The sequence below is a fragment of the Peromyscus leucopus genome, chromosome 4 (assembly GCF_004664715.2).
Source record: "Peromyscus leucopus breed LL Stock chromosome 4, UCI_PerLeu_2.1, whole genome shotgun sequence".
In the NCBI taxonomy this organism is placed as follows: domain Eukaryota; kingdom Metazoa; phylum Chordata; class Mammalia; order Rodentia; family Cricetidae; genus Peromyscus; species Peromyscus leucopus.
In genome coordinates, this window is record NC_051066.1 from 98,570,064 (window position 1) to 98,640,703 (window position 70,640).

The following is a 70,640-nucleotide window of genomic DNA, read 5'->3' on the forward strand; positions in this document are numbered from 1 at the left end:
TAGTCTGGAGCAAGATGCCTACGCATCCACTCGATGCCCAGGTAGTTTGTAACCTGAAAATAAAAACAATCTTAAAAAAATATTCCATTCTAAGTTTGGAAAATGAAAAGTATGTGGGACTTTAAATTTTTAAATTTAGGAATAAAGAATGCAATAATGTATGTAGTGTGAGCCTTGAGAGCCAGCTGTTAGCAACCTGGCTTCTCTGTGCAAAAATATCTCTTCCAGCTCGAATGAAGTCAGCAGCGTCAAAGCACGGCTCGAACTCAGTCGTCACAAACTTTCCCTGAGAGGCCAATTTGTGTCTGTCTTCCACAGAATGGATGGGATAATCCTAGTTGGAACAGAATGAACACACACACAATGCATTTATTTATTAAGGAACTTATTTACAAGGATATACATGATTTTAAAAATTAGTCAGATACCACCATTTCCCAAAACACTCCAATTCAACTTTAGATTGAAACACCCATAGGAAAGATGTCAGTCTGTGATGATCAATTCTGACTGCCAATCTGGTTGGATGAAGGAAAGCCTAAGGGATTAGTGAAGCACATCCCTTTGTTATTTCCAGAAAAAAAAAAAAAGGTTATGAAGGGCTGTAGCCTAATCAATGGATTCATGCCTTGGTGGGATCATCGGATCGCATTATTGAGAGGTGGTAAAAGTTGGAGGTGGGGGCCTCGCTGGGAGAAGGTGGGTCACTGGGGGTGTGTCCTTAGGGGCTCTGTCTTGCTCTGGTCTCTTCCTGAACCCCCTTTCTCTTTTTGGTCTGCCAAATAGTCAAAACATCTCTTGCATACTTCTGTCAACACACTGTTCAGCCAAAGCATGTGGGTGCGGCCAACCAATGAAATCCAAACGATGAGCTAAACTAAGTCCTTTCTCACTTAGATTCTTTCCCTCAAGTACCTTGTCATAGCAAACAGAAAAGTAATATAGGCAAATCAAAACAACAAAAGCACCAGCACAACAACAAAATGAAAATCTAGGCACGAGAGTAACTTCCTGACACTTAGAAACAAGTGGTACAGGGTTGCAACTGATTCTGAATACAATCCATGACACACATACACATGTATGTAGCGAGTTGCAATACGGAAGCCAGTGGGATGAAGTCACCCTTCTCCTTTAGAGAAAGAATTTGGTCCTAAGCCCAATTCGTACCCTAAAATGAGATGCTGTGTTTCTCCCTGCCAATTTTGGATGTGCTGGACTTATTTTTCATTTCTGCCTTTAAATCCCTAGAATAGTTTTTCATTTTAAAATTATTTCTACGTGACTTTTCTGTGAATAATAGTTATCTTAATAAAGACATATATCCCTTGTATTTGTGGGGGGATTGGTTCTAGTACTCCATAAATTCTAAAATCTATGGATGTTCAAGTCCACTGCATAAGCTTACACAGTGTTTGCATAGGAGTTATGCATGTCTCCTGCATCCTGGAAAACATCTCTAGGCTAATTGTAATCCTCAGTCCAACCCAAAAGTTACATGAAAAACCATTATGCCATATTGTTGTTGAATGAGAGGGCAGGACAATTTTCAAAAACAGTATTGATTTACAGTCGGTTAAATTCATGGAAGCAGGACCTGCAGGCAGGAAATGGCTACCCATTTCACCTCACTGTGAATCTGGCCTAGACACCAGATTCTTCTGCTGGAACAGGAGAAAGACTTCAGCCTAAAGAATTGTGGCTCCAGCAGTGAGTAGCAATGTGTCCTTAGGACAAATATTGCTCCCTGTGATGAAATGATACCATTATATCACTCCCTTCTAAAGTTATTTTGTTTTGTTTCAAGACAGAGTTTCTCTGTGTAACAGTCCTGGCTGTCCTGGAACTCATTTTGTAGACTAGGCTGCCCTTGAACTCAGAGATCCATCTGCTTCTGCCTCTCCAGTGCTGGGATTAAAGGCATGCGCCACCATCACTGGCTCTTTCTAGAGTCTTTGTATAAGAATAAATATGATTGATGATATATCCTGAGCCCAGACTCAGCCAAGTAAGCAGTAAAATATTAGCTATTATTGTTGTTGTTACTCCTAATTCATCTAAATATAATAATTTTTTAAGTGGAAATGCATAATATATGCAAAGTATCAGCGACTTCTTTCTTACCCTTTGTGGATTATTTTGATGTCACTAAGAAGGCAGTCTATGCTGGGGACCTACCTTGTCGTACAGTTCATCAGCCATGGTGGGCTTGGGTGCCGTTGTCCACTTGGCGCCACGGTGGAAGTAGTCTTTGATAAGTGACCTGTATGCTCGGTACTCAAAGAAGCGTGAGCGCCATGCCATGGGAGCCTCAATAATCTCATTTCCCACAACCATCAGGATGTCTCGGGGCATCGCACTGTATAAACCTATCGGACCAAAAGTTCCATGGCCACCTCAGTGATGCAAATTTCCAAGACATTAAAGTATGTGTAACATCACCTATTCATAGAAAAAATTTACTAAAAACCCGTTTGTCTACATAATTATATAAAACAGGGCAAGAGGAATGATACACGCTAGAACAGATTGTAGATAAGAATTCCCTGTTGAGTGCTGATATCAAGCAAAAAATGGAAAGGAAAAAGTGAGAGAGGTTTTGAACCTTCAAGCCTTCTCTACTTACTTGCAGGTTCATTTTTTTTTTTTTTTTTTTTTTTTTTAAAGATACAGAAACAGAGCTCGTAATGGATAGGATCGCATGGTAAGAACCAGGCTAAGATCATTCTGGAAAAACAAATTCTAGAACCCAAACACAAGAGTACTTGTGAAGTAATGGCAGTTTAGAAAAGGGAATGTTTCCATTCTCCCCCTAAAAAAACTGAAACGTGTGTACATGTGTCTGTGTGGGACTATGTGCACCAGAAGAGGGTGCCAGATCCCCTGGGGCTGGAGTTGCAAGCTGTCATGAGCAGCCTGATGTGGGTGCTGGGAACGCTGGACCCCCAGGTGCTCTGCAGGAGGTGTGCTGGCTCTGAACTGCTGAGCCGTCTCTCCAGCCCCCCTTTCCCTTCTAATTTCCGTCATTAAGGAAAACTAAGGACAGTTCACCGTTCTTATGTAAAATGTCTATAATGTTTAGAATGTGGACACCTCAACCATATCAAAACGAATTAGACACTTCCTCAATAATCTCTACAGTTTGGAAGGATTAGCAAGTAAAACAGGATTCTTAAGAAATTCCAAGAGCATTTTCCTTACATATTCAAGAAGGAAATTGAGAACCAAGGCTCTTCAGATTACTCTCCTGACGGCACTTACCTGTAGACTCAAAATCAGGAGTCTTATACTTCAGTGACCAGTCAATGGGGTCAGGTCGCTTCACCGTCACGCCTTCCATTTTTAAAATATTGCACATTTCTTCAACTTCAGCCACAGCCTTTTTCAAATGATCTTTGGGAAAATAAAGACCTCCATTTTTCTGGTAAAATGGCCAGTACTTTTCATAGGTGTTAGCCTAGAAGCAGAAGGAAGTAAATGAAAGCATTACAGGAGAATAACGCAGCTCAAGGTAGGTTCATAAGCTGTGAACAGCTATTTGTACATTGTGAGAGGGACCCAGACCCAGACTGCAAACAGATCTTGTTCAGAGCTCATCCCCAGCACCAAGCACACCAGCCTCTACACAGACACCCAGGATTTGTTGAATGAAGATCTCTAAATCATCTTGCTATATAATTTTAAAGATGTGTGTGTGTGTGTGTGTGTGTAATGAATTTCCTGGAGCTGGCATTACAGTCAGTTATGAGCTGTGCCAGACATTGGTGTTGGACTAAATCAGGGTCCTCTGGAAGAGCAGGAAGTACTCTTAACCACTGAGCATCTTTCTCCAGCCCTAAATTATCTTGAGGTCTTTGATCCTTCTGCCTCAGATCTCATGCCCAACCCCTAACAGCTTGTGGGTTCCCAATACAGGCTTGGAATCTTCCTGGCCATGCTTCACAGACAAAACAGCACACAGACACCCCTGTTAGAGAGTCTCAGTGAGATGGAACGAGCAGACAAACAAAACAAAGGATAAAAACTCCTACTCTAAGCCAAGACCCTAAACTATCCACAAACTCCCGAGTTCTTATGGGAAAGCTGCACTTCAAGAGATTTTTTTTATGGGACAAAATAGATATTTTTAACTGTGTGAAGATTATGTTCGCAAATGTTTGACATGTCTTAACACACATGGCTCACTTTCCCACTGGACCGAATTTGCACTTAACAAAACTGTGCAGTGGTGCAAGCCGGGCTTTGGAGCTAGTCTGTCAGCATGTCTCACACCCAACACCCCCCACCTCTCTTGAATTCAACCTCACATCATTCTGGGCCCCTTTGGAAGAAAGGTAATCTGGAATGCAAGTTCACAGAGTTTCACTGTTCCAGAAGCTAAGTGTGTAAATAAACACTTTCCAAAGGTGAGGTGCAAAACATAAAAATTGAAAGAGTCTATGTTAAGATTGTTTGGCATGCATCTAACTTATCAGTCAGTTTAAAGAAATACACTGGTCATGCGCATGCTGTATATTACAATTACCCAGATAGATGAAGCAGAGAATCCAGACCCTGGGAAAAACTCTTAGAACTTCTCAACACTGGCAAAGCCATGCAACATTTTAACATTTTTAGTTGAAAAACACTTTCAACACAGATATTGTTTTCAAGTTTGTTTGTTTTTTTTTTTTGGTATCACTGGTTGACAACCAACTACTGGTTCTAATCATGTCTTATACATAAGGTTTCTACCTCAAATCTGACATTCGTAGATAGTAGTAAGTATTAAAAAGAAGGGGCAAAGATGGATTAAAGCCTCCAGTGCATTGGAATACACTTAGTTTAGCTAGATATCCATAGCACTTGGCAACCCTACCCAAGAGACAAGGTGCTCAAACACATGGTCATATGCAAGGACCAGGTTCAGAGAGGTTGTGTACTCACCTTCTACCTGATTAAACAGGACAAGAACGTCAGTCCTCTGACTGGACAGTGTTCCAGATAGAGTCAATGGCTTGGCTACTGCGCTCTATACGCTCTATACGTTTGAACATTTTCACCTTGATATATAAAACCTTCGAACACTAGGATTACTTATTATGGTTCTTGTGCTTAAAAGTTTTTTTGTTTTGGTTTGTTTTGAGACAGGGTCTCTCACACAGCCCTGACTGGCCTGGAATTCACTATGGAGACCAGGCTGGCCTTGATCTCACAGAGATCTGCTTGCCCCTGCCAGGTGTTGAGAGTAAAGGTGTGTGCCGCCACACTTGGTGTTTCTAATAGTTTTGCTCATCAGGACTGGATGATATGTCTATGTCAAAGACATTTTCCCCTAGGCTTATGTCTCTGCTTCCATATTTACCTTCATCTGATAAATAGGAAATATATGAACACCAACTAGCCTCTGCTTAGTCTGCAACCTAGGCTGGAGGACACAGAACAAGCTGAAAAACAAAGCTTTCAAAGACATGAAGGATGCTAGCTAATTAAGCTCTGAAAGCTGAGTTTGTTGGTAAACTAAGATCCCCAGGCCAAATCCAGCCAGGCTGTTTATTTTTATAAACAAACACTTAAGGGGACTCACCACGCTAATTTTGTGACGTGGTGCCTGGGGTGGCTTTCCCATTACAGCGGCATGTCTGAGAATCAAGAAGCTGCAAGTAGACTTCTGCTCTCTGCAAAGCTGGGATCATCTACCGTCTGCCCCTCTACAGAAAACAAGTTTGCTTGTCCCTGTTCTGATTAACTTGACTTTTGAAGATCTATGAACAAATAGCAGGCTCAACTTCGAACCCAGGAAAACAACGTCATCAGCATGAAACATTGGAATGTTTTGATGGCTAATCCCCTCTCAGCAAAAACAAACTACGGGCAAACCAAACAAGGGGTCCTCTACTCGTAGGCATTTAATCAGTCGCAGCTAGAATCAGAGGAGAATGACTCTTTATTTTCCTCTCTGACACATCCTGGTACTACTCCCCATCCATTCACCACGCCCATCTTCTTATGCCAGGCACATCTCCTACAGTCGGCTAAGGGACAAGAAGCCTTTGACAATTCAACGCCGAGTGACGGCAGACACTGTCAGGTCGTCCTGCCAGACGCACGCCAAAGCATCTAGCATCGAGTATCTGTTCAGAGCGAGCCTTGCTTTGATATGAAATACTAAGTCAACTATTCTGGGAGAAAAATTTTGTTTGAACAAATGTTTCTGCAGTTTATAATCTGGCAAACGTTGGGCAAAGTCCAAATGATCAGGGCAAATTGCATTTTCTAAGAAAGATTTAGACGTTGTTTACACTTCCTTTATAACCTTGGTAAATGAGTTAGCAATCATTTACCAAGCATTTTCCAGACAACGAGCACTCTACTGTAGCACAGGATGTCTTTAATAACCTATGGCAGAGATGGAGCTGCATTCCTGGAAACTTTGTAGCCCCCACATCTTCAAACCCTCTCTGCAGAGTCTGTCTGCGACAATAATTCTCAAACACTCTCTTTGAAAAACCCTCTAAGAAATACCAATAGACAAACTTTTTGTTAATCTGGCAATATACTTGTATTACTTCACCTTAATTAATAATATTTTTTGAAGTCCTCTATCAATGGCCTTATTAAAACTAAGACAAAAACATATTTACTATGTTTTAAAAAAAAAAGCCATTAAGGTTTTGGAATAGTGCTTTCTGACTGATATGTTTCTTGTTCTTTAAAAAAATTTCCAACATGTATGCCTTGTAAAATATTTTAAACTCTATTCATCTAGTGCCACTCTACTACATTATTTATCATTCTTTTCTTTTTGAAACAAGGTTTTGCTATGTGGGCTAGGCTGGTCTTGAACTTAAGATCCTCCTGACTCAATGTCCTGAGTGCTAACATAGGCATGTGCCACCAAACCCAGTCATTATTTCCTTCCTTCCTTCCTTCCTCCTTCCCTTCCTTCCTCCCTTCCTCCCTTCCTCCCTTCCTTCCTTTCTCCCTCCCTCCCTCCCCCTCTCTCTCTCTCAAAACAGGATTTCACTGTGTAGCCCTGGCTGTCCTTGAACTCATTCTGTAGACCAGGCTGGCTTTGAACTCACAGAGATCCTCCTGCCTCTGCCTCCAGAGTGCTGGGATCAAAGGCGTGTGCCACTACTGCCAGGCTCTTATCGTTCTTAAGTAATCTATCTGTGTTCCTGGGTCTAGTGGCACACATCACCCTAGCATTGGAGGTAGAGGCTGGGGGATCAGGAGTTCAGGGTCATCTTTGGATGCACAGCAAGTTTAAGGCTAGCTTAGGCCTCATGAGACTCATCTGTCTGTCTTTCTACCTCCCTTCTAGAGGATGCATATGTCTTCTGTTTCCTTTCTTTTCCCTTAATACCTAGCTTAGTCTATCACATAAGACAGGAACAACCAGAAAAATGAATGAAATCAATATGGCGAATGCTACTGGAGTCTATAGCTTATGTACTCCCAGCATACTTTTGTGCTGTAACTGACAAACTGGGTCCATAAAACTATGACTTGTACTCTCCATATTTGGGGCTTTTCAATATACAGTTTTATACCTTCAAGTTTAATCCTGTTGGCAAACTTCATAGGAATTTTGCAGGTCAAGCAGCTGACAAGGCTAGTTTCCAACTTTTATCAAGTCACTAATTCAACGCCAGCCTCCGGACTTCAGTGGTGTTAGTTCCACAAGTGTGCTAAGCTACAAAGTCTAAAGTCCCAAGTCAAGTGACAAGGCACTTCAAATGACGTCTGGGAATGCTGATTCTGTAAGGTCATGCGGTGCTGGGGCTGGAAGGAGGGTTTGGAGGTTAAGAGCACTTGCTGTTCTTCCACAGAACCTGAGTTCGGTTCCCAGCACCCACGTCTGGAAGCTTAGAACTACCTGCAACTTTAGCTTCAGGGGATCTGACACCCTCTTCTGGCCTCCACAAGTACGTGCACAGGCATGTACACACACACATACACACACACACACACACACACACACACACACAGATACCTATAAATGGAAAAAATTTAAGGTCAAATCTTATGAATGTATAATGGTCAATAATTTTAAAGACAGATTAAATGATAAACTATTACCTGAATTTGAATTGTCACAATCAAAATGTGTAGGGATACTTCTTCTTTTTATTTTTTTTAAAAAAAAGACTTTGAAAGACTATGTCTTCTTTATTGTAAAATGTGAGGATAGCATATAAATTAATCTGCTTATCAAATTTCAGTTATCAGAACCAAAGGCGTATTCAGAACAATAGGAAGAAACCATTGCTGTGTCTGCCAGGTCTCACCCAAGAAGGACTTCCTTCAGAATGCTTCACAACTACCCAATGCTTGGCACAGCTCTTCCCTTAGCGTTCCTCGCACTTCAGCTGCCTTGCCAGCTGGGTGGCACAAGAGACTTAGAACCTGCATCAAGGTATACATCATAACTCTCCAAACAGAAATGAAGCTCCTTTATGTCGCTGTATTTCTGGCGATAGAGGCACTGTTACAGACTTACTTACCCACTCTGCAGGACAGATAAAAATGTAGGTATCTAGGAAGACCCCATGTACACTCGAGATGTATTTCTAACTCACGATTAACAAGACCTTAGGCACTGCCTACAAAATGGAAGGAACCCTGATATAACACTTCATCTGAACACTAGCCCATAAGGACCCTGGCCATAAGAATATTGCAAGTGAATATTAGGAGTTTAGTTTTTAAAGGGAAGATATTATTTATTGCTAGGAGACTCTGGAAGGTATTGGGAAAGACACGTTAGAGCTGGGTAGTGGCAGAAGTGGGTGCAGGGAAGTGAGTGAGAGACACTTGGGTGGAAGCAAAGGCATGGTTCTTATTGGTCCTTGTGTGTTTGTTCAGGTCTGCTAAATCTCCAGGGAGAGTACTAGAGGAGAAAGCAACTTGAACAGAAATAAGTACCTGCTAACTTGCCAGACTAACACACCACTAAGATGCGGTAACACGGACACTGGGAGTCCTGGAGTGCAAAGAACCAGCTTGTGGGGAAACCTGATACCGTGAGGGCTTTATTCTCAGCAATGGAAGGAGGGTGTTAGTAAAGCAGAGGAATTGTGGGAGCACAATGAGTCACATGATCGAATCTGGCTTCAGAACAAGTCTCTTCAATGGTGGCTGGGATACGGTCTGGGGAGGGCAGTGAGGGGGAGGCAGTTGGGAGCTAACAGTAACGGTCCAGGCGAAGATGAACTCCCGACCTAGGGCAGAGACTGAAGCGTGGGGCAAGATTCCTTTTGACAAAAAGGCTGCACATGGGGGATGTGACTGAAGGAGAAATCAAAGATGGCTGGTGTTTTGATCTGATTAAGCAAAACTGCCAAAAAAATTAAAAGGAAGAAATGAAGACTTCGGCTTAAAGATGTCCCGCAACGGGAACTCTAGCTGTGCCGAGTGGCAGTATCCACCATGGAGTCCACAGTGTAGATCTAGACTGGGTGGCGCATGGGGGAGGGGTCTGGACCAGAGGGAAGGAGGCCGGAAGGAGAAAAGTGCAACAACAGGTTCACAAGTTGTGAAGGGAGATATGGAGGAATACCCAAAGAATAGCCTCCCAGGAAAGTTCTCTTCCACTCCCAGGGGCGTTTCAAGAAGGAAGCAATGTGTAAATATTACCAAATACTGGCGGTATCAAAGCACAACTACTTAAAATGACTCCCCTGCCCCACTGAGGGGAAAGCCGATGCAGAAGAGGGCGGGAGCAGAATCAGGCTGCAGATGCTGAGGAGAGAACCTGCTGGGAAACCCTTGCTTACCTTCACCTCCACCGTGAATGGTGGGACACAGGCATTTTCTGCTCTGCCCACTATCACTTCCTCTAAAGGGTCCCATTCGTTGTAAGAGGAGACAGGGCAGTTCTTGGGCAGAGGATCGGTGGCCTTGTCTTCAGCCACAAAGGAATTCCGGGAGGAAGCTGTAGCTGCCTGGGTGCTCTGGAAAGTTCGCTGCACCCATCCTGTCAAGGATCCTCCAAGCTTAAGAAACAAAAACAAACAAACAAAAAAACTCAAACAAGGTGGGGTTAAAGTCTGAGCACCCAGGATAACACAGACAGACATCTACTTTAGGAGACACCAAGATGTTAGTTAATAGAGGGGTTGTGGGTTACTTAAAACAAACAAACAAGCCACACAACTTTCTTTGTGTGATTATAGATTTTGTTGATTATAGATTTTGCTTTTGTTTGTTTATGTTGAAAGCTGTAACTTTTTAAAACCTCTGGGAAGATCTGGTTCCTGGCTACCAAATCCCCCATTTGCATTTCAGAATAATACAAATAAGCTTTCAGAAACTTTCACAGAAGACAGGTCATTCTCTTCCCTAAAAGTGCCTTGCCATGTCCGACTGGGGGAGGAAGTCTTCCTTCCTTGGTCTGGTAGGTTACTAAAATTAGGCTCTTTTTACAGAAAATAACATGGAATCATTTGAAAAGATCTTATCTTTCAGAATAAGCAGCTCAACCTATTTTTTTTTTTAAGTCTCTGACATATACTTCACATTCTTTAGCATTTCAAATCGGAGAGTGACCAACTGTCGAAACTGCACAAAATTACAGATGGTCCATGGTTCCCTAGCTACCTACCATAAGGACCAACCCAGACAGGCACAGAATTTAAACTTAAAAGTTGATCTAAGCATGTCAAAACGTTTTTTAAAAATACAGGCCTACGTAACCTAGAGCGGGTAGATTCCCTCACCCCTCCCCTGCGCCAGCCTCACCCCGCCCCCTAATCTCAATCAGGCTGTTAAAATTCCTCCAGAAGGGGGCTGGAGGGACCCCAAGGGTGGAGACCCACAGCAAGAGGGCGAGTGACAGCTGTTCAGGAACCAGCTGCTGGCAGATCTCCTCTGCCAAAGCTATTCCTGTTGAGGAGCAGGGGAGAGTCTGCAGGCATGCGCGCGACAAACCAGGGAAGCAGAGGGCAGGACGGAGCGGCAGGTGGAGAAAAAGAAACACTCATTCCAACTCCCCTGTAAGCCCAGGGAATCCGTGTTACAACTGGAGCCAGCAACTCCATCCATCCACCCACTTGCATCTTCCCAGAAAAAGCGCCTTCGCGGGCCGCCGAACCCAGACCACGCCACGGTCTTACTGGGGAGTGCAATCCCCCTCTGGGTCCCCACCCTGAGTCGCGCAGAGGTCCCGAGGCCGCGGAGGAACGCACCCGAGAACCGATGTAGTGCACCGCCTCGGCACCTCGGCTGCCGCCGCGCAGACACCGCACCCTCAGCATCGCTCAGGTCCTGGCTGCTCCGCGTGCACAAGGTCCCAGCCACCGCCCTCGCGCCAGCTCCCAGCCTGCGGCCGCGCGCGCTCCTTTTGTAGCCGCGCCCCGGGCCCGGCCTATTGGCTGCCGGGAACAGGTGGCCTCAGCGCCCGCGGGTCACGTCCCCTCGGCTCGCCCTTTTTTAGCTCGTGCGTCCGTCCGGTACTGGCTCAAGGGAGCGCCGCGAAGCCTCACAGGGAGGCTGCCCGATGCCTCCTCGTCCATGTGGTCCGTTCCTCTATCTGGTTGGAAGTCCATTTTTTTTTGCAACCTGAATTTGCAAAGGCCAAGGACAGTCTTGAGCTTAAATTCGGGTTTGTGCACTGACTCAGAACCCAAGGTGACACCGCGTGAAACGATCCTGTGTTAGCTTCCTAGGTTTGCGATCCGCGCCTGTGGGGTGGTCTTTAGAACACTGGCCCTTTCAGTGGGGTTTGGCTAGGCGCAAGCTCAGCCTTGAAAACAGACAGACATTAAGTCAGAAATAAAGGAGGGCTGCAAATAGCTTTTTCTTCCGAAGCACGTCTTTAAAAGATTTCTTTCGAAACTATGCTTGATTGCATTGTTTCCTTGCTGTGCTTTCTTACCCGGGTTTGGAGAACTAAAAGTAGAGAACTCAAATAGACACGTCGCTTCTTAACGGAAGAGACAAACGCTTTGAGTAAATCTCCTTGTGATTTTTAAAAACGCTCTTCTGTGCCTTAAAGAGTCTGGCTGTGTAGCCCAGTCCAGCCTCCAGCCCACCATTCTCCTTCATTCTGTGATTATAGCCTGCACGATGAGCACAGCCAGTTTCTTTGTGGTCTCTTCTAGAAACCGAGAACAGTTGCATTGATTTCCCCTGGTCCACGAGCTAACCAGGGACCAAATAGATGGTGCAGGTAAAGTGTGGGCAGCTCTAAGAGTTGTATGGTTATGAGGTAATACTCTTATCAACGGAGAGGCCCCAAGATCCTGGTGCAGTCGAAGGAGCCAGCGAGTCAAGGTTCCTATCTTAGCTCTGGTCCTAAAAGGCTGTGTGGCTTGGATTCACAACGTTGACCTTTCTAATGAAGGTTCCTTCTGCTAGTGAGGACTTTGGGAAATCTCAAGAATTTCTCAGAACTTAAAAAAGCAGTTCACCCCATAGAGGAACACAACCCAGCTCTGGGGGCTACATCTCCGGGTGAACTTAGGGTGACCAGATGCGCACCCGCCTCAGTAAAGGGATTTAAAAAGATGGTAAAGGCTAGGGATATAGCTTAGTAGCCGAGTGATCACCCAACATGCATTTCAAAACAAGCAAACAACCAAACCAAACCAAAACCTCACCTCAAACCTTGCAAGGCCTGGCGTAGTCACTCAGGCTACAACTCAAGTTCAAGGCCAGCTTGGACTACCTGATACCCCTTCTTAAACAAACAAAAGCTGGTAATTCACTTAACAAGACTTTTACTTTGCTTCACTTCAGTTCTGCCTGAGATCTGAAAACACCCTCATGTCTCTCACTAAAGACATTATTTCCATTTTGAAAGAGTAAGTTCTAAGAGTGCCTGGCTAAAATAAGGCTAAGGTGCAATTTAGTTTTAGGTAACGGAAAACTCTCACAGCCAAATAGATACCCTTATCTCTTGGAATCCAGTAGTGGGGGGGGGGGGGACAACAGTGAGATAGAGGAGCCCCACAATCCTACAGTCATAAAAGCAACGCAGCTCACTCTCTCCACACTTGCTTTTTTTTTTTTTTTTTCTATTTTGAGGGTTTGAAAAATTTCTGTAGCTTTATTCTTTTATAACCTCATCAACTGAAATCATGTCTTCTCTACTGGCTGTGTGCCTAACCTTGGGGCACATCTGTAAGGCATCTGTAGTAACACTTGACAATGTCCTGGTCTTTAGCTGCTGCCTCATTCAGAAGACGTACAGAATGTGAGCTCCTGACTTCTTCCCTCCCTGGAGATAACACCAGTTGAACCAATAACTTTAGAATGTTGGAGGTCTCACACTAATGTTAACATATTAAGTCTAATAGTATCATACTTTGTAGATTAATTCAAAGGCACAATTCAGAGTAGTGTGGGTATGGGAAGATAAAGGGCAAAGTGTAGGAAGTTATTTCAGAAGCATGGGGAAAAAGTTTTTGCTCTTTATTTCTCCCTCATTGATGTTGCCTTAAAGATATGCCTCATTCAACTTCATTCCAACCAATAAAATACAGAGTTTTTGAAGTATTTTCTGAGATTAAAATGAAACAAACAAAAACTAATGAAGTCACTGGACCAGCAAAATGAGCAACAAAAGAACCTGTTGGAAGAATCCATATTTCATGGCTATGGTTGACATCGAACTTGTGTGTAGGTATGGAGTCTCTGAAATTTTCCCACATGTCCACACACAATGGGTAAGGTAAGCTATCTGCAGAAGTCACCTATTCAGAGACACTTTTGTATCTATAGTGTAGGGGATCGGATACTCCCAAATTAAGCCAGAAAAAAATACAGTAATATTCAAGTTCAAATAAAGTAACTAAAGTGTATTTTCACAACTGGGATGTTAATAAGGAAAGTCACAATGGAAAATATTGACTCCTAATGATAGTTTCTACACTCAGATCAGTGCCTTGCTCAGCCATCATCAGAGAAGCTTCTTCCTGAAGCAGATGGAAACAAAAACAGAGACCACAAAGGACAAGGTATGGAGAGTGATAGACCTCAGAACACTCAGTCCCAGACGGGATGTCTCTATCAAATTCCTCTCTTTGGGGCTCAGGGAACCCCTCTGAAGAAGAGGCAGAAAGAATGTAAGAGCCAGGAAGGATGGAGGACACCAAGAAAACTTGACCTATGAGCTATATCCCTGACCATTGTTTTTCTTAGTGTTGTCTTTCTTACTTGCCTAATCGATTGGAGGAGCTAATGAAACCCCTTTTCTATACCTAGGATGCTACAGGATAGGCCTCTTTGCCCAATACCCAGTGTTCTAGTTCACGGCATTCTCCCCTCCCCCCCCAGTTGCTTACTGGTCCATTTTTCTTTCTATAGGCTTCAGGCTCCTCAAGGACAGGGAGCCTGTTTTATCTTCCACTACGCCCTGAGCACAGTGCCCGATACAGCACGACCCTCAATCAGTTGTTCAATGCTGAAAGCCCAGCCCCATCTCTTTGATCTCTTACAGTCTTTGACTTCAACTGAATCTTCGAATGCTCGCGGGGGCATCCTTGGTGCTACAACCTTACAAGTCCACTCAGGGTATGTATCAGCTATGAACAGCCACATTCTAACTGTTCAGCACTTCTCCTAATGAGGAGGATTCTTTCATCAGAAGACAGCTGCAGTGAGAAGCGCCTGTGAAGGTAAACTGCAGCTTCCTCTAAGTATTTAAACTAATCTCAGCTTAAGTCAGCCTTCACACTGATCTAGCTCTAAGAAGATGGAAGGAAACAACGGCATTTTTCCCAGGGGACTTTCTTACTTCTTTCACATCAGTTTTCAGATATCTTTTAGAATTCCAATGCAGTAAACACTTTCTCTTCTTTCAGGTCTTGGGCAAATACAAACTAAAAGATCATGCCAATCCATCTGATAGAGTCTTGATATCAGAGTATATAGCAGACAACTTTCTGGATGGGAAAAGAACTGCATTTGAGTCTCACACTTAGCAGTTTTTCAAACACCCGTTTCATTTGATAGAATCCACACAACATAAAGCTCGTCTGTGCTTTCTCCCTCATTCCATTCTCCAAACTCCTCTTCCACCCTGTTTCCAGCAGTCTTTTTCAGCTGACTCCCTGTTTTTGTTTCTGGTCTAGACCTTTAAAAGAAAATCCTATAAAAGAAGAAACAGATCTAATGATCAGGCCCAAAAGAACGGCTCAGGGAGTCACAACACATTTGGCTTAGGGCAAAGTTCTTGACTCTCAAATGAGCAAATACATTTTTTTCTTAGTGGATGGTTCTTTTTTATTTTTAGATTTAAGCACTGATTTATTTATTGTGTGTGAGAGAGCACACAGTTCCACAGATGTAGGCACAGACAGAGCTCAGAGAGCAACCCAAGGAAGTCAGTTCTCTTCCTCCACCACACAGGCCCCAGGAATTGAATGCAGGCCGTCAGACTTGGCAGCAAGTAGCTTTACCTGCTCAGGAACATCACTGGCCCCTGAACATTCCTTAAGTGAATTGATAAAGTTAAGATTTAGAGCCGGGCAGTGGTGGCGCACGCCTTTAATCCCAGCATTCGGAAGGCAGAGGCAGGCAGATCTCTGAGTTCGAGGCCAGCCTGGGCTACAGAGTGAGTTCCAGGACAGGCTCCAAAACTACACAGAGAAACCCTGTCTTGAAAAACAAAACAAAACAACAACAACAAAAAAAATAGAATAAAAAAATTCCATCATAGGACAGAACATGCATCCTTTAAGAAGGAGGTTTACAAAGAATTCTAACAACCCAGAACAACGTTGGTATCAAAAGCACACTAAGTCAAAGCAAACAAAACAAAAACAACCCAAAATAAAATGGATCCTATAGTAGTCTCTCAACTATATTAGACATGTGTGCACGTAAGTCAAGAAAAGTTCGTTACAATGTTAATAATACCTGTTGGGCTAGAAATGCAATAGGTGGTCTGTAGTTCTCTCTGCTTCTAAGTGTCTCTGACTTTTCTGCAGGAGACATTATTACGTTTATAATCAGAGAAAGAAAACCCTAAAAGCTGTTTTTCTTTAGGCACAGACACTTCCTTGTTGTCAGTGATATTTTCCTTTGCATCTCAGCTCAGGCAAAACCGTAGGCGCTGCTCTGGGAGCAAACCTCCCACGGCCACCTGGCTCCCCTCGTTCCACAGGCAGCCTGGCCCGGACAAGAGATAGGCGTGGGAAAGCAATTCTGCCAGGCTCCTTTGTGCACTTTGCAGGGCGAGCCGAGACCCGCGCTTGCTCTTTCACTCTGGCCTGTCTCCCTTAACTCTGCTGAGCATTTCCCCAGAATTATAATCCCCCCAAATAAGATTTTCTGTTCTCTAGGAGTCCATAATATCCGGATCTGGGGCAATATCACAAAAGAAGAAAGTTGTCCTGTCCTTCTCTCCAAAATACTGCCACAGCCATTTGCCTGGGCTTTAAGAAAAGCCTGTGTGAATTTGTAAGGTTAGTTTTAAACGTTTGCTTAGGAACTCTCAATTTCTACCTCTACTGTTATTCAAAATTTGAGGGCAGAACAGAATACCAGGACTACATATTGCAAGGCCTAAGCCAGGAATCTCTCAGGATGGAAATGGAACGCACTGAGAGGCAGGGCTTTTATTATGAAGGTCTAATTTGGAAGTGACAGACTATGGTAGTGACAGACATACTGCCTTTTCTGGAGAGCAATTACTGACCTCAGGGGACAGATTTCAAGCCTGTCTATCTTCCCAGCAAAGGCTCCTGTAACATGTTACATGCATGTTTTTCCTAGCCCAACTCTGCAGCAGTAGAATGTCGGCACTCAGAAGCTCTTTAGTTGTGAAAAAAAAAAATGCCAAATAATCTCCAACTTTTCAAACTACCCAGTCATTTAGATAAATTTTTGCTATTATTGGACTGACTCTCCACTGAGTCTAGTTAGATGAAACACTGTTTCACATAATCCTAGTTTTTGTGCCTACAGCTCCTCTGACTTCTACAGAGGGAGTGAATTAATTTCCTGATAGACCAGCGCATCTTGCTAACACAGCATTCACCAAGTATCTGTAAGAGCCTGCTACTTATGGAGAGATCTCTTTCACCAGGTTTAGACCTCATTGTCTAGTCTGAAAGTTCCCTTTGAAGTGATTCAACACTTTCTGTAGGTGGGATACGCAGCACAAGAAAGCTCAGTGAATTATCCAAACTCATCAAGCACCTCCGAGAAGCAGTCCTCAGCACAATTTTCTTCTCAAGAGTTAAATGAACCAAAGGAAAATGGACTTTGATTTGACACTCTGGAAATGTAAATCTGTAAACCTTTAACTCTAGTGCTTACCAAAATAGCGCAACAGGCTCCCATGGATGGTTTGAAGTATGGAAATCACAGGCATTTGCACATTTCTTCCTTCTTAACAGTAGAAAACTAAAATGAAATAGAATCTGCTTTTGAAGCCTTATCCATGCTTTTTTCCATAGGTTTGTGGGAAATTATTTATTTATTCATTTGCTAAGAATGCAACTCAGAGTCTTATGCATGTTAAGGATACATTTTTCTCAACTGAGTTACATCTCAAACCCTTTCATTATTATTATTTTTTTAACTTCTGAGACAGTCTCTTTAAGTTGTCCGGGCTGGCATCGAACTCGCCTTGCACATGTACTCTTTTTGCCTTAGTCTCTGGAGTAGCTGGCATTACAGACAGGAGCCATGCTTGACTGTTGTATTTCTTTTCCATTTTAGTTTTTGGATTTACAGTCAAGTTATGAAGATGGTACAAAGAGCTCCTGTGTACTTGTCAGCCTGGATTAATTGCCTCAGTCTTACTCCTGACACACACAGCCTTTCGTGGATCCTGGTGTATTTGTCCAAACTGAGGAAACAACACTGGGAGAGATCAGCTGAACTCTAGAGCAGGGATTTCCCAGCTCTAATGTCCCTCTGCTGTTCTTGGTCTAACCCAGGAGACCACATCCCATTTAGCTGAGATCCATTGTCTGCCTTCCTCTGCTCTACAACAGCATCTCATTCCTTTTGTTTTCCAGGACCTCGAGGCTTTAAGGAGTGTGAAGTCTCAGGCAATGCACTGTCCTTTAATTTTTTTTATGCTCTTCTTCGGAGCTTTTGCAAAGAAATAAAGCAGCTTTCTCACTGTATCCACACAGGAAGGGGAGGATGTCTTCATCTCACTGGTAACAGTAACTCTGATAGTTTAAATAAGAACGTGTTTCTCGGTTGCAAATTTAGTGTCCTCCAATCCGCATGTTATTATTTGGAAGTGAGTCTTTGAGACCAGAATCAGAAGGAAGGTGAAATTCTTTTGTAAGGAAGATATTTCTTTCTTTTTTTCCTCCATTTGTTTATGGAAACTTTAGTTTGATAAGTCTTTACACCCTGAAGGCATCTCTGCCAACACAGCAATCCAAATTAAACCAAATCAGACCGAACTGGAAAAGCCCACCCTCCTGGGTGATTCCTGGCCTGGGGTGGAGGATAGGGGCGGCAGTGGATGGAAGAACCACAAGTCTGTTTTCTGGGATGCAGCTTATATACCCTGTGGGAGTGGTCTGGAGCCTCTCTGGGGGAGGAGCTGTGTTTGGTGGGCTTTGAAAGGGCAGGTTTAGGGAAAGAGATAAGGGGAGGGGAGTTGAGGTGGATCTTCTACCAGAACATAGTTTAATAAATAATAGTGTTTTTGAGTCTGTCGAGAGTGAAGCTAAAATTATAATTGTGCAGTGCAGCAGCTTTTGGCAGATATGAAAGATAGCACTGGAATACAAGTTTAAAGACTAAAAATCAGGAGTCAAAGCAAGTGGATCTGTGAGTTCAAGGCCAGCCTGATCTACAGAAAGAGTCCCGGGTCAATCAGGGATACATTGTGAGAACCTGACAAATCTAAAAAAAAAAAAAAAAAAAAAAAAAAAAAAAACAAATGGATAAAAATAAATAGACAAACCTCTTTATGGGATACTATCATGGCCCAGACATTTCATGTCAGTAAACTTTCATAACTGAAGCAAATTCCTTTAGTCAGTACACATTTTGTTTTAAATACGTAAGCTCCTATCGACTCCCAAACTCCTTTTACTTTCTTGGAAATAACACAACTTAACCTTCTCAGAGGGGGAATGGTGATTTTGCTGATGTTCACAGCAGTGATGATGGTTGAACTTGATGGTCTGTGAGTATCTTCCAGTCTAAGTTTCTGTGGCTTAACTACCAGACAGAGCCATGAAATGACAGCTTCATATGACCAAGAACTAGGGTTTTGTTTTTTATACATATTTATTTTGTTTTTAATTATGTGTTTGTATGTATGTGTGTCTGTGCACATGCAGGATACTGAGGAGATACTGGCCCCTCTTGAGGGAGAGTTACAAGAGGCTGCACCATATAAACTCAGGTCCTCTGCAAGAGCAGCTCACACTCTTACCACTCAGCCATCTCTCCGGCCCTCATGGACCTGTTCTTAAGCTGTTTGCCATGGAATTTGGTGTCATAGTCTCAGCCTTACTTGCAAACCACAGAAAAGCAATAAATAGGTGTGCACACAAAGGGACCCAGAGCAGCAGAGAGCCATCACATCCAAGCAGGTAGGAACTTTGTTCAGAAAAAAACCTTCTGATCTGGGCCTGGAAGTTTCCATTTTGTCCGGGGTAGGATGGAGCCGGGGAGTGAGGGTGATAAAGGCCTGAGAGGCTCTCTAACACTCTGAGGGGCTGGGATAGGGGCTGGGGATGTCTAACAGTCTCCCAGCTGCTGTCGATGTCGATAAGTAGGACAAGGCAGGGAAGCCCACACACTTTAACTGTGGGGCCTGCTTGCTCACTGGGCCAGTAAGATGCTGAGTGATGCAGAGATTTTCTCGCAGGCTACGGTGTTTTAATTAATCGTGCATCATGCTAAGTGAAGAGGCTGGGAGAAAGGAGGATCCCCAAAGCTGCTCTTTGACCTCCACTGAGGCAGGTGCCCCACCCACCCCATCATACATAAACAGTAATAACAAAGTAGAGTTATAGGACTAGAGAGATTGCTCGGTGGTTAGGAGCACCTGGTGATCTTGTAGAGGACCTGAGCTTGATTCCCAGCACCTACATGGTGGCTCACAACCATATGTAACTCCAGTTCCAGTGGATCCAACACCTTCTTCTAACTTTTGGGGACACCAGGCAGGCCCACATGTGGTATGCATGCATACATTCAGGCAAACACTCATACACATAGAATAAAATTTAAAAAATTAAAAATAAGGAATTCAACTCTCTCTTAAAACAAAACAAAAAAACAACTAATCAATGGGGCCAGGAGGTGGTGGCACACACCTTTAATCCCAGCACTCAGGAGGCAGAGGCAGGCAGATCTCTGAGTTTGAAGGCAGCCTGGTCTACAAAGTGAGTTCCAGGACAGCCAGGGTTATGCAGAGAAACGCTGTCTTGAAATAAAACAAAGAAACAAACAAACAAAAAACCCACAACAACAAAAGCCAGTCAGTGAGAAGAATTCCTAAATCAGTTACCCTCCCCCTTTTTTTGGTGGGCGGGTGGGGGTGGGGGTGGGGGTGTCAATGACAACAGCCAGAAATTTTAATTCATAAAACATCATAAGATACGTTAGTGAAGAAAACAAAATTAATCCTCATCTCCTGTTTTATTCAAAGACACTCAAGACTAGTTTTCCCTGCCCGTCTTTTCCTAGTTGCAACCTTTGCCTGGTTGCTTAATCTTTAAAAAAAAAAAAATGTTTCAGACTTAACACAATAAAGAAACCAAAAAACAAAACAAATCTTTAAACAGAACTGCCTAGAACATTCCTTACTCTGTGGCTCCTTTGATGGTCACAGGACATATCCACTACATCAAAAGGCTCAGGGAAGCCAAGGCCTGGAGAGCAAGGCTCGGGTCAGTGGCGGAGGGGCCTCAACCTCAGCGTGAGGGCTCCAAGCCCAGGCCCTTCACACGCCAGGGGTTATATCAGCTTCCTTGCTCTGCATGGGGTCCTGGGCGGTTATTAGGCCTGGCTCCGTTCTGCTCTGGACTTCTTTTATCATGGGCTGGGGAAAGGAGACAATTCGCTTCCCCTGCCTACAAGGTTATAATTTGGTTTAGGAGATGAAGACCACCATGCAGCAGACTTTTTCTTTTGGGCCACCAACCAGCTCCCAAATCACACCATGGAGACTTATTAGTTATGAATGCCTGGCCTTAGGCTCGTCCCTCTATCCCTTATAACCTAGCCTGTTTCTCTTCTAACTGAATCTGTTTCTCTTCATCTGCGTTTTGTCTCGAGTTTTTTTGTTTTTTTTTTTTTCCCACCTTTCTTTCCTTCCGTATATCTTACTTTCACTGCTTCTCGTGTCTGTCTGTCTGTCTGTCTGTCTGTCTGTCAGCTGCCTGGCTTCTGGCCTCCGGTGTGTCCCTCTCCTTCTCCCTCATTCTCTCTTCCTTCTTCTCTCTCTCTCTTTTTTTCATTACTATCCACAAGACAAGCTTGAGTCTTTATTCAAAGATAGGACACATGAAACAAAAAATGCCTTAAAAGCTAAGAAATGAAGTCATCTAACAGCACCATTATCCTACTTTGAGAAAACCCACAGATACAAAAGATTTATTAAGCAAAGGGCTGAATCTATTTACTGAAATCATACCAAAGAAAAAATATTTTCACACACCAAACAAGTATTTCTAAGGAAAGGACCTCCTCAGTGGTTGAGCACCTGCCTAGCATGAGCTCTGCCTCGGTTTCACTCCCAACTCGAAAATTATCTAGAATAATGGAGAATCTAAGATATGCAAAGCAATCATAATTGTAAAAGCAAATAAGCTTTATAAAAGGAAATCTGAAAAATAATGACGGTTTAGAACTAATTCATGTAGACATGGGCCTCCCCCCAAAAACAAAAAGCAAACAGAAATCATATAGATCTGAATGAAAAACAAGATTATTCTTCAACTCTGAATCAAAACCTCTGCAGTATGAACAAAGGAGCAACATCTTCACATTTTACATGTTTAATCATAAGCTGGACGTGGCTTGTGTTTGGGGTAATAAGAGTATCAAGACAAGGCCATCCTCAGGTGAATAATGAATTCAAGGCCATCCTGGCCTTCTAAAGACCAGGCCTGCAAATTAGTCTGACCCCAAATTTTTAGCCCACACATGTTATTCTACTTTTTCAAAGCACAACCAACACTGGCATTTAGTGGTCATATAAAAATATCTCAGCCAGGTGTGGCGGCACACACTTCAATCCCAGGGCTCTGGAGTCAGAGGCAAGCAGATCTCTGAGCTTGAAGAGAGCTTGCTCTACTCAGCAACTCCAGGCCCACCAAGGATACATATTGAGACTGTTTCAAAGAACTTAAAACCAAGGTCAGGCATGAAGTGTAAGACTTCATTCCCAGCACTTGGGAATCAGAGACAGGAGGATCTGCCTGTGAGTTCAAGGCCAGTCTGGTCTACATAACAAGTTTCAGGACAGCCAGGGCTACATAGAAAAAATGTGTCAAAAAAAAACCCCAAACCAAATCAATAAGATCTTTTTTCATTACATCAAAATATTAGTTATTACTTAACCCTCAAAGTCCTTTAAAATCTGAGTGTCTCCAACAGGCAGTCTTTTAAAAGTAATTGATAACGATTCAAAATGATTCTTCTAAACTATTAATATTAAATGCAAAAATATTTTATGCATCCTCTCCTCATAGTAGCCAAAGTATTCCAACTATCATACTTCGCACATATTTCTTTTATGGCTACCAAAACAGACTAGTTCTTTGAGGTCAGAACTTTTCAGAACATGCTGTTATGTCATAAAAATAAAGAATAACAAATAGAACAAAAAATTCAGTTCTGTGTAAATTTATTCACCACCCATATCCTAAGTGTTCTTTTTTTTTTAAAATCTTTTTAATTTTACATACCAACCACAGTTCCCCCTCATTCCCCTCCTCCTACCCTGCCCCCGCGCCCCCATCCACTCCCTAGAGAGGGTAAGGGCGCCCATGGGGAGTCAACAAAGTCTGGCATATGAAGTTGAGGCAGGACCAAGTCCCTCCCCTGCCTCAAGGCTGAGCAAGGTATCCCACTGTAGGGAAAGGGCTCCAAAAAGCCAGCTCATGCACCAGGGATAAGTCCTGGTCCCACTGCCAGGGGCCCCACAAACAGACCAAGCCACACATCTGTCACCCACATTCAGAGGGCCTAGTTCGGTCCCATGCAGGTTCCCCAGCCGTCAGTCCAGGGGGTCCATGAGCTCCCACTAGCTCGGGTCAGCTGTCTCTGTGGGTTTCCCCATTATGGTCTTGACACCCCCCCCCCCCCATCGTACAATCCCTCCTTTGAGTGTTCTTTAAATACCAATACTGAACTAGAAAGCTGAGTCTCCAGCTAGGGCAATCCGAGAAGGAGCCACAGCGGCTGGCAGAGCGAACCAGCAGGCTAGCGCCAGGGTCTAGTACCGCCAGGCGCCGCAGAAAGCACCTGGAGAGCGCAGCTTCGGTGTGTGCTCGTGGCCTGGGTGAGCGTCGCGGAGTGGCAATCGTTAGGGCAGGAGTCATCATGGACGAGAAGTTGTTCACCAAGGACCTGAACCAGTGGATCGAGCAGCTGAACGAGGGCAAGCAGCTCTCGTTCAAGAGCCTCTCCGAGAAGGCTAAAGAAATCCTGACAAAAGAATCCAAAATGCAAGAGGTTCGATGTCCAGTCACTGCGTGTGGAGATGTGCGTGGGCAATTTCATGACCTCATGGAACTCTTTAGAATCGGTGGTAAATCACCAGATACAATTTACTTGTTTATGGCGGACTATGTGGACAGAGGATATCACTCAGTTCAAACAGGTACACTGCTTGTAGCTCTTAAGGTTCGTTGTCCTGAGCGTATCACCATACTCTGAGGGGATATGAGAGCAGACAGAGCACACAAGTTTATGTTTCTACAAGTGAGTGTTTAAGAAAATACGGAAATACAAACGTTTGGAAATACTTCACAGACCTTTTTGACTGTCTTCTTCTCACTGCCTTGGTGGATGGGCAGATCTTCTGTCTACATGGTGGTCTGACGCCATCCATATCCACCCTGGATCCCATCTGAGCACCTGATCGCCTACAAGAAATTCCTCATGAGGGTCCATGTGTGACTTGCTGTGGTCAGATCGAGATGACCGTGGTGGCTGGGGGATACCTCCTCGAGGAACTGGTTATACCTTTGGCCAAGATTTTTCGAAGACATTTAATCATGCCAATGGCCTCACGTTGGTGTCCAGAGCTCACCAGCTGGTGATGGAGGGATATACCTGGTGCCATGATGGAATGTAGTAACCAGTTTCAGTGCTCCAAACTATTGCTATCTTTGTGGTAACCAAGCTGAAATCACGGAACTTGATGACGCTTGTAAGTATTCTTTCTTGCAGTTTGATCCAGCACCTTGTAGAGGCGAACCACGTGTCACTCGTGGTACCCGAGACTGCTTCCATCTGTTCCTCCCCATCTCGGAACAGCAGCCCCTCACTCACCATGTCATGACATCCCAGCTCACTCATGCTCCTCTCACAGCTCCCTGCAGCTGCACTCAAAGCACAGCACACAAAACTACTGTCCTCCTTCTCTCTTGTTCTTATCTCTTCTCCTACTTATTCTCTCTGCCCACCAGCCCCGCCTATCCCTCTCCTGCCTAGCTATTGGCTACTCAGCTTTTTATTAGACCAATCAGGTGCCTTAGGCAGGCGAGGTGAAACAGATGCAACACATCTTTACGTCATTAGCAGAGGTGGCAGAAACCAATGCAACACACCTTTACGTAGTTAAATACTCCACCACACTGCCCCTCCTCCCCCACCCCAAGTTTCCCCCATAGTCTTGCCTCTTTTCTCTGCTACAATCAGCACGGTTTCTAACTCTGTTTTAGAACTCTGTTCACACCAGGCTTGGATCCCTCATAGAAGGAGGAGTAGACAACTTAATATGGGGCAGAGAGGGATGTTGTGACTATAAGAGTCCAGGTGGACCACGGTCAGTCTTACGAACAGCACTCAGCCAGCCTGGTGCTCACCGGGCAGTGCTGGGTCACTGCGAGAGCTCAGGGCTGGAATGCAGAGAGCTGCTGCTGGTGTACTGCTGTCTTCGCCCTGGAAAGGAAGCCAAGCTGGGCTGTTCTGGAGCCTTCTCTTTGGACAGCACTCTGGGACGTACTGTGGAAACAACATCTGGACAGTGACTTGCTAAGGGGGCACACGAGAACTTAGCCCTTTTCTTCAGTTATTATTTTTTACGATAGCTTGTATGTAAGATATTAAAATTATAAATCTCAAAACATAATTTAACCTTTTATTCTCTGTTTATAACTTTATAGCTTTCTCCTTAAATCTTGTAAACTTCAACAATCATTTATTCAATCAAATGAAGAAACAGTTGGTTTGAAAAGAGATTGTAGCCGGTGGTGGTGTGGGCGAGCGCGGCGGCGGCGGCGGCGCGCACGCCTTTAATCCCAGCACTTGGGAGACAGAGGCAGGCGTATCTCTGTGAGTTTGAGGCCAGCCTGGTCTACACAGAGAGTTCCAGGACAGGCTCCAAAGCTACACAGAGAACCTTGTCTCAAAAAAACCAAAAGAAAAAAAAAGAAAGAAAGAAAGAAGCGATTATAAATTGCTTTTTCATCAGGTTGATGGAATAGAACGTCCTCTTCTGGAACTTGATGTCTTCTGAGTTGTAGCCGATGGTTTGAGGACAGCATCAATGTGCATCTTATTAGCTTGCTTCTACTCCTACTTTCTCTGTCCTCCAAGATCTAAGCCACAGCACTCAAGCCCTTAGCTATTTTCAAGTTAAGCTAACAGAGCATATAAAACCTGCCCATTTCAGCATAAAATAAAGTGTGAGTCCCAAGTGACAGGTGGTTCCTTATAAAAGTGTCTCCCACCACTGTGTGTGTGACAGCCTGTCTGAGAGCTCTGGAGGAAGTGCAGTCTGCATGCCAACCAAGAGAACTGAATTCTAGCCACTGCTCGGCCTTTGCACTTGGATAACCCGGGATGGGATGCATAGCCTCTGTGTTAGGAGAACCCGGGATGGGATGCATAGCCTCTGTGTTAGGAGAACCCGGGATGGGATGCATAGCCTCTGTGTTAGGAGAACCCGGGATGGGATGCGTAGCCTCTGTGTAGGAACCGGATGATTCGTAGCCTCTGTAGGCCTACCAGTTACTCTCATGGTGTCTTTCGAGTGCTAGTTTTTCACTATCCCATCTTGCTGCTTTTGAAAGGCACCAGGTTTGCATTTCCAGGGAGTGTTTCTCTTTTTCTATGACGCCATAAACTGATTCTGCCAATTTTACGCCTAACCTATTCTTCAGTAAGTGGCAACTTGAGTGCTATTTTATACCAGAGACCAGAAGAAGAAAAACATGGAAACTTCTACCTTAGTTCTTTAATAGATAAGCTGTGTTGTAAGATAGCCATGCTTAGTTAATTTTGTGCAGAGCTGTTGCTGAACTCTTATTTTCCTTAGATGATTATACACACACACACACTCACAAACACACACACTCACAAACTGGCAGACTCACACACACATACACATACTCACATATACACATACCCACACACACCCATATACTCACACACTCACAAACACACACACACATATACTCACACACACACTCACACACACACATATCCATATACTTGCACACTCACAAACTCTCATACACCCATACACTCACATACTTACAAATTCACACACACACTCATACACCCACACACTCATACACCCACACACTCATACACACACACACACACACACACACACACACAAATTATGCATTCAGTATTTCTCATTGCTTGTAACAAATATCCTATTAGTTAGTTTTGTCCACACGGAATCTATGTTTGTTGATAGAGCTATAAAGAGTCAAGAGGAAAGCCTTTGCCTGTTTCCCAAACATTTTTAGCTTAGTACCACAGTAGGCACTGTGGCAGTGTAAAACAGTCCAGGATGGTGGCAAAGACTGTGGCCTCTGTGTGCTAAGTCTTCTGACTCTATAATTTGCGAGCAGGATGAGATTATGTAAGCTGTTCATTTCCCCCAGTACCTCAGACTTCTCAGATTCCATAGGCTGTAACTCACAGAAACGTGACAATCAAATGAGCTAACACAGTGGAACTCTTACAATAAAACCACTCGTTACATTTTACATGCTGTTATTATTGTCCTCATGACCTGAAATGGGGGGAAGGGGAAGTAGGCAGGGCAGGAAACGACATCAAGAAACAAAAAGATGCTGACAGCAGGTTCAGAAATGGGGAAGGAAAATACTTTCCATATCTGGTTCCTACATTGAGAGCTCATTTCCTGTGCACTATGACACCTTTTTTTCTTTTTAAGACAAAACTTACCGTGTAGGTCCGGCTGGTTTTGAACTCATAATTCTCTTATATCAGCCTCCTGAGTGCTTAGATTATTGACGTGTATTACAGCACCTGGCAGGACAGCACATATACGTCCCCTCCCCCACTGTGTGTGTGATATTTTAAAACAATTTCATATATACCATCTAATTTGATTATCAATAACCCAGAGAGGCAAAGTCTCTCCTTTTTTAAAAATTTTTTTTCTTTTATGTGCATTGGTGTTTTGCCTGTATGCATATCTGTGTGAAAGTGTCGGATCCTCTGGAATTGGAATTATAGACAGTAGTGAGCCGCCATGTGGGTGCTGGGAATTGAACCTGGGTCGTCTGGGAGAGCAGCCAGTGCTCCTAACTGCAGAGTCAACTCTCTAGCCCCAAGGCAAAGTCTCTTATAAAACTCGGGGAATACTTCTAACTCTCTTAGAATGTGGGCAGCTCAGGCTGTAGGACAGAAGTTGAGCATGCTAAAATCCAGCATTGAAGAGTACTGCATGCCCTGTTTCCCAGGTGTGTTCTAAGAGCTATGGTTATTGGGCTTGTCTACATGTCATCAGAGAAGTAACATGTTGCCATGTCGTTGCCCAAGATACATCTGCATACTCACTGAATGCACTTTGTGCACCTTGGTGGTGCCAAGCGTATTTTGCATGTCTCACCTGGCTTTTATTGTGTAAGAAATGCTTTCCTTTTTTAACATCCATGCCAATGCGTTTTCTCTGATGAGTCCCAAGAGACACTTTGTTTGCTTCCCCTCAGATGGCAAGGCAGTATTCTGTAGATCAGAAATATTCAAAATACCGCTAGGGGCCGGGCGGTGGTGGCACATGCCTTTAATCCCAGCACTCGGGAGGCAGAGCCAGGCGGATCTCTGTGAGTTCGAGGCCAGCCTGGGCTACCAAGTGAGCTCCAGGAAAGGCGCAAAACTACACAGAGAAACCCTGTCTTGAAAAACCAAAAAAAAAAAAAAAAAAAAAAAAAGAAAGAAAGAAAGAAAAATACCGCTAGGGGACAGAGAACATAATCTCTAGCTGGGTATTAGGAAATACCTATCAGCTACATTAATAGTTTGCTGCTTGTAGTTGTTATCAACTTCACTCAACTTAAAGTCACCTGGGAGGAGAGTCTCAATTAGAGATTGTCCAGATGAGATTGGCCTGTGCATGTCTGTGGGTGGTTGTCTTAACTGTTGTGAGAGGACCCAGTCTGACAGCAGCAGTTTCAGTGCCGTGGTTTCAGGAGATGGACTGTAGAAGAATTGAGAAAGATGGTTGAGCATCCAGCATGCCTGCAGTCATTTCTCTCGGCATTTGATTATGGCTGTCCTGTGACCAGTCATTGTAAGTTCTTGCTACTTGGACTCCCCCGCTGTGGTGGAGTGTAAACTGGAATTATAAATTAAATGCACTCTTCTTCCCCCAAGCTGTTTTGTTGTTGTTGTTGTTGTGGTATTTTATTAGAGAAACAGAAATGAAACTAGAGCATTGTGGTTAATTAAGATAATGAACACCAGCTACTTGAAAGTGTCTGCTACGTATGGGGAATCCGGTGAATTTCCCTGAGGAAATGAACAAATATCTAGTCACCATAGGCAGGGCACTGACAGCAGACCCATGAAATGATTCCACCAAAGTCTAGTAGAGTGAACTGGTGAGTTTTTTGGGTGACTTACAGTGGTGTGGCTGGGGAGTTCCCTATAGGACCATGGATGACTCCTGCTTGAACAAAAAGCCCACCCGGCATGGATGACAACTCATGAAACCCGCATCCTTAGAGTTCCAGGCCAGCTGAGGAGCCTTCTCGCCCTGGAAATGGTTTGTTGCTTTAGAATCTTGGTGAAGGGCTTTGTGAATTGTGTGCCCTTAGAAGGCTCAAGCCGTCGTCAGCCTTCTAAGTTTCATTTCTTTTCTAGGATTGGCATGTTTCATTTACTTCTAGAGACTTAGGAGACTCCCCACTCCTTCCAGAAGGGAAGGTTCCAATTTACAGGAAAGAGCTACACAACACACTACTCCTTCCTCTAGCTCTTACATTCTTTCCACCAACTCTTCCTCAGCTTTCCCTGAGCCTTAGAGGGCTGATTATTTTTCTCCACCTGTGGCTGAGCATTGGGCCACCGTCATAGTAACAGTCACCTATCTTCAAGAGCTTGACTGATTGTCGAGCTCTACACTTCACAACCCATTGCAAAAAGAAGTTTCTCTCCACTATTAATTGAGTCTGACAGCAGTAGTATAGTGTACGATTTTTTAAAAATGCTTAAAAGGTAATTGAACAGGTACACCACATCTATTTAACAGAACAAGGGCATGGCCTTCCTTTGAGGACTACGACCTCCAGCCATGCTCCTGCTCTGGTTTAGTGCCGTATGAGTTACTGCCTCTAGATCAAGCTTTATATCCACCCCAAAGCTGTTAGTAACACTTGGAGCAGTTGTACCACTATGGCACCAGCAGAAACATTTGGGCATCTTGGTGCCATAACATGTGGGGTTCATAGCTGAGTAGAACATTGGGTAACAATCCTCCCTCCCCCGCATCTTGTATGGAATCTTCTGGCACTATGAAGTCAGCCAGCAGGAGAGGACCTTCCAGTCTGTCCCAGTCTGAGTTCTCCATGTCCTGCAGTCAGAACATAGTGTCCTCAGCAACAGTGACTTACCCATGTAGCTCTAGCATGCAAACAACAGCAAGGCAATAAACAGTCTTACTGATTTGTGGGATCTCCATGAAATCTTTTCTTGAGAGGTTGGGTAGGATAACTGAAGGCTCACTCATCATCCATTCCAAGTACATGCCAGTTGTACTCAGGCAGCTAAGGTGATGCTAATTTGAAACATGAGCAAGGTCCAATATAGAACAAAAATATCTTGACACTTCGACCATTTTTTATTCAGAAAGCAGTATTGGGTAGAACAACATACATATAATACAGTATGCCATCTAGCTAACTATAATCAAGCTCCAGTTTTCATGAGATATCTTTCTTTCTGATCCTGGGGTGCTGCGATCACTAGGCTGTTGCACATCTCCTCCTCCCTGGTCATCTTAGTGGGGCAGCCTTGCACTGCCTCGCTGGGCTCAGACCCCAGCAGGGGACAGGGCTGTACTCTGTCCTGCTGCAGAACTGACTCTCCAGTTGTGAAAGACTCTGACCTAGCACTATGGTCCTTGCTTTCCCATCAGTTCTTGTAAGGACACTGCTCTCAGATGATTTGGCATTGGCTGCATGGCTTATCACTTGTTCTTGAGAGCATGCAACCACCAGGACATCAAGGGGGCTTACTGTCCCATACCACACAGAAAGGTAGGCACATCAAGATTGCCCCATGAACATTTTGCCCTCACATGGATCTGTTCCGGCTGCATGCACCAGCACTCATTAGAGGGATGGCACAATCATTCCTCCCCAGCTCATGTTTGGTTCTGTCAACCTTTGTTCACCAATCATGTCAGGTTGTCGCGTCCGCCTCGACCAGCAAGGAAGAGGCAACACCAGGATCTTCTCCAAGCAGTTTATTCAGGAACCTTGAAACAATCGTCTGACTTCTGACCCCGGGGAAAGCCAACCCACAACCTAAATAGCTTCTGGGCAGCCAACCCCAGTCTGCCATGTAGGTACTGCGGATAGGTCCAGGTGCTCGGAAGCAAGCCAAATCCTCAGCCTTAGCCAAATAAGGAGTTGTTTATCACAGAGAGCGCTCACCGTCGGGAGGGTGGAAGGCGGAAGCAAGCGCCATCTTTGAGGCGTGGCTGCATGAAGCTCTCTGTATCAGGTGACCTGTCCTGAAGAGGAGTGAACAAATGTCTTTTCACCCTAGGGTAGGACACCTAACAGACCTAAGACATGATTCTATCCAATTCTGGTATGTGAACTATTGCACTTATGGGGATTTTGTTCATTTGTTTTACAAGAATATGGGTGATGGGTTGCTTATAGGACAATGATAACTCAAGGACACTGCATCACAAAAGCCCATCTCAGCAAGGGTGACAACTCCTGAAAGCTGCATCCTTGGAGCTCCCTGCATGACTTACAGGCAGCCTGGCCAACCACATCATCTTCTCACCCTAGTAATTCTTTTCTTTCTTTCTTTTTTTTTAAAGATTTATTTATTTATTTATTATGTACACAGAAGAGGGCGCCAGATCTCATTATGGATGGTTGTGAGCCACCATATGGGTGCTGGGAATTGAACTCAGGACCTTTGGAAGAACAGTTGGCACTCTTAACCTCTGAGCCATCTCTCCAGCCCATAAACAATTTTTTTTAAAGAGTAATTCTTCATTGCTCTTAAAGCCTTGGGACAGAGCCTCGTGATTATTGTTTCAGGGGATTGTAAATTTTTTTTTTTAATTTTATTTACTGGACCTTATATGTTTCATTTATTTCCAGACTTTTATGAGCCCCCTTCTTCCTTCCACGAGGGAATGTTTTAACATAGACACAATTGTTGCCCAATAGAAGTGTATTAAGCAAATTTAATTATTATGATATTGATAGGGTCCAGCCCATGTTAAACGGAGGTCAAGAAACATTTGTTAAATAAATGAATCTACTAGGTATGTATTAGTTTGACCCTCAAGTTAGGTGTGGAATGTCAAAGCTCTGCCCCAGGTCACAAACTGCTAATTGGAAGACCTTGTTTGTACATCCAGCTAGGCTATAGTATAGTACAGTGTGAAGGTCCAAGTGAGAACTTTGGGCCCAGCCAATCCACTTGGTTTGGTATCCTTGCTCAGAAACTCACTAGCTCTGTGAATTTTAGGAAAGTTATGCCTCAGTTCCCTCATCTATGAAGTAGAAATATTTCCAACCTCCCAAATTCACTGGGAGGATTCAGTGAGATAACACATATGATGCATTAGATGCTGTGCCTGGGCCTGCACACACACAGCTGTCATTGTTGAGTAGAGCTTCATGTTACATGCCAAGAAGGCTTCAGTTTTTCAAAAGAAATTTCAGTAAATTATCCAGGAGTGTGCTCATAAGGTGGGGGATCATAACTACAGCCACTGCTGTAGTAGATCACTTCCTTATCACAATATTTTGCAGATTATAAGAATTCTGTCTAGAGAGCTTAAATGAATTCTCAAGAACAATTCCTTCAAGACAGACTGAAGTCAGGTGCCCGCAGTGGTTCAGGCTGAACATGGAGGCGAACAGGAGGACATGGATGAATTCTTCCTTGAGATAGAGCACATTTGCCAAGATTCCAACCCAGTGGTTCTGAAACAGGTCAAGTACTAGTTCATGTTTCTGGAACATACTGTGTTTACTTGAATTCTAAAGATGTGAAGGTCTGGGATAACATCACAGAAAGAAGTGGGCCAATAAAATGTTGGAAAATGCCGAGGCATTCTCGGCCACTCCAGCACAGTCTGCGTGTGGGAGGGAAACAGAGACCTGCATTACAATGGACAAATGAGCCATTCAGCCGCGAGGACAATAGGAACGCTGTGGTTGTTCTGAAGAAAGTCTCCTATCTGCCCAGTTCCAGATGATTCAGAACCAGTATCTTCCTCCCTTTGTCCTCAATTTTGCTACTTTGGAAGCCAGCATATCAACTTCTTCCCAGAGAAGCCCTCCCGTTATCAGTCCCAACGGTCACAAGCCTTCTTTTTCTCGCCTCTCTCTCAAGGCTTACACTGACCAGAGAGGTCTTTTTGGTCAGTAAAGCAGAACAGTTCAGCAAAGAAATCTCTCTCTCTCTCTCTTCTCTCTCTCTCTCTCTCTCTCTCTCTCTCTCTCTCTCTCTCTCTCTGCTTGGCACCAGTACCTTAGAAAGTGGAAATTAAAGAATGCATTTCCTATTCGGAATGAATGTGGAAAATCACCAGAGGAAACCTTAATGGGAGAGAGACCCATGAAACACTAAAAACAAGCTCTTTTCAGACAGTCGGCTCCCTACCTCTAGGCTTGCTTTGTTTCTGCTCAGCCTGTAGGTCAGGCTGTATACAATATTGGCAACCACTAGGCAAGTCTGAGCATTCAAAAAATACAGGAGTCACATGATGGGCTGAAATTCTCAGCTCTAATATGCCGAGGTATAGCATCCAAAACAGATATTCTAAAAATCATCAAGCTCATTCTCCTACGTTTAAACAAATCTAAGTGAATTCATTAGTAATTGAAGAAATGAAGAGATTTAATTACTGAACACCTGGCATTTTACTCAGTGTTGGAACAGGGAGCAGATCATTACAAGCCATTAAAAAGAGCGATTCAGCGATGGAAAGACACTTGAAAGTCCATTTTCGTAAGTGGCTAACGATGTAACAGAATGCAGCTAGATGCATAAATGTATGGATGGTGCCCCAGGACCTCAGGGTAAGAGAAGAGAACTTTGAAGTACAGATGTGAGGGAAACCTCCCTGGAAGAGGTTAGCTTTGTGCCGAGTTTTTAACTGAGTGGGGTGGAGTGAAAGGTTTACGCGGGGAGTGGATACGGCTGCTCTGCCCTCTCAGCCACGAGTGCGCTCTAGATGTCATTCTATCTGACTTCCAGCACACTTGCTGGGACAGAAGGACAAACCGGACGGCAAACCAGACGGCACTGGGTTCTTCAGTGAAATTCCCACTTTCCAGCTCAGCTTAGCCTCCACTTGCTCGCTTGTTCACTTCATGGTTTTGTTTTTTAGCACTAACATGTTTGGTTGTGTAGCATGAGAGAACATTTTTCTGTCCTTGAAGGGTTTAGGTCAGAGGCAGAGATGCAGCTCAAGTAGAGTGTATGCCTAGTGGGCACGGACAAGATCTAGGACCTCCCACCCCTGCACCACGTGGATCACATGTGGTGGTATACATACACATTTCCAGCACTTGGGGAGGAAGTGTCTTGTCTTCCTTCTGAAGCGTCACAAGCCAGGCCTCCATTGTTTCTCTCTGCATTACCTTCCAAGTTTCCACAAGAGCTCATTAAACTCTGAGCACCTAATGGCTTTTCCAGCTCAAAGCTCCAACACGCTTTAGTTTCTTCACACAAAACATTCCAAGGCATAAAAGCCACATGGTTGGGCCTGTCACAGCAACACCCCATTCTCTGGCACCATTTTCTGTCCTGCTTTGATTTTTGCTGTGATAAAAACACAAGCCATATCCAGCTTGGAGATGAAAGACCTTGTTGGACTTATAGGTTATAGTCTATCATCAAGGGAAGCCAGGACAGGAGCTGGAGTCAGGACCCCAGAGGCAGGAACTGAAGCAGAGCTCATAGAGGAGTGCTCTTTATTGACTTGCTCAGCTACCTCTCTCATACAGTCCAAGCCCACCTGCTGAGGGATGGCACTGCCCATCGTGGAAAAGGCCCTCCTCTACCAACTAGCAATCAAGGAAATGCCCCAGAGACATGCCCATAGGCCAATCTGATTGAGGCAATTCCTCAGTTGAGGTCTTTTCTCCCAGATGTGACAACAAAGAATATTTGTGAGGGTGTCATTATAAAAGAGACCCAAGAGAGTTAGAAGCAGCCAGGCGGTGGTGGTGCATGCCTTTAATCCCAGCACTCGGGAGGCAGAGGCAGGTGAATCAGCAAGTTGGACACCAGCCTGGTCTACAGAGAGAGTTCCAGGACAGCCAGGGATACACAGAGAAATCCAGTCTCAAAAAAAACAAACAAACAAACAAAAAACAAAAACCACCAAACAACCCCCCCAAAACCCAAAAACCCCCAAAAAAACAAACAAACGACAACAACAACAAAGAGTTAGATGCTTCCTTCCACTATCTCAGGAAAGAATGAAAAGGTATGTGACCTAGAAAGTAGGTCCTCACTTGTCTTGATTCAGTCAGCACCTAGATCTTTGTCTTCTGAGCTTCTGAAACTGTAAGAAGCAAATAACTGAACGCAAGTCATGCACCTACATACATTAAGGCAGAGCACTCATACACATAAGATAAATTAATCTTTAGGCTAGGCAGTAGTGACACATGCCTTTAATCCAAGCACTTGGGGAGGCAGAGGCAGGCAGATCTCTGTGAGTTCAAAGCCAGCCTGGTCTACAGAGCAAGTTCCAGGACCAGCTCCAAAGCTACACAGAGAAACCCTGTCTTGAAAAAAAAAAAAAAAGGAGGGAGGAGGGAGGAGAGAGAGAGGAGAGGGAGAGGGAGAGGGAGAGGAGAGAGAGAGAGAGAGAGAAGAAGAAGAAAGAAAGAAAGAAAGAGAGAAAGAAAGAAAGAAAGAAAGAAAGAAGGTCAGTCTTTAAAGGGGGCTGGAGAAGCCTGGCAGCGGTGGCGCATGCCTTTAATCCCAGCACTCGGAGCAGAGCAGCAGATCTCTGTGAGTTCGAGGCCAACATGATCTAAAAAGCGAGATCCAGAACAGACACCAAAACTACACAGAGTAAACCCTTTCTCGAAAAACCAAAAAACAACAACAACAAAAACAAACAAACAAAAACAAACCACAAAAAGGTGGGGTGGGGCTGGAGAGATGGCTCAGGGTTAAGAGTACATTCTGCCTCTTTTGCAGAGGACCTGAATTCAATTCCCAACACCCTCATGGAGTGGCATACAGATGTCTGTAACTATCCCTCAAGAGATCCAATGCCTCTGGGCTCCATGGGCCCCCGTGTGCAGACACACACACACAGTTTAATTTTAAAATATTGCAAAAAAGTAATTTGTTATTGCCTACTCTAACCTGCATAGCTCATAGTGTTTTGTTAGCAGTAGCCTGGTAATGCAGTAAGACAATACATGGACTGTGGTCGGTTTCATACAACTGGGTGTGAACCGCGGGGCTGAGAATGCCGGACCTTGGAGGACCCGAGGCTTCAGTTGCTGGTTCTGGACGCCCTCTAGTGGTGCATGAGTTTGGTGCTTTAGAGGGTGCTCACAGAATTACCAGATTTGGGACCACAGAACTATTATAATGCTTTTTCTTTCCAAGATTTTCTTTTTCTTTTTCTTTCTTTTTTGGAGACATCTTCCCATTCTGTAGGTCAGGCTGGCCCAGACCTTACTGGGTAGCTCAGGTTGGCCTGGAAATTGTGATAATCCTTATGTAGGCTCCCAAATATTGGGATACAGGTGTGAGCCGCCACACCGGGCTTAGAATCGTTTTCTACAATAGTTTGTCATTGTAGTATGATAAACTCGGGCATACACATGTTTGAACCAATACGTTGAAAAAAAAAACTGGTCTGACTCAAAGGAGCAGGCTGGATTTCCTGGCTGGCAGGGAAAAAGACGTCTGTAGTTCTACTGAGAATGCATGAACAAGAGTGGGAGGCGAGGAATAGAATCTGTTGTGGATATCTGTGGCACAAGGAGAGGAATGGCTGTTTCATCGGGGAAGTTGGGTATTTCCTGGCTAAGGTCAGAGGACTGTTCAGTTTGACCCCGAATGGGACCAGCTTCTCCATGCCACACAAAACAGTATGTATTCTCCTCTACTTCTATCCCTACCAGCACAGCCTCTACCTCTGTTAAATCAGTGCAGAACTCTGTAAGGTTAAGCTAGCTCTAATAGTCTCCTCATGTGTACTTCCCTCTGTTGGCGTCCCTTATGATCCCTGGCTGTACCTTTCACGCGACCGTGCTCAAAATATGCAGAGAAAACCTCTCAAGATCATCCTCACTAAACTTTCATGTCCTGGTCAGTTCTATACCACAGCTATCCACAAGTACGCTAACTTTCGCACACTTCATATACTGAAGATGGTTATGTCTTATTAGGTCTTCTTGCCCATGTCTAGAGGCTCCTAGCTTTTTGGAACGAGAATAAAAGAGGTTTCGTAAGTTGTGGGCACCATGATTAACTGGGCAGGTGTTTTATTTACACCTCAGCAGCCTGTCTTCCCCGCCCAAGATGCAAAGTTCTTACTGAAGAGTCAGAAGGCAGTGACCTGACACTGATGTGGCAGCCAAAATACAAGCTTATGTCGTAGCGGAGCGGCCTTGCGTCTGTCAGGTGCCAGTTTAGACGGTCTCTGTAAGGCTGCTGGACAGACAACCGCCAGTTCTGTCAAGTTTATGGAGACCCAGCCTTCTCTCTTCCCCATAAGCCCTTTCGACCGTCAATCAGAAGCTTGGGTTTTTTTTTTTTTTTTCAAGGCGCATGCGCGCCGCCTGCATCCGGCAGCCGGGTATAATTGCTGCCAGGCTCTCCTGGCGTGGTTTTGCTAGTCATGGCTCCGGACTCCGGGGCTTTCCCCGATGGACAGACTCTGAAGCTACTGCCGGTGGATCCCCGGGACCAGGGTACCCAGCGCTGCCGCCTGGGGCCGGAGGCCCTCCGCAGCCTGGGCGCGTGCCTGGGCTCGCCGCTGAGGATCTCGTTGCCCGCCGGCGGCTGCTGCCTCTGCACGGCCTGGCCCCGGCGCGACGGGGCGGACGGCTTTGTGCAGCTGGACCCGCAGTGCGCGAGCCCCGGGGCCGCGGCCGCCGCGGGGAGGATCAGTCTGGACAGCTTGCAGCCGGTGCCCTGTCCGCCGCTGCGGCGCCTCGAGGTGTGGCCGGTGCTGCGATCGCAGGCGGGAGCCCCGAGCCCCGCCGCGGTGCTGGAGGTAGCGCACGAGCTGCTGCGCCACCGGCCGGTGTCGCGGGGACACGTGGTGGCCACCCCTCCGGGCGTCCCCGGCCCCGTGGCCGCGCTGCACGTGGTGGGCGGGACACCGGACCCCGAGCCCGCCGGGTTGGTCACACCGCACACCCGCATCACGCTCAGCGACAAGCCGCCGCCGCCACAGGTCGAGCCTCCCGGGGAGGTGGCCCTTGGGGGCCTGTCGGAGACGGCCGACTCCCTGCGGGAGCTGCTCCTCCTGCCGCTGCGCTACCCGCTCGCCCTAGCCGCGCTTGGGCTGGCGGTGCCTCGCGGGGTGCTCCTGGCGGGACCCCCGGGAGTGGGCAAGACCCAGCTGGTGCGTGCCGTGGCGCGCGAGGCGGGCGCCGAGCTGCTGGCGGTGAGCGCCCCGGCGTTGCAGGGCGCCCGGCCCGGGGAGACCGAGGAGAACGTGCGGCGCGTCTTCCAGCGCGCTCGGGAGCTGGCCAGCCGCGGGCCCAGCCTCCTCTTCCTGGACGAGGTGGATGCCCTGTGTCCCCGGAGAGGCGGCCCGTGGCGAGCCCCCGAGAGCCGCGTGGTGGCCCAGGTGCTGACGCTGCTGGACGGCATCCACGGGGACCGGGAGTTTGTGGTTGTGGGAGCCACTAACCGGCCAGACGAGCTAGACCCAGCGCTGCGCAGGCCCGGGAGGTTTGACCGAGAGGTAAATAGCCAGCTCTGGTGAGAGCCCCTGGTCTCAGGAAGCTCACCTTGTCCGACAGCTGGGTCAGGCAGGATTTGTAGATCTCTTGTGACTTGTGAGCCAGAAGCTGATTATTCTAGAGTCAAATCATTCTGGGAAGCAGGATGGTCATTAACTTTGCTGTGCAAGTCATGAAGGCGAAGAAGAAGAATAATGTTAGTTTTAAGGTAACTAAGCCTGTTGCAAGCATATTAAACTGAAATAGTGTTGGAATGAGAACTTAGTCACAGTAAGAGGAGGAAAGCAATAAAAGCAGCCTAGGGCTGTGCGCACGCTTTAATCCAGCACTGGAGCAGAGCCAGGGATCTTGTGAGTTCGAGCAGTGGCTACAAGTGAGCTCAGGAAAGCGCAAAGTAACAGAGAAACCTGTCTGAAAAAAAAAAAAAAAAAAAAAAAAAAAAAAAAAAAAAAAAAAAAGCAGGCATTAGCCTCTAATGTGTTATTCCTTGTCAAGATACCAGCTTCCTGTTCTACAGTTGACTTGCTGGGTTGTCAAGAAAGTTGAATGTTCAGAGCAGCCCTGTTTCATGAGCTTTGGTCCTCAAGTGACTTTTTTTTTAATTGCTAAGGAATAGTTAGAATAATTAGTAATTAAGTAATATGTAAATTTTGTGGTAGGACTTTGCAGATGGATAGCAATTGCATACTTCTTAACTCTTTTGAGGACTTGAGTGGGTTTCCTCCTTGTACCATCTATTAGAGGCTCTTCTTCCAAAGAGCAAGCACCTGGATTATCTGGCCTATTGTTTGACCCCCATCTGCCAGAACTTGGTGTGTTTTCAAAAAACAACAAAGACCTCTCCAGTGGATTATATAATTTTCATTGTTCAAATTCCCAGCCTCTGTTGCTCCACTGGGCAATTAGTATATTTTTATATTCAGAATCTCAGGTGTGCTTAAAAGTTGTTCATGACGCAAGTTCCAGAATGACTTGCTGAATTACTGTTCATATTTGTGAGGATGCTTTTAGAGAAAGGTTTTATGTTGTATACTTTAAGTTTTCTGTTTTTTTTTTTTTTTTTTTTTTTTGCGTTGCCTATAGGTTGTCATTGGGACTCCCACGCTTAAACAAAGAGAGACAATTCTGCAAGTGATTACTTCAAAGATGCCCGTCTCCGGTCACGTTGATTTCGGTCTCCTGGCAGAAATGACAGTGGGCTATGTTGGTGCCGACTTGACTGCACTCTGTAGGGAGGCTGCCCTGTGTGCCCTTCTTAAGCACGAGAAGGTAAGAAGTGTTGACTTACGACCAGCTATGTTATTCTTCCTCTTAATATGACAAATTAATTTGGGGGTTAAAAGAAGTGGTAAGTACAGTACATTCCTTGGCATGGTTGGCAGTCTCCACAGCTGTTTCTGTGTGTGTGTGTGTGTGTGTGTGTGTGTGTGTGTGTATATGTGTGTGTATACAAATTTATCTCATGTACATATATATATATATATTTATATCTCAATGTCATATAAATATATGATTGAAGATGAGGAAATGGCTGAGTCTTCCAGGAGGTCTCTTCAGTGAATTTCTTCATTTGTCACAGTAACTCTCTAGAGCTAGAGCCTGGAGCAGCTGGGAAAGATGGTGTCCTTCAGAAGAATCTGACAGATTTGAATTTAAATTTTTTTTTTCCCCAGACAGGGTTTCTCTTTGTAGTTTTGGTGCCTGTCCTGGATCTCGCTCTGTAGACCAGGCCGGCCTCAAACTCTCAGAGATCCTCCTGGCTCTGCCTCCCGAGTGCTGGGATTAAAGGCGTATGCCACCACCACCTGGTGTAAATTAAAAATTTTTAAGCAGCAACCTCAGACTTACAGAGAAAAGTGGAAAAATGAAACTAACAGATTGTGTCTAGCTTCCACCCAGATAATCCAGTGGTAACATTCTCCTGTGTTTACTTTGTCATTTCTTTCTTTGCGTGTTTGGGTTTACATGTGTGTCTGTTTTTCTGAAACACTTAGAAGTAACCCACAGGCGCAATACCACAACAAGAATTTTAGTCATTGATGATTAACTTCAAAGTTAACTTTGATTTCTAGATTAAGATGGTATCTATAAGATTTCTCCCTTGCCAAGATACTGTTTTTTTTTTCTTTATTATTGATAAATATCTATGGGAAAAATGGAGTTTCCTAATCCAAGAGACACTGATTATTTGGAATTGTATTTTCTTCAAGATTGTCACTGATTTTCAAATTTTGAATTCATAATTACTTTAAAAATATTTAGGATTATCTTAAATGTAATATTTTTCAATACTGTTAATTTAAAAACAAGTCATTTAGTATCTGATAACCCGAGTCCCTAAACCTCTTCAGCAAATAATAATTTCAGCAGCTGAGGATTCCGGGACATTTCAACTTCATTTATAGCATCCTAAATTATTTTCAGCTAAATAGTTTATATCTTTCCTAACTTTTCTGTTATTTTTATCCTAACACCGAAGGTGGGAGGAAGTCTAATCTTCTGTGTTCTCATCTTAATGGCTTTGGTACCAGACTGCTTAGAGCTTTAATGAGACCCTGTGTAAAGGTGTGAGACTGTATGTCCTTTGTAGGGAAGGATGAGAGTTCCAAAGAGGGGCAGGGAGGCACATTTAGGATTCCCTTTGCTTTGAAGTTCCAGGCTTGATCTTAAGCATCTCTGGCTTAGGTGGACCAGCCAGCTCACTGCTACCTGAGGAGGGCCTCCCTCCCTATGAAGTCTAGTCACCACAGGTGATGGCTGAGTTCAGAAACAATCCAGGGAAGTGGAAGGAAGTAGGGACAGAGACTTCTGGGAAGGTACTGGCTTGTCTTTTTTCTCCCACTAGGCAGGTGAGGGGCTCGGTCTATACCAGGGCAGACGAGGAGTCTGTTTTTTCTGAAATAGTCCAGTTGAGGAACTAGGAGCATAGTTTAATAAATACAGAGGAGAAGGATTTATATGCCTGCAAGGGCGAAGAGCGTCAAATGAAATGGTGAGTGTACACCAGTGGTGGTCTTGAAGTGAGATTTTCAAATGCTACTTGATATTATCTAAAAATTAACTAGTATTCGGTGCCCAGGATCTAAAACTGCCAGCCACTAAAGCAAAGAAACAAAAGAGAACATAATGGTTATGTGTCCCGTATGTCTTTTCATCCACAGTGGACAAATGCACAACCATGACAAAAGAGCTGATGAAAGTTTGTCAGAACGTGTCCCCATCAAACACACGACTGAAACTCAACAGGGTAGCAATGTGTAAAGAAAGTGCACTTTGCCTGAAACTTCACACTAGAAATGACAGATGCTGACATTTTTAGGTAGTACTGTTCAGAGTAGGTCTACCATAAGTATTCACTTTCATGGTCTTACATAAATGGGATAAAATAGTTGAAAATGAGAGCTTGTAGACAACCCAACATTTAGAATTTGATATGAAGGCAAATTATTTAACAGCAATACAGATAAAATGGAAATGAATGTAAGGAGCTTTTAACTAACCAAAATTGTGCTTCATTGAAATGGATCAAGAAAATCGTAAAATAGTATCTAATGTTAGCAGGAAGATGGCCTCTGAGTATAACAAAAGGAGTCAATGAGGACTTGCTAATTTGAACATTTGGAGTCAGACAAACGAGCAAACTTAAGACCAGAGAAAGGACTTTCAGCCCATTTCCTTCCTATGGTAAGAACGTTTAAAGACAGGACCCAAGAGAAAAGATGTGGACAGGCACTGGACAGTAAAACACTGGGAAACATGATAAATCTGCTTCGTTTCTTTAAAAGTCATTTCAAGTTTCTTATTTAACTTTTTCTTTTTGAAATCATTTTAATTTTATTGGAAAGTTGCAAAATAGTTACAGAGAACTTTAACCAGACCCTTTATCCAAATTCATAACTTTTAACATTTTGTTAAGTTAGCATTATCACTCTCTTGTCCATCGTGTGTGTGTGTGTGTGTGTGTGTGTGTGTGTGTGTGTGTGTGTGTGCATGTGTGCACGTGTATACATGTATGTGCACATTTGTGTATGTGCATGTTTTATATTTTATAGGGGTTGCTTGAGAATATTTTATTGATCTGAGCTTTGTGACCTTTGACATGAATGATTTGGGTTAGTTATTTTGTAGAATGGTTAGATTCCAGGTATACATCCCTGCTGCGAATAGTACATAGTCAAGATTGTGTCTTTACCATGTGGAGGCACATACCCCTCAGCTGCTCATTGGTGTTCTAGACTGAACCAGGCGATGTCTGGTTCCTCCATGGAGCTCTTGTGTGAGGAGATGCTTTGAAATGTGAAGGTGTCCTCTCGTAGGTGTTCTTACTCAGAATAGCTTTTAGAGAACGTTGCAAAAACCGATGACTTTCCAATTGTTGTTTCTTCTACTTCACTCTGAATTGAAGAAAGTTAACACAGTGTTGAGTGTCATTTCTTCCTATCACTTTCTTGCAAACTTAAGAGTTTGTTAGAGTCCTCGAGGGGCTCGGAGGGGGGGGGTGGGGGGGGGGGACACACGACGGGGACAAAGACAGCTTCTGTAGCTGGAGGAGCAGGAGTGACTCCGGCTTCTTTAGAGGACAGTCCGTTAACAGCTGTAGTGTCCCAGTTTAACCCTTGACCTTGTGAGCTTAGCGCATCCACTTTGAGGAGGTGATTTTCTGAGATGCTTGAACTTGAGAGTAGTGATAATTAGATTTATATGTTCAAAAGAGATTTTTTATTTTTATTTTTTTAGTTCTTTGTGCGTGTATACTATGGAAAGGGCCTACCTAATTTTTGGCTTGATTTTTCTTTTGGGGATTTTTTTCTTCAGAACCAAGACAGTCCTAAGATTGATGAAACAGACTTTCTTGAAGCCTTGAAAAAGATTCAGCCCTCATCATTTCGGAGTTCTGTAGGACTGATGGACATCAAGCCCGTTGGCTGGGAGCAGATAGGAGGACTTGAAGATGTAAAGATAAAGTTAAAGCAGGTAACGGTTACTGATCAGCTCATCCCAGCTGATTGCCAGAGTAGCATTCTGTGTGTAAAATGAAAATGCTCTGATCAGACTGCTCTTGGCATCTTACCCAAATTCCTGCTCATGTGGTCTAGTCTTTATTTAACTAGGCTTCTAGAGACATCAAAACTAGTTTTCTTCATGTTTCCCCATCTTAATGCTCTTTTAAAATTATTGCTTTAAAGAGTTCATTATAATCTAGAACACAGGTCAGCAGAATTCCCATGACAAGCTGGATAGTAAATGCTTTCATTTTTTGAGCAGTGCACACTGCCATACTGTATACAGATCCAACATTTTTTTCTTGTTATTTTTCCCTAAATAATGCAGTATGCCGACTATGTACACGGTATTTACATTATTTGGGTATTATAAGTGATAGGAGATAATTTACAACAAATGGATGTAGGTTATATGCAAATACTATGCTTTTTCTCCTGTGTGCTGGAGTTTGGAGCTGGGGGGAGCCTTTCCTATGGGCTTGTCTCATTTCATGGTCACCATAGTAAAGTCTGAGAGACATCAGCCACACTCCTTTGTTATGTTCTGTTAGCTTGGCTGTGGCACTTTCCTACCTTTCTGGGCTCTCTACTCCCTTCCCTGAAATGTTGGTGCTCTGAGAGACTCGTGGACACCTTTCTTTAAAATTTTCATTTTATGCATATTAGTATTTTGGCTGCATGTATATATGGGCAGCACGTCCATACATGCCTTCTGCCTGTGGCGGTCAGACGAGGGTGTCAGATGCCCTGGGCTTGGAGTTATGGGTGGTTGTGAACCACCATGTGGGTTCTGAGAACCAAACCTAGGGCCTCTACAAGAGCAACATGTGCTCCTAACCACTGAGCATCTCTCCAGCCTAGACACCCTTTCTGCAGTCCAAGGTGATGGTCAGTGTCCAAGACTGTTCTTAGCTGCCCCTTGAAAAGTCTTGAGTAGACTTTTCTTGAGGTCATTAGGACTGCTTAGCTGTCTGTCTGCTAGATAACCAACCACAGGGCTGTCAACATGTCATGTCCAGGGTCCAATTAATGCCAGGTGTAGGTACACGCCTTTAATTTCAGCACTCGGGAGGCAGAGGCAATTGGATTTCAGGAGTTCGAGGCCAGCCTGGTCTACATAGTGAGTTCCAGGACAGCCAGAGCTACATAGCGAGACCCTGTCTCAAAACAAAAAACAAAAAGCAAATCAAGAAGTAGCGTCCAGCTAGTCACCGCCCCCTCCACATCTAAGGTCCCCTGTGTGGGTGGATGTAGTCAGCCAGCAGTCCCCGTGGGAAGAGTGGTGACAGCGCTCTGTGAAACGCAGTTCCTTACGTCTCAGTGGCCAGTCTGCCTTGCCATCTTCATGCCTCACGATTTTTGTGGCACGAGTCATTGCCAGAGATCTCTGGCCTGTCAGAGCTCCCTGCCTCAGTTTCCTTTCCTTCCAGAGCGCTCCACATATTTCCGCATTGTCAGTTGGAACTTGCAGGGTCCGTTGTGGTCTCACACCACTCTTTCCTCCATTGGTCTGCTCACTGCTGGGACGGACAGTCGAGTGGATGGTTTCAGGCGTCTCTTTGTAGTAGCCCTTCTCCTCAGAGGGCCTGTGTGGGCCTGGTTGTTTCCCTTGGACCAGAGCTCTCACCATCCGATCTTCTTTCTCTCTGGAGGCCACTGTCCGTTCTGCTGCCTCTCTGGCACAAAGTTGGACACTTGCTAGTAGTAAGGTTTATGTCTAACTTGTATCGCATTTCTGAGTCGGTTAAACGATTGTGAAGCCGTTACCTTTGAGGTGTGTCGGACTTCTTCACTCTTCAGTAACGTTTATTGAGGCCCGCTTGAGGCAAGTGCTACTCTGGGTGTTGAGGATTTAGTGTGAACTCTGCTGATTTTGTAGCAAGAACAGAGTGCCCCATCCCACCTGGAAAGAGAATAGTAATGAACGATACTGTTCTAAGTAAGGTGGAAGGCAGTACAGGGCTTCCTGGGGCTGGGAGAAGGGGCTCTCCTCTGCCCAGGGTTCTTGGAGAAGTCTTCTCCAAGCACGTAATTTGAGCTCAGGCTGGAGAGATAGAGACTGGGATAGAGAGATGGCTCAGTCGTGAAGAGCACTTGTTGCTCTTGCAGAGAGCAGATTCAGTTCCCAACACCCATGTAGTAACTCACAACCATCTATAACTCCAGTTCTAGGGGAATTCAATGACTTCTTCTGACCTCTTCCGGGACCAGGCATGCACATGATGCACAGACATACATGCAGGCAAAACACCCAAGCACACAAATTAAAAGATAATTAAAAGTTTAAAAAGAATAGCACAGAGAACTGTTGGGAGAACACTCAGGCATTGCGCGGTATCCCAAGTGAAAGCCATTGGGTGCAGATGAGTCATGTCCCCGGGTTCCTGGGCTGGTGGGGACGGGATGGGGGGAGGGATTTGGCATGTGCCTGCTACACTAACATCTCTCTGTCTCCCTGCCTGTTGACAGTGTGTTGAGTGGCCTCTGAAGTTCCCTCAGGAATTTGCTAGGATGGGTCTGAAACAGCCAAAGGGCCTTCTCCTCTATGGTCCCCCTGGATGTGCTAAGACCACTCTGGTGAGGGCCCTGGCCACAAGCTGTCACTGCTCTTTCGTGTCAGTGAGCGGAGCCGACCTCTTTTCACCTTATGTTGGAGACTCAGAAAAAGTCTTGTCTCAGGTTCGTTTCTTTTTAAGTATTGTTTTTCCCCTAGTTGTAAAAGTTATCCATGCTTAAGTTTAAGAGCCCTCCTCCCTGTAATCCTTCATCCTGTTACTACTGTTTGTCAAGTTCATCTCTCTGATTTTGAATAAGGTTGAGGTAAGGTTTTATCATTCTGCAATTTTATCTTTTTAAAATTTATTTTTAATTTTTAAAAATTATTACATATGTGTGTGTCCATGTGTGGTAAGTGCACTTGTGTGCAGGTCCTCACATAGACCAGAAGAGGATGCCGGATCCGCTAGAGCTGGAGTTGCAGGGGGTTCTGAGTCACCCAGTGTGGGTACTAGCAGCTGAACTCAGGGCCTCTGGAAGAGCAGTAAGCACTCTAAACCCCTTAGCCATCTCTCCAGCCCTTTTATCTTGGTTTCTAAAGTTAAACATTTGTCATCAGGTGGGTGTGGTGACATATTCCTTTAATTCAATACTCAGGAGACCGCGACAGGCAGATTTCTATGAGTTCCAGGCCAGCCTGGGCTACATAATGAAATCCGGACTTAAAGCAACATTATCACTTCTGAAATTCTAGTTAAATATCTTTTAAGAAGACAACTTTTTAACCAATGTCTTTGGCCCTTGTTTATTTACTAATTCCCCAATTCTTAAGCACTTACAATCTTCATTTTTCTGTTTTAATGATTGCAGATAGCGAAGTGAAAATAGTCACCGGAATGGCGTGTGACATTATGTTTTTTTTCCCTCACTAAGGTATTTCGACAAGCAAGAGCCAATACTCCAGCGCTTGTGTTTTTGGATGAAATTGACTCAGTCTTGGGGTCTCGCTCAGTCGGCACCTCGGGATGTGATGCTCGGGAGCGAGTTCTTTCAGTTCTGCTGAATGAGCTCGATGGTGTGGGAGTTAGGACGGTAGAGAGAAGAGGGAATAAATCAGACCACCAGGGTAAATACCAGGAGCTGGAGACGTGAAGCGCTGTTCCTTAGCCAGAGTGTACCATAGTTCCGGGCCAGAATTAAGTAGCCTTCCTGCACGGCTGCATTCCCTAGGCTGAATTCATCTTACGGAGGGGTTTATATGATTTCACTCGAATTCTTGGGACTTTTATAGGGCTGATAGAAATTGTGATTTGGGCAGAAAAAGTGAAAAGTTTTATAATTATCTTAGATGTGAATTCTCGTGTGTATATCCTGAAGAAGGACCTACCCTTCTTCAGTGACAAAACAAACTAGTACTCGAGTAACTTCAGTAATTGAAAGCAAGTGAAGATGGTTTTTGGAGTCCTCTGCCTCCGTGAGCCTCTTCCTCAGATACAGTGGTTTCTTGTTGTCCTGAGAAGGCAATTTCTGATTTCTTTTATTCTAGTCATATTCCTGTCTGGGTCCCATTTTTTTTAAAATTATGCCATAGAAGGAACATTTTAACCACTCTGTAGAAATAAAAAACACTCTATAATTAGAAGGGACTCATGATAACCTGATCTCATAATGCAGGGATTCCTTGTACAGCAGCCCATTGGCATGCTGGGAAACTGCTGCTTTGAAGGGTACGCACTGGAGAATCACTTGGATTATTCAACTCAGTGAATGGTTTTGATTTTAGGTCTTGCCGTGTCTTGCTTTTAACTGTTCCGTCTCTTGGGCTTGGGCTTGTATGTAATTCAGAGGCAGAGTGACTGCCTGGCCTGAACAAACCCGCGGGCTATCCCAGCACCACACAAAGTCGGATGTGCTGGTACATGCTGGTAAACCCACTGCTTGGGGGTTGTGAGCAAGGGAGCAGAAGTTTAAGGTCCTTTTTGTTGGGTAAAGAGTTTTGGGACAGCCTGGGGTACAAGAGACCCCACTTCCAACAGAAGCACATGTTACTTCTCCTCCAGGGTTTTCATAACTGCGACTCAGGTTGATTATTTCTGCCCCTGGAGAGAAGTCAATTTCCACTGGGGATATTGAAAGCTATACCTTCCAGAACTCTGGGTCCCCATTAGTCATGCATTCCGCCTTTGTAAGCAGTCTCTTTATATTGTCATTCACGGGCGCCTGAGTGGATCTGGGCACCAGCCAGGTGTTCCTCCATTTGGCTTTTTTTTTTCATCAGTTCTCACACTGAGAAACGCCTGTCAGGACTAGCTACTCCTTTCAGACACACAGGTAGCTCTTTGATTAGAGAGTTGTTTGTGGGGTGGCTTGATACCAAGAAGGTGGCTGGGGTGGCGAGTAAGCATCCTGGCTCCAAGGAAAGGTTATCCCTGTTCAGACACAGCACCTTGCCATATGTGACTTACTAGAAAGGATCTTAATAACGGTTTGTTGACATTACTTTATATTGTATGTTTTCCCTCAGAATACCAAGAAATGCTTCATCGGAATGTCATGATTGTTGTGGCAACAAATAGGCCTGACGTTTTAGACGATGCCTTGTTACGACCCGGAAGACTGGATAAGATGATCTATGTGCCTCCTCCTGATCGAGAGGTAACCACTGATGTTTCCTCTGCGCTGAGCAGTGCATCCATGTCTGCCTGGGAGCATGTCTGGCCTGAACTCCAGACTGGGTGCAGGCGGACCTTGTGCTCCGCTCTCACTGTTCAGTGCTGGTCTCCAGTTCTTTGCTTGGTGGCTCTTCGTGAAGTCTTTGTTCATGTTGGCTCCCTGGCCCTGCCTTCAGGGAAACGATCCTGGAAGTGATTCCTGAGGCACTGCATGTTACTGAGCCCTGGCCTGGAGGAGGTGCTGAAGGGGCTTTGGCAGTGTCTGGGTCTGCAGGGGTTGCAGTGTGTCCCGTCAGGAACTCCCAGAGCAACCACCCGGCAGATGGTGAAGGGCTCCAAGAATTAAGTTTTCCTTCCTTGGGCTTTTATCAAGTTTTAAAGAGATTTTAAAAAAAAAAACAAACAAAAAAACAAACAAACAAAAAAAAAACAGTAAATGTCTGATGCTTCTAAATGCATTTGACAATTCACGTGTTTGTTTCTAAGACTGTTGTGGTAGCACTGCTTATTCCCAAAAGAGAGTCATCTTGTCTCATAAGGAGAAATGGTTATGATTGGCTACTTAACAGTAATTAAGAAAATACTTATTTTACCATTGCTGTGTGGAACATTAATGACTCAGTCTCTTTCAGAAGCAAGAGTGATTTTTAATTGAATATGAACACATACATATACACGCACACACACCACACACATACCACACATATACACACACACACCACACATACCACACACACAAATACACACACCATACACATATACCACGCACACAAATACACTACATATAGACACCACATATCACACACACACACACACACACACACACACACACACACACTTTGTAATATGATTAAACAATTTGAACTTCAAATGTTTACTGTATCAGTGTGGAACATAAATATTAAGGATTGTAAATATTTTGTTTTTGGTTTTGTTCCAGGGCAGGCTTTCTATTTTAAAAGTCTGCACAACCAACATGCCAATAGGGCCTGACGTTTCATTAGAAAAGCTAGCAGCGGAAACGTGTTTTTTCTCCGGAGCTGATCTTAGAAACCTGTGCAAAGAAGTAAGTTTGTACTGTTTTATTTCTAGGCAGAAAGGGTCATTGTGGGCTTTTCTTTTTCTGTAAACTTCATTAAATATAAATTCCAGAAGAACACATAGATCTTAAGGATATAATGTTGAACGACTGTGAAGTGACCATACTTTTATTACTGCCACTTGTGTCGGGAAGAGATTTTCGGTATTCCAGAATCTTCCTTGGACCCTTCCTACCCTCTGTCCCCTGCTGCCCCCAAAGGTCACACTCTGCACACTCCTACACTGAAGACACCCCACAGCTTTTGAGGTTTCAGTCTCTACACTCTGCCATGAAGTTTGTCTGTGGCGGGAGGGTAGGGCTGCATCTTCCATACACGTGCATGGCTACAAGGAGAATTGCTGGGCCATGAAACATGTCATCTTTTCTTTACGGAGCATTGCCATGTAAACTTTCTTACCTCCCGGCCAAGGTTCCTCTTAAACTGTACACAGAGTGTATGCTAGTCTGCAGTTAGCCCATTTAAGGCTAGATTTTTAATGTACAAAAAGCTGTGGTCTAGGGTGGATTTTTAGTCACCTTAACTTTTAGCTTAGTGTCTTTGATGGCATTGAACTCCTTTGATGTGAGACCAAAGATTTACAACCAGATTGCAGTGTTGATGTTACTGTTAGTTTTAAAATGAAGCAAAGTAACTATTCTCTCTTGCTTGTCTCTGTCTTCAGGCCGCCTTGTCTGCTCTGCAGGAGAACGGACTGGAAGCAACCACCGTGAATCAGGAGCACTTCAGAGAATCACTCAGGACCGTGAAGCCATCCTTAAGTCAGAAAAGCTTGACTCTGTATGAAAACCTGTTTAAGAAAGGACTTTCTGACTTGGAAGATAATTAAATTTGTATTTTATTCGGCTTTTCACTTGCTTGTGGTATGCAACTTTACACTTTTCATAGGATTGAGAGAGACAGAGACTGAGAGAGACAGAGGCCGAGAAACTTGGCCTGGTAAAGACCATTTTACTTCTAGAAGGTGTATTAAAACGCTATAATAAAAAGTGTGTGTGTGTGTGTGTGTGTGTTGTGTGTGTGTGTGTGTGTGATTTTGTTAGCATAATTATTTTTGGGTGATCGCTTTCTGGTGACTTTGGAGTGATGTCATGCACACAGAAGAGCTGTGGGAATAGAACAGAGAACTTGAGCATTCTCAGCCCAGAGTCTCCAGTTTAGCATTCTGTCAGTTGTTTTCTCTCTTTCCTCCACACACTGTTTTCTGAACAGTTTGAGACTAGAATACAGTCATGCGTCACTCAGCTCGGGGATGACTCTAAGAGGTGTGTCATTAGGCAGTTTTGTCCTGAACGTCATAGAGTCGTGTGGTTATCCGAGCAAGACAGTGACCGCACGTACGACAGTCGTGGGAATTCACTGTCATACATGCCTGTCATCAAACATCGTCTGACTCGTGGCTCTGTGTGCCTGATGCTCCAGTATGGCTAGTGTTTAGTGGGTGTGTCTTACAAATAAGATTGTCTTATACTGCAGTTCACTCACCAAACTCAGGAGGTTTAACATCGACACAGTATTTGAATGGATTCAGTGAATTTCTCTCTTTGTCCCAGAGATGTCCTATGTTCATCCTTTTCTGCCAGACGGTCTAGCCTGGATTACAGTGAGTTTAGTTGTCATGTGTTCCACGTCTTTACTTGGAAACGGTTCTCAGTCTTCAGCTTGGAAACATGTAGAACAGTGTTTTGTAGACACTCAGCCCTTAGGTCTGTGTCTGTCAGCACTTCTCCGGTGTAGGCTTTGTGTCACCGCCGGATGTCCTCGGTGTCACCGCTGGAGGCACAGTGCTCCCCTCATTGGTGCCGGTCATTCTGTCCACTCAGTGTTGTTGGGTTTCTCTGTTCTTCACTTCCCTTTTGTAGTTGTAAGTAATCCGAGGCCATGGATTTGTCTGCATGCTCCTATTTTTACAGACGCTGTTAAGAATGAAACCTCTTTGGTGTGTAACCTTCCCGTGCTTGAACCCCAGAAGTAATGGCAGTGCACAATTTTTGACCACTTTCCTTGTAGCAGCGTGCAAGGAGCACCTTAACTGGGCCGTTCCTCACTCAGGGTGGCATCTAGGTGCCTGTCACCGAAATGCCCAGGAAATGGCAGGGCCCGACCAGGACATCCTGTGACTCAGTTTCCATGATCAGAAGATTGCTCTGGACAACTTCCGAGACTGTTTAAAATTATTTTGTTTTTACTTGCATTTTATAGTGTACTTACTAAACTGGTGTTCATGACCTTCTCACCCACGTGGACTTTGTATTGCTCTTTCCACCCTTCCTTCCCACTGGTCGACTCTGTTACCCCAGAGTCCCCATCCTACTTTCGATTGGCCTGGGAAGCATGGCGGTAAGTTGGCAGGCAGTGTTTGTTTTCCCTGGTACTGAGCTCACGCTGCTCTCAAGCCTTAGTTGTTGACCCCAGCGTATAGAATGTCTGGATCCCAGGATCCAGCCCAGTAAAGCAGCCACGGAAGGATGAGTGACAGGACCAACGTAGCCCACTGTCCAGGTTGGTCAGAATTTCAAGCAATAAGAATGTTCTATTTTGGGGCCTGGAGAGATGGCTCAGTGGTTAAGCACACTGGCTGCTCTTCCAGAGGACCTGGGTTCAGTTTCCAAGACCCACATGGCAGCTTCAACAGTCTGTAATTTCTGTTTCAGGGGATGCAACGCCCTCACACAGACATATATGCAGGCAAAACATCAATGTACATAAAATACAAATAAATTATTTTTTTTTATTTATTTTTTTATTTATTTATTTTTTATTTTTTTTGTTTTTTTTTTTTTACTTTATTCAATCAAAATTTCTGTAATTATTTAATTTATTTTTTTTAAAAAAGACATTTTTCTCTCGAAGCCTGAGTGGGGCTGATTATGTTTAGATTCCATGGGTGATAGCCGGACAACCACGGTTGACTGTGTCTGTCACTCAGGTCACCATAGCTAGAGAGAGCTCTGAAAGTGTCTAGCATTTGGAGTTGGGGAGACAAAGCTTCCTCAAAGGATTGGCAAGGTCACAGTGTTACTGACTGGTGCCCTGGTGGGAACTCTGGGGCCTGCCAGAGTTTAGAATGTGAAGGGTGGGAACCATACCTGTTTGACATCCTCGTCTCCCAGGCAACAGTGGCCTGGTGCCCCACCAGGATGCCAGTATTCAGTGTTTTTGACGGGGGTGGGGGGAGGGATCTATGCTGTGGTTAAAGTGTGGTGGTGAGGCTATGAGTTCTGTTTTATTTGGGAAACCGTATTCTGAAGAACTGGATGATGGAAAATTCTAGATGGTTCTGCCCACAGCAAACTCAGAAAAAAAAAAAAAAGCAAAAAATGTGATTCTTTAATCATATACCTATTTTTGTAATGACATTTATTGAGCAGATAATTTAATATTTGAATTGCTGCATTTACCTTAATAAATACAAACCACCCCAAATTGCTGTAATTCCTTGAACCCAAGGGAAAAACAAAACATAATAATATTACCTCAGCATCTCTTAGAATTCAACACACATGGGCATTAATGCAAAAGGACAAAATGTCCCTGGATCTGTCATTGCTACAAGTAGAAATGTGTATATTTTTAAAGTTGTATGAGCACATTCTATGTGTTGATATCTATTTTCAATTCCTTTAACATTTTATCCTGAAAACCTGGAAACATAAAATGGAATCATGAAACAACTTTCCTCACTATCTGGCACCTACACTGGGTGATTAATACTATGGCGAATTTGCTAGCCATTGTTACTGGAACAGTTATGAACGTGGATGAGCATGTGTCTCTGTAGTAGGAAATAGTCCTTTGGATAAGTGTACTGGAAGGTGCTGTGTAGGCAGCTGAGCTGGGTGGGGACGGTGTCGTCAATGGCCTCACTTATGAACTACAGTAATGACCAAGTGTGAGGCTAGCCTGGGCTATGTTGTACTGAGAGCTCCCTGGGTGAGGTAGTGGCACAAATGCTATGAGATTATTAACCAACCGTTAAAAATAGTTTGGATAATGCTTGGTCCCTAAGGGAGCTCTAACCCTATCTGAATGGAAAAGGAGGAGGAGTGGATGGGGGATAGAAGGGAGGTCAGGGGAGGGAGCGGGAGAAGAGGAGTGAGGGGAAACTGGTTAGTATGTAAAATAAAGGGAAAAAATAGTTTGGATATAAGAAAATGTGATTAGATTTAAGACCCATTCCCCAGAAGGAAACGCATGCCTGATACTGTATATCTGGCTGAGAGCCTACAGTTGGGAAGTTCAGAGGCCCAGGGGTGAGCATACTACAATTTCTATGCTAACTGGACATAGCATAACTGCCCTTTAAATCCGTATCTTTCCTGGTAGATGAGTGCAGCTCTCAGACCACATGACTTCCTCATCACTGCCTGTCTATACAGACCTCCAGGTCTCTATGGTTGGTACTGAGATTAAAGGTTCAGGTTCACCACTTGGCTGTGTCCTTGAACACACAGAGATTCTGCCTGCCATGTGATCAGAGTAAGGGCATGTGCCACTACCCCTGGACTTCTGCTAAATGGCTTACTCTTAGCTCTGATCTCCAGGCAACTTTATTAACATACAAATAAAATCACATTTCAGCACAAATAAAATATCACCATACTTGGGCAATGGACAGTGGTTAGTCCAGAAACCCACAACTGATTAAAATGCAGAGGCTAAATTGCCAGCAGAGTACTTAGCCACAAATGGGACATCTATATCATAACCTCCCTCAAGGTTTAAAGACCATCATGGAAAAGGGTGTGTGTGTGTGTAAAGAACCAGAGGTTGTGGGGGGCTGGAACTTAACAGTGTCTTCTGGACATGACAGGATCAGTGCTCTCATGAGCTCATGGCAGCTGGGTGCCTCCACAGGACCTGAGGAAGATCAAACTAGCCAACAGTTCATCATGGAGTGGGAAGGAGTTCATGACCCCACACCCTTAACTGAGGAGCTATAGACAGTTGGTGGCTTTTCCAGAAGAGAGAATCAGTTTTCTTTAAGGATGTGGCCCCCTAGCAGGTGGCCATGCTTCAGGGGATGACCCCACACCCCAGAGTACATGGGAAGCAAAACACAAAATCCCACAAAGTTGGGAGGGTAGGGAGGTAGGAACGAATCTGGGAGGAGCTGGAGGAGGCATGGAGGTGAATATGATCAAAATGCTTTGAAATTTTCAAAAAAATAATAAAATAAAAATGTAAAAGATATTCTCTTTTTGCTTAGTTGCACACATCTATGATCCCAACACTCAACTGGATCTAAAGTTTGAGGCCTGAGCTATGTTGTAGTAAGATGCTGTTCCCACTCCACTCCCCAAAGTTTCTTTACTGCAGAAGGTTTTGTACTGGAAATTTACCCAGGCCACAGGATCATTCAACTTTTTGACACTGTGACATAATATCGTCACCTTAAATGTATTGGACTATCGTGCAGCTCAGGGCCCAGGGGTCATAGGCTGGACACTAGTACATCCTAAGCTAGAGTTTTCCCACTGAAATACAACTTCACCCTCAACGTGATTTAAAAAAGCTTTTGAAGTAACCAGGCTTGTTTTGACTTAAAGGATGCACTAAGTGCTGGTGTTAGGAGCCAGACTTCCCTTCTGATTGCATCTCTACCACGCACTAACTGCATGCCTTGAGCATCTCTGCATCTAGTATCCACCCCCACCCCACCCGCCCTGGTCCGAGGAACCTGGCTTAATGTCTGGCGCACAGCCGCTGGTCTAGTGGAATTCTTTCCAAAGCAAACTGCCAGCCCAAGTTACTGCGTTTGGGGGGACCTGAAGACGAAGCCAACAGTCGGAGTCCACAGCATAAATGGATACCTGGCATCTTCTGCAGTTGATTTTTTTTTTCTGTCTTTTCCCTTAACTCTGACTTTTTTTTTTTTTTAAGCAATCAGGACACTGTGGAGTTCATATGAACTTCACAATTTACTTTTTAGCAATCTCCATGTGTGCGACGTGTCACGTTTTAGAACTTTTATGTGGTTGAATTTGGTCAGATTTACCAAACTGCCCTCCACCTGACATCCTCTCCTGGTACTTCCGGGAAAAGGTAGCAATCCAGTCTGGAGCCCCGGCCCTCCCTTACCCCTCCCTCCAAGTCTCTTTTTAGAAGGACTGAGTGTCTTTCACCCAGACTTTGGCCATCACACAGGAACTTGAACCTCCCAGACTTTTGGAAGTGCGGGGCGGGGACAGAAAGTGATGGGGGACCGTGGGAAGGGACCGCACGTAAGGACCGCGGTCAGCGGCCGCGCTGCGCTGTCGTCCGTCCTGCAGGGGGCGCGCGCGAGCTGGCTCCGTGCGAGTCCGTCCGTCCGACCGGTCCCCGCGTGACCCGAACGCGGCCCTTCCCGAGCGAGCGAGCGGTTGGCGGCTTATAAGGCCGGCTCGCTGCTGGGCGTTAACATCTCCGGACCACAGCCACCCCAGGTGCGTCTCCTTTCTGGAAAGTTCTGCCGCCGAGCGGCCCTCGCCCGACCTTCCGGGTCTGTTGGACGGCCGGGTGCCCGGGCCCCAAGGGAGGATGTTTTTGACCAGTATCTTGGATTTTTTCCTTCTTCTAGATTTGGAATTCTACACTAAAGTCATCATGGGCATTTTCCAGAGATTGATGAAAAATAAGGAAGTAAGTTTTTTAAAGCAATCGATGTCTTGACTTCTGATGGTTCTTAATTTTTTAAGGGGGAGAGAGAAAAGATGGTGAAGATTTTGAATTTTTATACTATTTTGTTGTGTTTCGGAGGCTTCATACTGAATGTATTCCCCACCCGCTTTCTCTTAGCTCATTCCTTTGGCGGTTATCATAACTACGGCAGCCACTGGAGCTACATCCTTCGCTTTGTATGCTTTGAAAAAAACCGACGTGGTGTAAGTACTAACACCTCCTGTGTCTGCTTGTCTCCTACCTGCAGATTCCTAAACACATGCTGTCACTGTCTGGGTTTTCCCTCCGAATCAGAATATCAAAGTGTGGGCTGAAAAACAACTCTGGGCTCCAAGAGGCTGACAGACAGTGACATTTGTTTTTTTATGTCTGAACCCTCAACTCTCGGGTAGTGAAGTAAATTTTTATTTCTTTATAAATTTAGACTTTGAAATTGAAATACTTCAAAAGCACTTAGAGGGTACATATTATCAAACATAATCCTTTTAAGCTTCAAAATTTCAACTTATTAGAAAATTCTTTCCTCTGCGATGAACTCTGTTCTCAACGTTGGGTAAAGAAAAGCAGTAAGCCTTGTCTCCTGGGATGCAAGGAAAAGATTTATTGAAACAGAAGGTGGCTGGTTCAAGGTTCAGAGAGAGCAGCAGCCGCTCTAACATCAGAGAGCGGGTGGTGCCTGGATCCAGCGCCTGCGCAGCTCAAGCCTAGCCCCCATCCCTTCTAGAAACCCCTTACTGCTTGTCCTTTCACCCCCATTGCTACCTGTTTGTGGGGGCAGTCTCCAAGCCGCCCCCAAAGCACACAGACCTCTTAACCCCGCCCTGCAGAGGAAGGGATCCGCGCTGGAAACGAAGCCTGAGTTTTCGGCTGTTAGAGCAGGTGATGAAAGTTAACAGTGCCAGTGTGGAGACCACATCTGTCTCCAGAAATTTCATAGACCCAATCTCTCTCAGGTTTGTGTAAATGAATTTACCTTCATTTCATTCATCTTCTTTTATTTTTAGTATTGATCGAAAAAGAAACCCAGAACCTTGGGAGAGGGTGGATCCTACTCAACCTCAGAAGGTATTACTGAAGTTACAGTGTGTGATTGACACTCAGCTCGAACCTTTTCCAGCAAGCAGACTGTAGCCCTTGCCCTGACAGTGACATTCAGTGTCACTTGGGAGAGAGTGGTCTAGAGACCTGGTTAAGTCCTTGCTCTGTTCTGCCCAGACACTGTGGACAGTTTGGCTTCTCTGAATCTGTGAAACGACCACGATAGTAAAACTTGCCCTTAGAGCTTAAAGAATCTAAATACACAGCCTTTTAGCACAGTGCCCAGCCCATATTTAGCACTCAAGCATAAATCTTTATCATTTTTGAAATATTTACCTCGTTTCTCTATTACCTAAAATTAATAGAAGGTGGGATAAACAATAGGAATTCCTGAAAATGGGAGTGGATCCCCCCCCCAGTGGAATTAACTATCATTTACCCATTTTCCAAAGACTATTCCGAAGGTTTATTTTTTTTTTTAAGCATTTGTTTTTAAGTATTCGTTGGGGGGCGGGGAGTCACGCCTGTGCTGTGGCTCATGTGTGTGGAGGTCAGAGGACGACTGGGGTCTTCAGTTCTCTTCTCCCACCACGTGCATCTCAGAAGTCAAACTCAGGTTGTCAGCCATCTTTGCCATCTCACTGGCCTAGGTTTTAATTTTTATAATTTAAATATTTTGAAGGCTAGAAGCGTGGGGTCAGAAAGAACACCACTGAGGGCTGCTAGCAAAGACATTACAAAAAGCAAAACTCTGATAATATTTAAGTCAAGGAGAGGCAATCAGGATCTTTGTAACTGTGTCTCCTAGGGTCTGGGGTGGGAATGCTGGTGGGAACGAATGGGGATGTCTGAATGAGAACTGATTGGGTCATCTGTGCCTCCATGAGGCAATTGCAAGGAGGAAATTTTAAGAGCCTACTGTGTGTCTTGCCCCGTGCTTGGACCATTGTCCATTCATTTACAAGGAATGGCTGCACCTCTTGAATTTGAATGCTATCTCAGCAAATTAAAAATCTTGGAACTACTAACGAAAGCAGGGCAGACGTACGACTGCTCCCCCTGATCCTGGGACACCTAGCAGGACATATGTATGACTGCTCCCCCTGATCCTGGGACACCTAGCAGGACATATGTATGACAGCTCCCCCTGATCCTGGGACACCTAGCAGGACATATGTATGACAGCTCCCCCTGATCCTGGGACACCTAGCAGGACATATGTATGACAGCTCCCCCTGATCCTGGGACACCTAGCAGGACATATGTATGACTGCTCCCCCTGATCCTGGGACACCTAGCAGGACATATGTATGACTGCTCTCCCTGATCCTGGGACACCTAGAGACCCAGGGGCTTTAGGGGATGGAGTGGTAGAAATAGACCAGTCTGCTATTCTGTGCTTGTTTCAGAGAGGGAAGAGGTGGTTCTTTGACTACTATGGGGCTGCTTTCCCTTAAGGGAGTGTGGACTGCTAAAGGAATGTGAAGATTGAGAGCAGATCCTTAACAGAGAGGCTTGCTTTCTGTTTTTCAAGCTTATAACCATCAACCAGCAGTGGAAGCCCGTGGAAGAGCTGCAGAAAGTCCGGAGGGCAACCAGATGATGGCTCTTCGCTCCTCCCTTCTGAAGAGCGCTCTATGAATCTAGTGGAAACACTTCCGCACAGACTAGAGTTTGATACCAGTGTGCGGAAATGCTTCTGCTACATTTGTAGGGTTTGCCCGCTTTCTTTGGATCCTGTGTAAGCAACTGAAGGTAGCACACAGTCCGAAAATAGTTTTCTGTGTTTACTGGTGTAAATTTCCATTTTACATTCGAAATTTTATGTTCCTGATGCTTGGGTGTATTCCTTGAAATGTATAAACATGTATAAATTAGATTACTACCTGTAATAAAATGTTATTTATGTAAGAGATGTCAAAATTTATTTGACTTTAAAAGCTGGGAAACATCTTTTTATGGGAAAAAGCACGTTTTAAAGTATAAAACTCCATCTTTTAAGCGTCATCACCTGCATATTTCTAAGTTCTGCTCCAAGCCCCCTCACCTTCACCCCGGAAACCTTTTGAGCAGGTGTCGTTCGCAGTAAGGCAAAGAACAAGTGTAAGGTTTGGAAGACTGTGGATGTGGAAAGTTCAGGAGAGGGAAGTGGAGGCAGGTGAGAGGGTTGTATGAAGGGCTAGTGAACAGGAATCAGAGGCACGCGCAGAGATCAGCCCTGCAGATGCCAGTGGGAGCATGGAGAGGGCAGGATGGGGCTGGGGGGTGGAGGTAGGGGGAATGGGAAGGAGCTGGGGAACCCTGGCCAGCACCCTGTAGAGTCTGGCCAGAGACTTGAGGGAGATGGTTTAATTATACCCAGAATGCTTCTCCCCCACCCCCTCATCTCCCCTACCCTCATCCCTTGACTGCTCTTAAAAATGGGATCAAGTAGGAAGTTGTTTTTCATAGAATATAAAATGAAGTGAGATATAATTCACGTGTCTTAGTAGTCACCCACTTACATTGCACAGTTCAGTGTTTTTTATTATGTTTACAAAGTTAGGCAATTATCTCCATCCACTTCTAGAACTTTTGCATCATTCTCAAAGGAAGCCTGTGCCCATGAGCAATTGCTGGCCCTTAACCCTCTGCTCCCAGCCCAAGGCAAACAAATACTAATCAACTTTTATTTTCTGGGCTTGGACTATTCTAGACATTACATATAAACAGGACCATGTGTGAACTTCTGCATTTGACTCTGTCTTCGAGGATTTTCAAGTCATTTATGTTGCATTACATTATCATCATCCTATCCCTTTTGCTGAGGAATTCTATTATATTGTATAGATATCCCACATATTGTCTGTCCATTTGAAAACGATGGACATTGGCAATGTTTCCTTTTTGGGCTATGGAGAGCAATGCTAATAAGAAGAGTCATGAGCAAGCTTTTCTCCAGGCCACATATTTTCACTTCTGTTGATTATGCACCCAAGATCGTTAACTATTAGATTATGATGATAAATATACTTTTCTTAATTTTTATATAAATGTAATGGAAATATATGAAAAGGACTAAATTCTTATCCTTTCATAATAATAAAAACCCACTGGCACTTGGAAGTTCTGAAAGGATCCACACCAGATTATTTCTCTCAACCTTTGTTTCTTATCACCTCAAATTTTCCCATAGGAAAATCTCTGATGGCTGATCCTAGGGATTACATGATGGCTGTTGGGAGTTACATTTTTTTATTTGCTTAAGTTTTTGAAGTGGAATATGATCCCACTTAGAGAAATAAAAATGAACAGCCTAGTTAGTGATGGTTAGCCAACCCCGAGAGCAAAGTATAAAGTGCTCTTGGAAGGATGACTGAGCCGTTTCGTTTTCAAACAAAGCTGTAAGCCGAGTGAGCGTGGCGATGGAAGGCATTAGTCTGCAGGTCTGTGAGGGACAGATCAAGAGCAGTGGGGGCAGGAAAGGTTTCATCTATCTCCTGCCGTCATTTAGATCCACACCTTTATGACAAAGGGTGTAGAAAAGCAAAACAGATTCTCCTTACCGGAGCCAAAGATGCAGCTAGGCTGAGACTGTCTGCTTCCATGTTCCATTTCCACTGGGCCTGAGCATTTGGGTAAAAACATGGCTGCACTGAAAAAGGCCTCCAGCCATTGCTGGACTTGGGGGTGGCTAGACTTGGGGGAGGGCTAGACTTGGGAGGGGGCTAGACTTGGGAGGGGGCTAGACTTGGGGGAGAGCTAGACTTGGGAGGGGGCTAGACTTGGGGGTAGATTTGGGGAGGGGACAGTAAGGCCTTTGCAGGCTCTCCTAGGCTGGCCTGTGCTGCCCTCCTTCCTTCTGGGAATGGGGCCCAAAGCTTTCTAGGACACACAAGGTAAGGCAAACAACTTCATTCTGGTAAGCTCTCACATAGAAAAGTGGGAGGAGGTCAAGGCAATACTCTCGGGTTTTATGGCTGGCTTTTTGGAGGAGCAGTTCTCATTTCTATGGCCCTTCTTGAGACTGGGGAGTTCTGGTTTCTATAGTTTGCCTCTGGGAAAGAATGAGGGTTAGGAGATAGACGGGCAGGAGAAGGTCAGAGAGAAATCGCTTCAGAAGCCTTTTGGAGGTCTCATTTCCACAACACTTCAGTTTCAAAAAGAGTTGGTTCCTAAAGTGATCTTAAGATGGGCATGGTGGCATCTGCCTGTAATCCCACCACTAGGGAGGCAGAAGCAGGAGGATCAAGAGTTCAAGGCTAACCTGGGCTGTATAGTGAATTCTAAAGCCAGCCTAGGCTACATGGCAGATTCCTATCTCAAAAACAAACAAACAAAACCCCTAAGTAATAAACAAACAAACAAATAAATAGATAGATAGATAGATAGGTAGATAGGTAGGTAGGTAGGTAGGTAGGTAGGTAGATAGATAGATAACTAACTAAATAAATAAAAATTTTAGCCTGCTTGCAAATATTGCTTTAATTTCAAGTATGCGGAGAAGTGGGAGGGCTAGAATTAGGAAGATGCATACTTTCCAGCTGATATTTTACCATATTTGCTGCTCATGTCCGTCATTTCAAAATGAACTCTTTGAAAAGAAGTTATGTTACCAAAGTTGTCAGGATCGTAACCTAGGTTCTGGCAGTGCCTAACAAGCCAGGCTCAGCCACCTGTCCTCAACTGGCCAATTAAAGATCAATATGGGAACATTGGGAAGAGGTGCGGTGACCCTGCCCCTCAAGTTCATTTCCAGGATCCCGACATGAGATTCAGGTTTAGAGGGAGGGTGAAAGTTACATCACTAAGCAGTTGGAAGGTGTGGTCCTCCTCATCACTGGCTGTCGTTGTCATGGCTCCAGCCTCCCCTGTAACGTGCTTCGACAGGTGAGAGCCATATGGAGTCTCTTCATGGAGACAAGCTCCTCCAGCTGGCACCAGGCTCCATCTTTCTTCCTTTTCAGCATGAGATTCCTGGGAAATTCCAGTAGCTTGGGGTCCATTATTTCAATAGCCTGATCACCTAGGGGAGGAGCCCAAGTGTCCTCCTTTACAATGTCTTCTCAAGGCAGAGAGGCAAAAAATAGTTGATATCTGCTGGGAATTGAAGGAGTTGACTGTTGTAGGATATTATCTTAAGATGTGTTGCTTATTTTATCTGCATTTGTTCAACTCTGTGAAGCTGTGTTACTGTGCCTGTCTAAAACACTTGATGGTCTGATAAAGAACTGAACGGCCAACAGTGAGGCAGGAGAGAGAAATAGGCAGGGCTGGGAGTCAGAGAGGATAAATAGGAGAAATCTGGGCAAGGAAACAGCAGCCAGAGAAGAAGGAGGACTCCAGGGGCCAACCACCCAGCTACACTGCAAACCACAGAGTAAGAATAAGATGTACAGAAGTAAGAGAACGGGAGAAGCCCAGAGGCAGAAGGTAAACCAGGTTAGTTTAAAGTTAAGGAAAGCTGGCAAGAAACAAGCCAAGCTAAATCCAGGCATTTATAAGTAAGAATAAGCCTCCATGTGTCATTTATTTGGGAGTTGGGTGGCGGGCCTCCCAAAATAGCAAAAAAAACAACAGTTTACTGCATGGAATTTTTCATATTAGCGTATGAAGTGGGAGAGATTGAAAAGGCCTTCTATTATCCCTAAGTTTACAAAGGAAGCAGAAGAGGAGGTTAAACTAAAGAACTCCTTTAGTCACTAGGGACATGACTGTAGCAGGTGGAGGTGCAGACGTGCACTGATCAAGATTTGGAATATGAAGGATCAATGCTGGTGTCCACGGCATAGAAGATAAGAGCCATGACCAGCCAAAGCAATGGTAAAGGAAATGGGGGAAAGGAGGATGCCTTTGAATGGCCAAGCCAAAAGCAGCACTTGGTCCCACGTCTAAAGGCTCCACCAGCTCCCAACAGCACCTCATGCAGGGACCGAGACTTTAATACAGCCTCTGAGGGACACTTCCCCAAACCATAGCAAAGGCACACACCGGAGAAAAGAGGGCGTCAAGGCTGTCGTCGGTCTCTTGGCACCCCAGTGTATTGAGGATACAGTGATAGAAATGAAGGCAGTCAGGAGAAAGGAGAACTGAGCAAGTCAGGAAGAGCCCAAAGTGAGACCCTCCATGTCCATGGCTGGCAGGATTAATACCATCAGCTCTGAGCCCTAAAATGTGGCGAGGGCAGCTTTGGAGGCAGAGCCTTGGAGGGAGCAGAGGAACCACACTCGTCCTTACTAGTGGTGAACACTGTGGCCCATGTGCCTTGTGTGGCTGGTTCTAAGGTCTTTCACACCAGCCTGTGACCTCACTCTGTGCTGGCCCTGGGGAAGGTCCATTCTGGATTTGTTCTCTGAAGACTTCAGTCAGTGGAGGAACCAGTGGTGGGAAGGACGTCCCCTCAGGGCTCCAGCTCTAAGAAAGCACCTGCTTTATTATCCTTACACATTGGGCCCATTGGGTGTGTCCCTCACACCTAGGGAGTTGGCTAACAGCTCCCTCCCTGCTGAAAACAAATTCAGATGCCCATGATGGCCAGTTTCAGTTGACGATGCTCTGCATGGAACAACAGATGTCTTTCCTGTTCCTAAATTCCCTCAGTGTGGTATCAAGGCTGACACTTGGGTGACGTTGGATTTCCTCTCACTGTGAGGCTTCTGGGAAATCAGAACTCCAGTGTTCAGGACTCACCATGCCCCAGGCACATTTCCAAACATACTTTAACCAGCACGTCATCTTTCTTCCCCATAGCCCACAGGCAGGCAGCCCTGAGTAGACACTCCCTAGTCCACTTTTCCTGTACCGAGAGGTGGATGCTCTGCCCTGTTCACTCAGACCTGTGGCCGGCAGAGCTGGGGCTGGCACTGTGAAGGGCATGTGACGGGTGAGAGGGCCAGCTCTGAGATTCCCCTAGTGCCAAACTTCCTGCTAGTTCTGAGTCACCACGGGCCTGGGAAATCATCCTCAGACCACAGGCTAGTTCTGGTCTTAGGGGCAGGATGTTCCTCTACAGCTTTAGCCCCATGACAGGAGGAAAGAGCTTCCCCTGCATCACGTAGTCTCTTTCACAGGAAAGGTGGGGCCATAGCAGCAGCGGCAAGGGTTCCAGTCCACTACTGTCATGAACATTTTTTTCTAAGATCCTTATTTACTTCCTTATGCACCTCCCCTCCCTTAGAGTGCCTAGAACATGGTAAGTACTCCTTAAATATCTTCCGATTCTAATCAGTAGTGAACACTTGTGAAATTTCTTGCTACAACCAAGCTCTGCTGTGTGATCACAAGATCTTCAGATACTCACATAGTCATCGGCTATTTAAATGATGTTAGGCCAGGTCTAAGTGATCAGTTGCCGGCACAGACTAGGTCCTCACAGGGCTCTAGCCTTGTGGTGGGAGAAATACTTTCCCAAATGCACAAAAAAGGTTAGTTGTAAGGCTATCAGAGGGAAGAGGACAGGACTGTGGACACAGACAGGAGGCTCTGGTGAGTCCAGAGCTGGCTCCCACCCACCCCATCCACTGTGGTTCAAAGGGGGCTCCTTTTCCAACAGGCAACCCAATGGCAGGAACGATGTGACTATCAGAGCGAACTGCCTTGAGAGCAACCATATACCACCCAGTTCTCAAAAAAAAAAAAGTCAGACTATGGAGGCACTGACAGAGTCCTGGGGAAACAGAAGTATGTTGGACCAGCTTTTCTGGAGGGCAGCCTGGCAGCCTGTATCCAGTTTCTGCCACGGTACCCTGAGGGCCCACTGTCGGAAATATTCCTAACAAAGACACAGTGGTGTTGGGAGTTGTTTTTTTTTTTTTTTTTTTTTTTTTTTTTTTTTCCGAGACAGGGTTTCTCTGTGTAGCTTTGCGCCTTTTCTGGATCTCACTCTGTAGACCAGGCTGGCCTCGAACTCACAAAGATCCACCTGCTTCTGGCTCCCGAGTGCTGGGATTAAAGGCATGCGCCACCACCACCTGGCTAGCAAAGTGCTTTTTTAAAAGTAAGTAGACAAAGGAAAATCAGACAGCATTAAAATGTAAAATTTTTAAACATGAAATTAAAATATGAATATGGAAACATGGCTTTATGAGGTGCACCCATTGAAAACAACAAAGATGTGCAGCACCCTGCAAGTCCAGGGTAGATAGATAGATACACAAGTCCGGGGTAGATAGATACACAAGTCCGGGGTAGATAGAGAGCACAAGTCTGGGGTAGATAGAGAGCACAAGTCCGGGGTAGATCGAGAGCACAAGTCCGGGGTAGATAGATACACAAGTCCGGGGTAGATAGATACACAAGTCCGGGGTAGATAGATACACAAGTCCGGGGTAGATAGAGAGCACAAGTCTGGGGTAGATAGAGAGCACAAGTCCGGGGTAGATCGAGAGCACAAGGCAGGGTGGGGCATGCAAGGGGCTCGGCTGCAGGTTCAGTAACACATTCATGAATATTGGAAGTCCAGAGACATATAAAAGGTAGAGACTGCAATGTGTAAATATACTTTTAAGCTCATATTATTTTTGGAGTAATTCCAGATTTAGAAAAGTTATAGAAAGAATTTAAAGAACTTCCACACTCCTCACTAGATTTCCACCGTAAACATTTTACCTCATTTTTCTTATAATTTTCTTTCATATCTTTATCTACCTATCATATCATATCATATCTATCTATCTATCTATCTATCTATCTATCTATCTATCATCTTCCTGTCTACCTATGTACCCACCTATCTATGTGTAAGTGTGGCATATGTAAGTATGTTTGCATGTATGTATTCCTAAGGAAGCATGCATGTGTGTGTACAGGTAGAGTTCAGAGGTTAGCACTGGCTGTATTCATCGATTGCTCTCCACCTCATTTTTGAGACAGGGTCTCTCTCTGAACCTGAAGCATACTGATTAAGCTAGGTTGGCTGGCCAGTGAGCTCCAGGGGTCCACCAGTCTCCACAGTGCTGGTGTTAGAGATGTGTACTGCCAGGCCCCAATTTTATGTGTATATTGGCGATTAAACGCCGATCCTCATGTGGCGGCCCTTTACTGTCTGTCTGTCTATCTGTTATTATCCATACACTTGTCTTTTTTCTTTTTTCTTCAAGACAACTAAGTGGCAGGCAGGACAAAGGGCATTGCTTCATCTTTAAGTACTTTAGGCTGCACTCTCCAAAAGACAGGGCAGATTTGAAATGAATGAGGCACATTTGGGAGCAAATGTAAGGATGAGATGATGTGATTTTCCACAAAAGACCTGGACAACGCAGCTGCTGAGGAAAATGACCTCTCCCTTAGTCACCATCAGCGGTACGTGAGGACTGAGGTGGAGGAGGGAGGGCTCAGGTCCTTCAGAAACAGTTTCTGAGGAAAAGGGCAAAGTTTTGGAACAACTTAGCCGGCAGGGAGGGTGACTGTCCCTGACACAGAGTCTTTGCCTTCCTCAGCCAGCACCTGTCTGGTAGCAAGCGTCCCACCCCTGTGGCGGGTAGGCTCCCACCACTGGGCGGGCGGCAAGACCTCTCTAGAGTCCAGGTGTTGTGTGGGTACTTGGCTGAGGCCTGTCACAGTAGAAAATAATAGTGGGTCATGTTTTTAATATGTCACTCTGCTGTTCCCATGCACCACCCTCTGAACACCCCCAAACCCTTCTGTGAGGAACGGGAGGCTCAGCGCATCTGGATGCCGGTAAATAGATCATGTTTCCCCGAACCCAAGGACCCTGCATCGCCAGACTCAGTACCACCGGGCCCCAGGCTCCTCAGAGGACGCTGGGCTATGGTCACACTGTCCTGTGGGTGAGGGAGCTGAAGTCATTGTCTGCTTTCAATATTTGCTCCTGAGTCACTGCCTGGGTGGGAAGGTGAAGCTCAGGGCAGCTGTGGCTGGCCTGACTCCCTAGGCGCTGGAGGCTGCTGGGAGCGGCTTTCTGATGGTGAAGCCAGGACCCCTCCCTGGCTCGGCCACCTCTACCCACGGCCCCCACCTACTGGGATCTACTGGGGTGAGGTATGTTCTGTTGTTTTCCAGTCCCTTCCATCATAAGTCAGGTCTGTAGCCCACGGACGGCCCACTCGGGACCTGCTGTCACTGCGGCTGGCAGCCTTGGCTCCTGTTTGTGTGAAGCTGGGTGATGCTCCACAGGACTCACACTGGGAGTTTCCTCCCCAAGGCCTCCTCAGCAAGGGTGGGCCAGAGGACAGTCACAGCTGCTGAGACACAGGAAGAACACGAGGAAGCTCTGCCCACCATGCCAGGGCCTCTCTGGAGCAGGCAGGGTAGCTTGGCCTCCCCACAGATAGGTCACAAGGCACCCAGGGGACTTCCAGGCTGCGGGTGGGTCTCATACACATACTCAACCTGGAACAATGTTCTCAGTTTGCCTGTACCTGAGGACTCCCTGGTCCCCGGCTGCCCGTGGACTCAACATATTAGAACAGTGGTTCTCAACCTTCCTAATGCTGTGACCCTTTAGTACAGTTCCTCATGTTGTGGTGACCCCCAACCATAAAATTATTTTTGTTGCTACCTCATAACTAATTTGCTCTTGATATGAATCATAATGTAAATATCTGATACGTGACCCCTGTGAAAGGGCTGTTTGACCCCCTCCCCAAGGGGTTGAGATCCACAGGTTGAGAAACACTACATTAGAACCTCTGGCCTGGGATCCTTTGGGCACTGGTACCTCTCCACAAGCTCTTCAGGTGTCTGTTGGCAGCGGACAAACAAGACTGAAGGCCTCCAGTATATTAAGTTAAATTTAGACACTCTGCTGTAGTTTGGGATGTGCTTCCTCGAGTATGGAAATCCCACTTGTCCTTCTTGGCACATCTCAGGTACCACCTCTCCTGTAAAGCCTTTCTTGAAGACCTCTTTCCCCTGGCGAAGTCTGTGGCTGCATACCCATCGTTGGCTCTATCAGGCATTGTGCTTGGGCGGGAGAAGTCTGGAGACTTCCTGAATTCAATTCTTGCCTCTATGATTCACTTAGAACTTTACCAAGTCTCCAAGCCTCATCTGTGAAATGGAACAGTAAATGCCCACTTGAAGTAGTTTTACTCTGCAGCTGGGTGCGCCAGTCCACAGGGTGGCCAGCCACCTTGTTCCTTTAATTCACGTTCCTGCTGCCACAACTCAACTCTGAAAACACAAACTCCCCGAGGACAGAGCCATAGCTACCTTTATCCATTCATTGCTTCACATGCAGCACTCAATCAACCTTGGATGAAAATGAATCGGAAGGGGATCCCTATTATAAAGAGGAGCTCTGCTCCCTAACAGCCCTGAAAGAAATTAGATCCGTGCATTGATTTGTTTAGCCATCTCTTCCCTTTTGCTGAGTTACCTACAGCGTGATGGACTCTACAGATTGGGAGATAAAGGAACCGTCGCTGTCCTTGAAGTTAGAGAGGACACATGTGTTAATTCTTTATTGTGCTGTAATTGGCATGGGGGGGGGAGGAAGAGGAGGGAGGAGCGAGGGAGGAGGAAGGAGAGGAAGGACGTGGGTAGAAAAGATACCATGAAGGAAGATACAGGGAAGGGCTTGGAGGCTAAGAAACCGCGGTAGCCTGGGGGCCTGGGGAATGGTGTGGCGAGTCGGGAAAGAGCTCAGTGCTCAGGGCCGAAGCTCTGGGGCTGCACAGGAAGATGGTGGCCAGAATGCGGAAGGCTTCAGGGATGGACCCAGGGACCTCACCCAGCAAGCTGACAAGGGAGCAGCATACACCTGTGGCAGTTTCCTCCTTCCAGCCAGTCTGGGCACCTCTCTGACCTAGCTGGGCTGAGATTCAGAGGCCCCGGGAAGTCTCTCCTGCGCTGCCTGGGAGAGGCCAGTGAGAAGCAGTTGAGCCTGTTCCCACCTCTGGCCAGAAGGTTCAGGAACAACAGTGGCTATGGTCCTTGTTTCAGTCATTGGAAGTGACTTCGGGGCTCCAATTGGCTGGAGAAATAGGGTGTGGGGGTGGCCTGTGGGAAGCAGCCAGCAGTGCCTGAGGGGCAGGAGGCCCCTTTTCTCTTGGCCCTTTCCTGCTCTGCCATTTTGGGCGCTCAATCTCTCACAGTCTCATCTGTAAACTAGAGGGCGTGCACCAGGTGATCTGACTCTTAATTCCAAGGAAGAAGGAAGTTCACAAAGTCTGTGGGGTTCTTAGATAAGCTGTCTGGCGTGGGGAGCCTAGGGTGGGGACTCCAGGCAGGACAAAGTCTCTTTCACATACCTTTGCTGAGTGGGTAGGTCTGAGAACATGGAGGAAAACATACCCAGTACTGCATACACAAACACACATTGCTTCTGTGACCTCCAAACCTTCAGACACTTGTCTCCAATACCAAATTCCATCCAGCACTGGCACTGTTTTCCTGGTTCCTGGATATAGCAGTAGGTCCCACAGGCCACAGCTTGAGACCCGGGTTCCCAACCATCTCCATTACAGCCCCAGCCCCAGGTCCAGGCCTCTGACCCTTCTCTGCCGCTGCCAGGGTTCCCACACAACACTCTTTGGGCTTGATTAATCTCTGCACAGAGAAATTCAGGGCAACACTTTCCCTGTCTATCATCAAGAGCGTTAGAAAAGATACAAATGAGCAGCCGGATGGAGAGAAATCTGGTAGGGTCTGGAAAGGTCTGTATCACAGAAGCTTATCCCTGTGGATTTGGGGTTCATCATCTTCCTGGCCTGTGGACAAGCCCTACAAACCTTCCTACAAGCTTGCGTGCACCCAGCCTCCTGAACACTGTTCTCTCTCTCTCTCTCTCTCTCTCTCTCTCTCTCTCTCTCTCTCTCTCTCTCGGGAGGGGTTGGTTATAGAGAGCTCATTGCCTAGGTTTAATGGAAGCATGGCAGTTGTGTGGAAATGTGATTGGGTAGAAGGGATCTGATCTGCTATGATGGGTTAGAGGTGGGGTGCACAGCAAGACCTGTCCAGTCTCTTCTTTTCCTCTCTGTGCAGCAGGGTCTTCTGAAGAGCTTGGGGAAAGACTGTCTGAAATGGGGCTCCTCAGCGTCGACCACAAAGTAAGTCTGCTAGAAGGGTGGTAGGGTGGTAATGGGAGGTGAGCGGGGGATTCTGGGCTTGGAGCCCAGAGACAAGACGGTGGTGAAGCGCTGAGCAGCTGGCTCTGCCCTTCCTGCAGCCATCCGCACAGACATGGGTGAGTCTGAGGACAGAGGGCACCTGACT

General features: G+C 45.2%; 3 protein-coding genes and 1 pseudogene across 3 annotated transcripts in view; 3 read left to right on the forward strand and 1 right to left on the reverse strand.

The window, feature by feature from the left end:
- Gatm (glycine amidinotransferase) overlaps positions 1–11,319 on the reverse strand; it is a 17,067-nt gene extending 5,748 nt beyond the window's left edge. The window contains exons 1-6 of the mRNA XM_028878738.1: positions 11,172–11,319; positions 9,762–9,980; positions 3,262–3,457; positions 2,179–2,369; positions 197–334; positions 1–53 (exon numbers count right to left, since the gene is read on the reverse strand). The exon at positions 1–53 is cut by the window's left edge and continues 112 nt beyond it. Of these exons, the coding sequence (XP_028734571.1) occupies positions 1–53; positions 197–334; positions 2,179–2,369; positions 3,262–3,457; positions 9,762–9,980; positions 11,172–11,240 (866 nt within the window). The 5' untranslated portion in view covers positions 11,241–11,319. The remainder of the gene's footprint in view (positions 54–196; positions 335–2,178; positions 2,370–3,261; positions 3,458–9,761; positions 9,981–11,171) is intronic.
- Positions 11,320–23,469: 12,150 nt separating this feature from the next.
- LOC114699567 lies at positions 23,470–25,124 on the forward strand (annotated as a pseudogene).
- Positions 25,125–37,380: 12,256 nt separating this feature from the next.
- Positions 37,381–52,519, forward strand: Spata5l1 (spermatogenesis associated 5 like 1). Its single transcript, XM_028878739.2, has 8 exons — positions 37,381–38,518; positions 39,600–39,785; positions 43,332–43,490; positions 45,989–46,198; positions 46,949–47,141; positions 48,540–48,670; positions 49,628–49,753; positions 50,452–52,519. The coding sequence occupies exons 1-8, from the start codon at positions 37,442–37,444 to the stop codon at positions 50,614–50,616; spliced, it is 2,247 nt and encodes a 748-aa protein (XP_028734572.1). The 5' UTR covers positions 37,381–37,441; the 3' UTR covers positions 50,617–52,519.
- Positions 52,520–56,106: 3,587 nt separating this feature from the next.
- Positions 56,107–59,396, forward strand: C4H15orf48 (chromosome 4 C15orf48 homolog). The gene is made up of 5 exons (XM_028878655.2): positions 56,107–56,212; positions 56,347–56,408; positions 56,565–56,650; positions 57,452–57,512; positions 59,020–59,396. The coding sequence occupies exons 2-5, from the start codon at positions 56,373–56,375 to the stop codon at positions 59,086–59,088; spliced, it is 252 nt and encodes an 83-aa protein (XP_028734488.1). The 5' UTR covers positions 56,107–56,212; positions 56,347–56,372; the 3' UTR covers positions 59,089–59,396.
- Positions 59,397–70,640: the final 11,244 nt, after the last annotated feature.

Excerpts from the sequence above, each read along its gene's own strand:
- Spata5l1 (XM_028878739.2), top strand. The coding sequence starts at position 37,442 with ATGGCTCCGGACTCCGGGGCTTTCCCCGATGGACAGACTCTGAAGCTA. Across the intron at positions 47,142-48,539 it reads GAATAAATCAGACCACCAGG|AATACCAAGAAATGCTTCAT; the intron begins GTAAATACCAGG and ends GTTTTCCCTCAG. Across the intron at positions 49,754-50,451 it reads TTAGAAACCTGTGCAAAGAA|GCCGCCTTGTCTGCTCTGCA; the intron begins GTAAGTTTGTAC and ends CTCTGTCTTCAG.
- C4H15orf48 (XM_028878655.2), top strand. The coding sequence starts at position 56,373 with ATGGGCATTTTCCAGAGATTGATGAAAAATAAGGAA. Across the intron at positions 56,409-56,564 it reads GATTGATGAAAAATAAGGAA|CTCATTCCTTTGGCGGTTAT; the intron begins GTAAGTTTTTTA and ends GCTTTCTCTTAG. Across the intron at positions 56,651-57,451 it reads TTGAAAAAAACCGACGTGGT|TATTGATCGAAAAAGAAACC; the intron begins GTAAGTACTAAC and ends TTTTATTTTTAG.